Raw genomic sequence first — 72,089 nt, forward strand, 5'->3', positions numbered from 1 at the left:
ACGCCTCTCCTAATTTGTTTCAATTCTTGTTTCCTCATTCTGTACTGGTTGACTATTTTTTTCTTCCTTATGTTCCAAATCATTGATTTGAACCCTGGTTTTCTTCTCTTCACCATTGTTTTTGTGTCGATATTCATTTCATTTAGCATAGCCTTTACTTTGTCCCTTATGCATTTTCCATACTTAAGCATATCTGTCAAGTCTGTGAACATCTTTATCACCAGTGTTTTGAACTTTGTGTCTGTTAGGTTGGCTATTTCCTCATTTGTTAAGTTGGCTATCCCTTCATCACTTAGTTCTCCAACTGGAACCTTGAGCCCTTCCCTCTTTTGGGCCATAGTTCTTTGTCTCCTTATCTTGACAGGCTCCTGTGTTTGTTTGCCTCTATGTGTTAGGTAAAGCTGTTACACCTGTTATGTTTAAGGGGAAGAGCTTTAGGTATTCATCAGTACAGGGTGACCATGTTGTTGTGCTGTGTGTGAGGGAGGGGTCTGGAAGGGCACAATGCCACTTGCTCAGCACTTGCCCCTTTTCCAGGCACTTCTCCTACTTCCATATGGGACTGGAACCTCTCTAGCTGTTTTCCTGGCGTTGTTCCCAGAGTAGGTGGGCCTATGGATGTTCTAGGACCATGGAGGCCCTTTAAACAAGCAGACTCTTCTGAGACACCAGAAGTTTTTTTCTCCACCCCAACCCCCACTGATTTGAACAGTCAAAAGCAATGGGGCTTTATTTTCCCTGGCTCTGGGATCGTTATCTGTGTGGTCTGGTCTGGGGATGAAAGCACTCTCCAGGTGTTCCTCTCCACTTTTTAAAACCTGTGACTGCACTTTCCACCAACCTGCCACTGCTGCTACTGCTGTCGCCACCACACCATGTCCTCTCTGCCTTGGCTCTGCCCATCCTACTTGTCTGGATGAGTACTTCTTCTTTATATCTTTATTGGACTTCCATGCAGCTCGATTTTCTGGAATTTCTGGTTGTCTCTAGTTCTGAGGTATTTGTATTCCTTCTTAGTTGTGGAGGGAGATGCAGCATGTCTATCTAGGCTGGAAGTCTAATAGATAAAATCTTTTAAAAATAACATTAAAATAAAATAAAATGCAAGAGGAAAGAGAGGAGCTGGGGTTAAGTCTGTTAAACAGAAAGAAGCCAACCTTGAGGGTTTTTGATTGTTCTCCTCTTTACTTGAGACAAAACAAAAACAAACCAACAAAAAATCTAAAATTAAGAAATGACTTCTGGGTACCATCAGGGAAATGTGGTCTAGAGATAAAGCCAAAAAAGTGACTGTGTAATATTTTGTTCAGACCTTGGAAGAACGAAAGGGCCTGATAGTTATTTGATCTAAAAAGGAGCTCTTTAAAGAGCTTAAGGAGCAGCTCACAAATCTTCTGAAACAATAGGGCCTGTGGGAAGCTTAGAATCTTGTCTCAGCCTTCTCAGCAGGAGCCCAGGATGGAAAAGAGCTGATCTAGAAGAGATATATGGCTGTGGCATTTGTGTAATGGTGTGAACCCCAGTGAGTTTCACAGAAGCCCACAAAGTTTTTGAGAAAACTATATCAACAGAAATACTGCTGGCTTGGACAGAAAGGAGACAGAGACAGGACGAAATGAAAAGAGGCACTGGGGATTCCAAAATTCTACTGGCAAAAAGCAGACTGAGAAAATAATTCAGCTACAAATAGGTGTTACCTTTCATGACTCAGAGGGCAGAGCAGTAGTCCAGACAGTGAAGCCAAGAGTCATGGAGACATATTCCTGGGCCTTGAAAACAAATGAAGGAACTTCCAACATAAACCCAGTTGAATTTCAGAGTTTCTATGGGCAGTGACTCCTTTGTGTGTCTCATTTTCCCCTTTTTGAGCAGAAGTAGTTTTACCAATTGCTCTATGCCTGCACAGCCATTGTTTTTGGGTGTGTATATGAAGTAAATAACCCCTTCTTTCTTTCACAGATTTACAAATTGAGAGGAATTGTACTCAAAGAAGCTATATTTAAGGAACTATACACAAAGAGACTCATCCACACCTGGCCTTAGTTAGGTGAGAAGACTATGGATTTTGACACTCATACCCACTGCCAAGATAGCTTTTCTCTTTTATATTCCCACTTACCTAAGCACTTGTTGAGTGCTGACCATCAACCAATCTCTGAATTATATGCAAGGCACTCAAAGTTAAATAAGACAGAGTTACTTACCTTGAGTCTGGTGGGAAAGATATACAGGTAAACCCAAATGGCATCATGGGGAAATAGTTACATACCCAGAATGAAATGGCCTCAGAATGATAACATCTAAATCAGGGAAGCCAGAGAAAGAGTCCTGATAAGGAGATACCTCAGATAAGTCCTAAAGGACAGGTAGCAGTTATTTGGGTAGAACTGTATAGCATTACCATTCTTGTATTTCAGAAATGGTTGGTTATCGGTAATTTAATATGGTCCAACTTAATAGGTTGGCGAGGAGTATTTTACACAAAGGCCTTTCAGTTGAATATGATAAATTGAACACACACAGATATATCAATAACTAGGAGTTTTTCTCCTAGGACAAATTAGTCATTCCTGCTTTTGTCCACTATATAAGTTACTAACTCAGTGGCTTGAGACATTCCCTCCCCAGACTTTGGAGAAGACAGGATAAGTTTTGTTCATCTTTATTATCACCACTTTGATGTTGACAGGAGACACCTGGGTACTTTCTATACACAAGCAGCACATTTGTCTAGGCAGGGAGAAAAGTTCCAAGGAAAAGTGGCCATCAGGTGGTAGCTGATGAATAGGTCATTCCAAAAATTCACTATATTATCACATGACATGATCATCAGCCAGCTCCCAATAATTCCATCCTTAGTATGATTGTGGGGAAGCTGAAGATGGATGAAGTATTGGTCATTGAGTTTCACCAGTTCTCGAGAACATGAATCAAAAATGAATTCTTACTAATATTTTTGGAGTGGCTTTATAAATTCATTTTTATTAATTATTTTGTATATTGATTCTTCACCCTTGGTGAGTTAACAGCTTGGTGTGACTTAAGAAAAATGTAATGAGCACACTTTTTGTTTGTTTGCTTGGGAGTAATTAAATAAAGGAAAATGTGTGGTTTCATTTAAAAAAAAAGTGAGCAAAAAATGTAAGAAACAAGAAGACATATATGCAACAAAAGGCGCCATGATAATAGAAATGTTTGGAGCCATTGGCCAAGGGGAGAAACGCTGTAGCTGCCTTGGTTCTCTGGGAGGAGAAATTCCCAGTGCCTCGAGGGATGAGCCCATAGATTTCAAGGTTGAATGAGGTCTCTCTTTTTCTCACCCAACTCCCCTTTTTAAAATTTTAACTTTATTTGGCCACTGTGCTCCATTCTAATGTTGTGACAGAAATGCTTGATGAACTGTCAACATTTGATTTGGCTCAAGCATCCTTGGATATCTTCCAGCCTGGAGATGGAAAGTCCTGGTTCTACCTGGCACTGGCCTCTGGTCACACTGGAAGTCACAGAGCAGAAGAGCCCAGCTCAAGGAAGGGATAAGAGCTGCTCAGGCCTGCTCTGAAGCCCAGCTGACAACCATGCCCCTCGTCCAGTCATGGTGGGACCTCCCCTTTAACAGATTGAAAATCTTCAAATTCCACTAAACTGACATTAAAGAAAATATTAAAAAGACAAAAACAGAGTAGAAAAGGAAGCTATGTAACAACGGACAAGTGGTAACTGACTTAATGGACTGGGGAAAGTAGAATCCTCTTTAAAAATTAAGAAAATTGTGAAGAGGGGTTATTCATTCCATAAAATCCCATTCAATAGATGTGAAACACAAATAAAAAAGACCCCCAACAAGGCACATCATCATGATATTTCTGAACCCTGAGTCAAATAGGAAACCTTTAAACTTCTCAGAGAGAAAATAAATGGGTTTTTTCTAAAGCTAGAGACCTGTGACTATAAACAGCAAGATATTTTAGTGTCCAGTTGGCCAGGCTCCATGCCTATTAACTAAAACCCTTGGCTATCTTTTGACTCCTGGTAAGTCAGACCTTTGTTTTGAGTTTCCTGGTCTGGGTCACTGGGTCTGCCTCAGCTGATTGTCTTGACTCACCTACTTGCCTTTCTACTCTCTACTCCAGTTCACCTCTCTGGACATGGCTTCTTATCCTCTTGGCTAAAGGATAATGCACTGGCCTGGATTATCCATCTTGATTCCTTTAAGACTGTCTGTGCTGTATGCTGCTCAAAGTAGGAATATCAGACTCGCTTGTTAATGTTGACTATTCTGTCTCACTTAAATTAATATTGTAGAAAAATTTCACCATGGGACATCATAATTGTTCATTTTCTCTCTCTCTCTCTTTTGGAAGTGGACACTTTCAGGTCTTGAATACCTATACTAACTTCAAAACACTACACAGACATAGATATAATCAGTAGTTTTTATTTTTTTATAAAAGACTTTACTCCTAACTGAATATTTAAGAGCAATACAAAATATTTAAAATGTGTTAATTAACCCTAGCTGATGTGGCTCAGTGGATTGAGCGTCGGCCTGCGAACCAAGTGTCGCTGGTTCGATTCCCAGTCAGGGCACATGACTAGGCTGCATGCCAGGTCCCCAGTTGGGGGTGCGAGTGAGAGGCAACCACACAGTGATGTTTCTCTCCCTCTCTTTCTCCTTTCCCCTCTCTCTAAAAATAAATAAATAAACAAAACAAACAAATAAATAAATTATTTTTAAAAATAAAATAAAATAAAATGTGTTAATTAACATATTTATGCAATGTGCACATGTTATTCAATGAAGATATGGTTTTATTTCCAAACAACAAAAAGTTCTGAATAGTATCAGGACAGATGAATACTCAGTAGCTGAGCTAATAATTTTACTATTATTAGGTAAGTGGTCTCATAATTTTCTATTTTACTGTACTTAGTGTATTCCCTCAATCCAGGTGACAGAGCACAAAATGCTTTATCTGTGCTACTCTTTCAGCCAAGTCATTAAACCATTCTGCCATGAAAACAGCATTATAGATCCCATTTACAGATAGTCAAGGACAAAGACTCCAATTTTGGAAGTTGAATCAAGGTTGAATAGCCCAAATGCAATGCTATTATACAGTTATCAAATCAGAGTCATACTATCTCTGGGGACAAATGAAATTCTCTTGAATTTTTAAACAAGAAACTGGAAAAAAAACCTCTTCTATTTAGCTAAATTTGTAAATCTCTTGTATGGTCTTGAATTGAATCATGCCTGCTCTACCACTTCTAAGGAAGGCACAGCAAAAACACCTCTTCCCTTTGTCTCTTGTGAGCAAAGGTAAGAGTGGACTCAATGCCAGCCCTGCACAAATAAAATCAGTGCAAGGAGATTCTGCTCACTGGCTGCAAAGCCCTGAAACAGGTAGAGTGCCTCAATGGGAGCAAGAAGGAAGTGATTCATCAGGAGCAATGATATTCTCAAAATGGTAGCTCCAAATATTAAAATGGAATAATTGGCAAGAGAGACATACACCTGATATTTTTGTAATGCCGATGAAAATATTTGTCTCCTCCTGTAATTCTAAACATAAGAACTCTACCAGAAATGCAAAGCAGTATGAGTGGCAGATGGCTGGTGTGGTGACAGCACAGTTTGTACACAGGGGTGAGCAAAAGTCAGTTTACAGTTGTTTGCATGGAAATGATACAAATAAATAATGCAATAATAAATAAATAATATGTGAGTAAACTCTGTTTTGCATACAACTGTAAACCTACTTTTGCCTACCCTGTGTGTGTGTGAGTATGCTTAAATTATGTTACAAATCCATAAACCTATAAAAAAATTAGAAAATATAAGCAAATAAATAAATAAAAAGTATGTCCTTACTAATAATAACAGGTGCTATGAAGGAAATGAACAAGAACAAAGCCTATTTTATGGCTTTACAATGCTCTCATTACTTAGGAAACTTGTCGTTCCATTCTAAGCACTTCTACTCACAATGCACTTTTATATCTTCACACTTTTGCTCAAGCACTTTCTTCTACCTGAGAAGTTAGTTTCTCTTATATTTGCAAGTATAAACACGACTTAATCTTCAAATTTCAGCACATTTTCCCTTGTTGATCCAGTAAGTCAGGCCTTCCTCTCTTGATCTGCTGTAAGGACTCTTGTTACATTTTGCCTGGTATTGTAGTTACTTCCCAGTAAGATGATGAGCAATTAATAGCATGGACTGTGTATTACTGATTTATGTTTCCCCAATAGTTCCATAAGTAGGAGCTCAGAAATGCTTGGCTGGAATTTCCAAGGTCACCGAGTTCAGATGACAGAACTCTGAGTTATAACTATGAGTAAGATTTGACCTCTCTCTCAATTTCCCATGGACATGCCCTCAACCTCCTCAAATAGGTGAGTCATATTTGCTGCTGATTCTTCAATTCAAAGTCTAGGATGAGAACATCAATGTGGTGTAGCAGACTATTAGAAATATATATTATGTGAGCTGGGATTAATTTGGTCACTGCGCACCTAGCCTAAGGCATACATGCATTATCAACAAGCTGCCTGTGACACAAATCAGACCCTAGAGCTCACAATGCCTGTCTACAGTGAAAGATAGCAGACATGGTTTGCATGCACATCCCTCTCGCTCTTTAAATCACCACTTTAGATACTCATGCTCGAAGCTGTCTCTGGTTCTGGTTCTGGTTCTGCGTTGGCTCCAACTGACTTCACAGGGGAACAATCTGACAGTGCTCACTTCCTGCTTGCATCATGTACTCCCTTCTTGCCTTCCAACCTTAAGTTACATGGCACAAATAAAATTCTCTTTCATAACTAAGCTAAGAACGTTTTACTCATATAACTAAGTTCTGGTTAACACAAGGAAGGAGATGAGGACTGTTAGGTCTGTGAAAAGACTGTTATCTTAATTCTCACCCAAATTGGAGAAGTGGATATTATTCATTCAGTTTTCTAGATGAAGAAACAAAATTGGCAAAGGTAAGTAGTTCGGCTAAGTTTACATGGCGCTTCAATGACAGAACTAGAATTTGATCTAGGTCTGTCTCTTAACTCATTATTATTTCCATACATCCTGTTGCCTCTCAAATACTGATGAGATAAATGACTCAAATTGAATGCATGGCTTTTTTTATTAGGATAAAGCAATTATCCAATTTAATAAAATTCAGATTTAAAGAGAACAAAATATAGATGTGAATGTGTGTATGTGCTTTCTTTAGCTCTGGCCACTGAGAAAGTCCAGGAGCTGCAACTGTCAAATAGCAATTCATACACCTGGGGTCCAGATACTGCTTTTTAAATATCATTCTTCACTATAAGGGGTGATCCATAAAAACCTGGAATTATCTTCTGGAGAGCAGGCCCGTTATAGTATACAGTATCCCCTCACTTATCACGGGTATTACATTCCAGACACCCCCATGAAGTAGGAACCTTACATTTATTCTACACTCTTAAACGTACGTAACTTTAACAACATACGTATACAGTATCGCAAAATCCCGCAATATAGCAAAAAATCCACAATAAATAATTAAATATGTTTTTAAAAATGCCGCGATACAGTGAGGCCACGATAAATGAACAGTAATATAGAGAGGGACTACTGTATAGGCTTCCCTCACTAGGTGAGAGTTTTAGGAACCCATCTGTATTAGTGTACCAGCTGGCGTTTTTGTGAAAGACTACATTTGGCTTCAGTGAATTATTTTTTTTGAAGATGCAACATGTTTGCCCATTTCATGATGGGTGAATTATGAGCACACCTGCCCACACTGCGCTGAGTGCTCAGCAGTTTTTGACCTAAAAAGGAATTACCCCCTGGATGTCTTTCCAATAAGAGTCTTGCAGATATAGAGACTGGTTTGTGGGTTATGTTGCATAAATTAACATGTGTGTTCTGTTTTCATAGGGCATAAGCCTATGATCTCATTACCTAAGTGATTGTACGTATAGGTCTCACTTAATCCTGTCTGCATTGCTGCCTCCTGAAACTCAATGGTTTGGCCAAACTAAGTGGCTGGGTTGGTGAAGCATGGGGTGGTCTGTGGCTTCACTTTAAAACTGGTTTCTCTTTTCTATCCTAAAGGCCTGGACAGAAAGGGCCCAGAGGTCTGGGTGGGGATGGGGGGGACCTAAAATATTCCCCTCAGCCCAAACTAAGTATAGTGGGCAAAAGGGTTTTGGACAGGTGTGACGTGTCTTGCACAACTTCCTCCAAAGAGCCCTTTTTTTCCCCCTTATATGGGACATTGAAAAATTAATCCCTGCCTTTTGTCATCTAGAGGTTATGGATTGAATGATGCCTTCTAGCCCTATTGCCAATCTGTTGCCCTCAGAATACAACAAGGATGCTAGCCTGTTAAACCAAGCATGCTGTGGTCCAGGGATAGCCAACTGACCTGGAATCTGCAAGATCCTTCCCCATGTGGGAAGGCCACCCTCCCCTCCACATGCCCACTCCTGTTAGGGATTTCTGGGCCCAAGGCTAGGTAGGACAATGCCCATGTCCAGCTTGAAGCAGCTAGAGGAGCATGAAACCTTTGCCCATTGTCCTTTATAAGATTATAAAGGGTCTTAAGTCTGAGAGGGGGGGAATTGTTATTTTTTATCGTTATAAAAAATAATTAATTAATTTTTTTAAAAAAGAAGAATATAGGAAAGGGTGAAGCCAAAGAACTTGTATGCACGACCCATGGACATGAACTAAAGGGGGGGCATTGCTGGGGGAGGGGGTGCTTGGCAGAGGGGAGCAAAGGGAGAAAAAAATTAGAACTATTGTAGCAACATAATTAATAAAATATACGAAAAGAAAGGCATGACCCCCATGCTCCACCCTCCTTATTCACCTGATTTCACCCTGAGCAACTTATTTTGTTTGTTTCTATGGATGAAAAAAAGTCCTCAAAGGGAAACATTTTGCCATGTGGAAGAGGTGAAACAAAAAAACAGCAGAAGCACTAAAAGGCATCCAAATCAACAAGTTCAAAACTGTTTTGAGCTGTGGAAAAAATGTCTCAATAGGTCTATTGCATCAAATGGAGAGTACTTTGAAGGTAATGGAAGTTTAAACATGTGAGAATAAATACACAATTTTTTAATAAATAAATTCTGAGGTTTTTGTGGGGAGGGTCTCCCCTCATGTAAGGAAGAATGGCTGGTTCCAAGGCTGGAGCCAAGAAAATACAAACTAAATCTAGAATAACACGCTGTGCCAAAAAGTAAGAAACTGGATTTTGTTGTTGTTATTGTATTGGGTTTTTTAAAAAAAGTCCTCACCCAAGGATATGTTTGCTGATTTGAGAGAGAGAGAGAGAGAGAACATCGACATGAGAGAAAACATCAATGGGTTGCCTCTGGTGTGCACCCTGACCAGGAATGAAACCTATGACCTTTTTGTGCATGGGATGACACTCCAACCCACCAAGCCACCTGGCCAGGGTTATTTTTAATTTTTTTGAGGAAACTTCATACTGTTTTCCACAGTGGCTGCACCAATTTACATGCCTACCAACAGTGCATGAGGGTTTTCTTTTCTACATGTCCTCATCAACATTTGTCAATTGTCTTTTTGAATAGCCATTCTGACAGGTTGAGTTTTTGATTTGCATTTCTCTATGATTAGTGATGCTGAGAATCTTTTAATGCACCTGTTGGCCATCTGTATATCTTTTTTGGAAAAATGCTTATTCAGATTTTCTTCCAATTTTATAATCAGATTGTTTCATTATTTTTGCTATTGAGTTGTGTGAGTGTTTTATAATTTTGGATGTTAACCCCTTATCAAATACATGATTTGCAAATATCTTATACCATTCAATAGGTTGCCTTTTTGTTTAGTTGATGGTTTCCTTCAAAATGCAAAACTTTTCAATTTGATGTAGTTCCATTTGTTTATTTTAAATTTTGTTGTCTTTGCCTGAGGAGGTAGATAAAAAAAATATTGGTAAGACCAATGTCAAAGAATTTACTGCCTGTGTTGTCTTCCACTTTTATGGTTTCAGCTTTTTTAAAGTTTCTAATCCATTTTGTGTTTATTTTTTATATGGTCTAAGAAAGTGGTCTAATTTCATTCTTTTGCATGTAGCTGTCCAGTTTTTCCAACACCATTTTTTGAAGAGACTGTTTGTACATTTATTGTACATTTTTGGTTCCTTTTTCATAGGTTAATTAACCATATTAATGTGTGGTTATTTCTGGGTTCTCTATCCTGTTCCATTGATCTGTGTGTCAATTTTTGTGCCAGTACCAAACTGTTTTGATTATTATGGCTTTGTATTACAGTTTGAAATCAGGAGGCATAATTCATCCAACTTTGACTATTGGTCTTTTGTGGTTTCAAACACACTTTAGGATAAATTTTTTTCTAGTTCTATTAAAAATGCCATTGGTATTTTGATAGGGTTTGCATTGAATCTGTAGATTGATTTGGGTAGTATGGACATTTTAACTACATTAATTCTTCCAATCCATGAGCATGGTATATTTATTCATTTATTGGTGTCATATTCAATTTTTTAAATTATTGTATTAGAGTTTTCAGAGTACAGTTCTTTTATATCCTTGGTTAAATTTATCTCTATGTATTTTATTTCAATTTTGATGCAGTTATAAATGGGATTGTTTTCTTCATTTCTCTTTCTGCTAGTTTGTTTTTGGTGTGTAGAAATACAACAGATTTTTGTATATTAATTCTACATTCTGCAACTTTACTGAATTCATTTACTTCTAATAGTTTTTTTGTGAAGTTTTCAGCATTTCTTTCAGATATATATGTAAGTATATATATTTTTTATCATGTCATGTGAAAATACTAACAGTTTTAATTCTCCCTTTCCAAACTGGATACCTATTCTTTTTGTGTGATTACTCTGGCTAGGACTTCCATACTATGTTAAAAATGATGAGAGGGGCAGCCTTTTTCTCTTACTGATCTTAGAGAAAAAACTTTCATATTTTCACCATTGGGTATAATATTAGTTATGGGTTTGTCATATATGTCCTTTATTATATTAGGGTACATTCCCTCTATAGCCAGTTTGTTGAGACTTTTAATCATAAATGTATATTTCATTTTGACAAATGCTCTTAATGTATCTATCAATTTTATCATATGATTTTACGCTTTGTTTTGTTAATATAGTATATCACATTAATTGATTGGTGGATGCTGAACCATTCTTGGATCCCTGGAATAATACCTACTTGATCATTGTGCATGATCCTTTTAATGTGTTGTTGAATTTGACTTGCTAATAATATTTTGCTGAGAATTTTTGCATTAATATTCATCAGGGATATTGACCTGTAATTTTTTTCCTCCTTTCTTTTTCTTTCCTTTTCTTCTTTTTTTTGGTAGTGTTTTTGTCTTGTTTTAGTATCAGAAAAATTTTGGGTTCATAGAATAAGTTTGGAAGAACTTGTTCCTTTTCAATTTTTGTTTTGGAAAAGTGAAAAATGTAGGTGTTGACTTTTTCAAATGTTTGGTAGAATACACCTGTGAAGCCATCTGTCCCTGGATTATTCTTTATTAGGAGGCTTTTAAAATTTATTAATTTAATTTCATTACTAGTAATTAGTCTATTCAAATTTTCTATTTTTTCCTGATTCAGTTTGGGAATATTGAGTGTTTCTAGAAATTTATCCATTTTTTCTAGGTTGTCTAATCTGTTGGTGTGTAATTATTCATAGTAATCTCTTATGAGTCTTTGTATTTATATAATATCAGTTGTAACTTCTCTTTCATTTCTATTTTATATATTTGAGTTCTGTTTCTTATTTTCTTGATGAGTCTAACATCTTTTCAATATTTTTTATCTTTTTAAAGAACCAACTCTTAGCTTCATTGAACTTTTGTTTTTAGTTCCTTTTACTTAGATCCTCTCTGATCTTTATTATTTCCTTCATTCTACTCACTTTTTTGCTTCGTTCTTTTTTTTACTTCCTTTTTTAAAGTATATTTTATTGATTATGTTGTCACAGTAGTTCCAATTTCTTTCCTCTGCTTCCCTCCTTCCAGTACCCCCCTTAGTTCATGTCCATGGGTCATGCAGATAAGTTCTTTGGCTTCACCCTTTCCTATATTATTCTTAACTTCCCCCTGTCTATTTTGTACCAACTGATTATGCTTCTTAATCCCTGCACCATTTCCCCATATCTCTGCCTCCCCCCTCCCAGCTGATAACCCTCCAAATGATTTCCATACCTAGGATTCTGTTCCTATTCTGGTTTTCTTAGTTGGTTTTTGTTTTATTTTTTAGATTCAGATGTTCATAGTTGTGAGTTTGTTGTCATTTTAATGTTCATAGTTTTTATCTTCTTTTTCTTAAAAAAGTACCTTTAACATTTCATATAATAATTATTTGGTGATGATGAACTCTTTTAGCTTTACCTTGTCTGGGAAGCACTTTATCTGCCCTTCCATTCTAAATGATAGCTTTGGATAGAGTAATCTTGGTTGTAGGTCTTTGCTTTTCATCACATTGAATACTTGTTGCCAGTCTCTTGTTGCCTGCAAAGTGTCTTTTGAGAAATCAGCTGATAGCCTTATAGGCATCCCTTTGTAGGCAACTCTCCGCTTCTCTCTTTGTCTTTCACCTTTCGCATTTTAATCATGATGTATCTTGGTGTGGTCCCCTCTGGGTTCAGCTCACCCAGGACTCTCCGTGCTTCCTGGACTTGTATGTCTATTTCCTTCACCAAATTTGAGAAGTTTTCCTCCATTATTTTTTCACGTAAGTTTTCAATTTCTTGCTCTTCCTCTTCTCCTTCTGGCACTTCCATGATTCAGATGTTGGCACGTTTAAAGTTGTCCCAGAAGTTCTCAAGCCTCTCCTCATTTTTTTCAATTCTTGTTTCCTCATTCTGTACTGGTTAATTTTTCTTTTCTTCCTTATGTTCCAGATCATTGATTTGAACCCTGATCTCCTTCCCTTCACCATTGGTTTTGTGTGGATTTTCCTTCGTTTCACTTAGCATAGCCTTCACTTCTTCTCTTATGCGTTTGCCATACTCAAGCATATCTGTCAAGCCTGTGAGCTTCTTTATCACCAGTGTTTGTAATTCTGCATCTGTTAGGTTGGCTATCTCCTCGTCCCCTAGTTCTCCCACTGGAACCTTGACCCATTCCCTCTTTGGGTCATACTTCTCTGTCTCCTCATCTTGACAGGCTCCTGTGTTTGTTTGCCTCTGTGTGTAGGTAGAGCTGTCACTCCTGTTATGTTTTAAGGGGCAGAGCCTTAGGTATTCATCAGTACAGGGCAACCTGTTTCACCACGTTGTGGCACTGGGGGTCCGAGAGGGAACAATGCTGTTTGCCCAGCACTCGCCCCTTTTCCAGGCACTTCTCCCATTTCCATATGGGCATGGCACCCCTCTAGTTGTTGCCCTGGTCGTTGTTCCCTTAGTGGGTGGATCTGTGGATGTTCTAGGACCATGGGGACCCTTTAAATAAGCAGACTCTGCCCAGAGACTGGTAGTTTATTCCCCCACCCCAACACCCACTGGTTTGCACAGTCAGAAGCAATGAGGCTTGATTTTCCCGGTGCTGAGACAGTGAGCTGCGTGGTGTGATGAGGAACTGAGAACACTCCTCAGGTGTCCCTTTCGAGTTTTAAAACATGTAACTGTGCTCTCCGCCATCCTGCCGCTGCCACCACTGCTGCCACCACCATACCATGTCCTCTGCCCCAGCTCCGCCCCTCCTACCTGTCTGGATGAGTATTTCTTCTTTATATCTTTGTTTGCTGGACTTCCATGCAGTTTAATTTTTTGGAACTTCTGGTTGTTTCTAGTTTTGAGGTAGTTGTATTCCTTCTTAGTTGTGGAGGGAGACACAGCGTGTCTGTCTATGCCTCCATCTTGGCCAGAAGTGTTTTTTTTACTTCCTTTAGATGTAAAGTTAGATTGACTATTTGAGATATTTGTTGAGGTAGGCCTGTATTGCTATAAACTTCCTTCTGAGAATTGCTTTTGCTGTGTCCCATAGATTTTGGAATGTTGTGTTTCTATTTTTATTTATCTCGAGGTATTTTTAAAATTTCCTTTTTTTTTTTCATTGACCTTATTTAGTAGCCTGTTTTTTAGTTTCCACGTGTTAAGTGTTTTTTCCAGTTTTCTTCTTGTAATTGAGTTCTCATTTCATACAGTTGTGATCAGAAAAGACGCTTGATGTTACTTCAGTCTTCTTAAATTTACTGAGGCTTGTTTCATGGCCTAACATGTGATTTGTCCTGAAAAATGTTCTGTGTTCACTTGAAAAGAATATGTATTTAGCTGTCTTGGGATGGAATGTCTGTATATATCTATTAAGTCAATCTAGTCTTATGTGTCATTTATGGCCAGTGTTTCTTTATTGATTTTCTGTCCGGATGATCTATCCATTGAATTAAGCAGAGTTTAAAAATACCCTACTGTTATTGCATACTATCAATTTTTGTCTGTTAATATTTGTTTTATATATTTAGATGCTCCTATGTTGGGTGCATAAATATTTACAAATGTTATATCCTCTATTGTTGGATTGATTCCTGTATCATTATGTATTACTACCCCAGTTTTCTTTTCGTTTCCTTTTGCATGAAATATCCTTAATTTTAGTCTCTGTGTCTTTAGCTCTGAAATGAGTCTCTTATATGCAGCATATAGATGGTCTTGTTTTTTAAATGATTCAGCCACCCTATATATTTTGATTGGAGAATTTAATCCATTTACATTTAAAGTAATTTTGTATTTATTGCCATTTTGTTAATTGTTTACTGGTTATTTTTGCAGTTTTTCTCTGTTTCTTTCTTCTTCTCTTTCCTCATAATTTGATTACTTTTTTAGTGTTATGTTTGGATTCTTTCTTTTTTGAGTGTGTGTATGAAACAGTTTTCAGTTTTTGGTTATCATGACCTAAGTATATAGCAGACTGTTTCAATTTGGTGGTCACTTAAGTACAAGTACATTTGTAAAGTACTGTACTACATTTTTTATTTCCTCTCCCCACATTTATGCTTTTATTTTATATTTTACTCTGTACATCTTTTTATTTTGTGTATCACTTAACTAATTATTGTAGATGTAGATGATTTTATTAGTTTTGTCTTTTAATCTTTATACTGGCTTTATAAGTGGTTGATCCACTATCTTTACTATAAGTTTGCCTTTACCTGTGAGATTTTTTCTTCCATATGTTTTCTTACTACTAGTTATGGCCTTTTCATTTCAGCTTAACAAAATCCCTTTAATGTTTCTTCTAAGGCCAGTTCAGTGGTGATAAATTCCTCTAGATTTTGCTTATATGGGAAATTCTTTATATCTCCTTAATTCTGAATAATAACCTTCCTTAATAGGGTATTCTTGATTGTGTTGTTGTTTCTGTTTCTTTCAGTACTTTGACTATATTGTGCCACTCCCTTCTGGCCTGCAAAGCTTTTGCTAATAAAACAGCTGATAGTCTTTTGGTAGTTTTATTGTATGCAACTAGTTGCTTTTCTCTTGCTATTTTTAATATTCTCTCTTTATTTTTAATTTTTGGATTTTAATTATAATATGTCTGGGTGTAGACGTCTTTGGATTCATCTTAATTAGGACTTTTTGTGCTTCCTGGGACTGGATGCCTGTTTCCTTACCCAGGTTAGGGAACTTTGTGGCTATTATTTATTCAAATAAGTTTATTCCCCCTTTCCACTCTTTTTTCTCCTAGGATCCCTATAATAAGAATGTCATTATGCTTGATGTTGTTCCAGAGGTCCTTTAACCTATTTTAATTTTTAAAAATGGATTTTCTTTTTGCCATATTGATTTTCACTAGTCTGTCTTTCAGACGATAGATCTTTGTTTTTCTGTGTCATCGATTTCGCTATTGATTCCCTCTAGTTACTGTATTATTCAGTTATTGTATTATTTAGTTCTGGTACATACTTTTTTATATTTTTAACTCTTTGTTGAAGTTCTCACTGCATTCATCCATTCTTCTCCTGAGTTCAGTAAGCATTCTTATGATCATTACTTTGGACTCTTTATTGGGTAGATTGCTTATCACCATTTGGTTTAGTTTTTTTTCCTGAGGTTTTTGTCTTACTGTTTCACTTGAACATATTTCTCTGTCTCCTCATTTTGCCTACTTCTCTATGTTTGTTTCTCTATATTAGGTAGGTCATCTATGCCTCATACTCTTAAAGAAGTGGTCTTATGTAAGAGACATCCTTTAGGGCCCAGTGCAGTTCCGCTGACCACCAGGGCCATGTTCTCCAGGGGTATGTCCACTGTGGGCGGCATGCACCCTTCTGTTGTGGTGGGGCTACAGCTGCTATGGAGCTGGACCCTAGCCCAATTATCTGTGAAACGGATGTGACTACTACAGAAATACTAGTGGGTTGGGTTGGCCCCACCCAGCAAGCCATGAGACCTGGATAAAAGTTCAGCAGGTAGACTGTTAGATGGGGCAGAAAGAATGGTGTGCAGGCTTATCATCCAGCTGGCTACAAGTTCTGGCTGAACTGTAGGGTGGGTTGGGCTCTCAGTGGGTACTTCACCTGGAGCTAGAATGCTAGAAGGAGGATTCCAAAATGGTGCTTGCTAGTGCTGACATCAGCTGAACAGAACAAGATCACTAAAATGACTGCTGCCAGTGCATCAGTTTCCAGAGAGAATTCCAGCTGTGTTCTGCCTCTCCAGTGGGTGCTCCAAGATTAATAAGTGGATCTCCTTCGCCTATGGTCCATATGATTTTCTATATAGTGTTTTTATGCTGGTTTCTGGGTAGATTAAGTCTGTGCATGAGCCTTTCAAAGTTGGGTCTTTCTTTTCCTGCAGTTCTGTAGTTTTCCTGGATATATTCTCCTTTGGTTTCCAAAGCCAGGTATTTTGGGGGTTCATCTTTCCTGTGCAGGATCTAAGGGTTTGCAGGGACTGGTATGGAGCTCAGATTTCTCACTCCTCAGAGAAAATTTCTGTACCTTTGAGATTCCTCCTGACTATGAAACTCTTCAACTGGGGCGTGGTCTTTTTCCTGGCAGGACTATAGCTCTCTCTCTCTCTCCTACTCTACACAGTGTTGTCCCTTGTTGCAGAGGCTCTATTCATTCATTTTTAATGTCCCCTTTAGAGGTAATTATTCCATATGTAGGTGTAGATTTGTTGTGTTTGTGAGAGGAGGTGATCTCAGGATCCATGCTTCCATCTTGAACTCCCTCCCCGATATTCTTTTTTTAACTAAGTTTTCTTAGAACTTCTCTCTTGCTGACCCTTTTGTAAGAAGTATGCAACCAGTGGGCAAAGAAATTATTAAAACACTTCAAAGACTAGATTCTCAGACAATCTAATTAAATTAATTAATTAAAGTTGTATGTCTTCTTTGTTTTCTCTTCCAAAATTAGGAACAGATGACAGGAATAAAAACAAAACAAAACAAAACAAAAAACACTATATGAGCCATTTTTGACCCTGGTTTCCCTCTTATATCTATTAATTATATGACCTTGGTCAGGTTGAATTACTGTCTCTTCATCTGGAAAATGAGATAATTTGGTTAGGTGACTTCCGCCATTTGTTGGAACTTTGAGAGTGTGATTCCAACTAACTTAAAATTAGATATATAGTGTTCCCTCACTTACCGCGGGTATTATGTTCTAGACACCCGCCCCCCCCCCCCATGATAGATGAAAATCCTCAAAGTAGGAACCTTACATTTATTTTAGTATTTATTTATATTCTTTATAAACCCCTCCCACACACTTATAAACCATTCCCAGTCCCTTATTAACCTTTTCCACTCCCTTATTAACCTTTTCCACACTTTTATAAACATTACTTTTGTTCTTGGCCCTGGCTGGTCTAGCTCAGTGGATTGAGCGTCGGCCTGCGAGCTAAGTGTTGCTGGTTCGATCTTCCAGTCAGGGTACATCAGAGAAGGAAAACTCTGACTCCAAAAAACCTCCGCTGCCTTGCGGCATACCTCTTCAGGGGAAAGGCTAAGGGAGTAAACCCCGACAGAAAATCCGGAGCCGGAGTCCCTAAGGCGGTTTGACGTTGTAGTCAACACCGGCAACTCCTGCGGCGCACCTGAACCCAAGTTGTATTGACTCCGTCTTTCCCTTGGACCCTTCAGCTGCGAAGAGAGGGGGGGTCTGCTGCATGGGCAACAGCAGACCCTCCATATCACCCTGCCCAGGCTCTGTAGCTTCAGCGTCATCGCAAGATGTCGATTCAACACGGGAGGAGACAGATACCGTGTCACTCCCGAGTCGGACTGCACAGCCATTTTCGGCGGTGCAGATGGACTCTTAGGAAGCTACACCATCGTCTCTCGAGACGGACGGCTGCCGACGACGACGACGACGACTTTTGTTCTTAAACATATTCTACACTCTTAAACCTACGTAACTTTTAACAACATACGTATACAGTACTGAAAAATCCCACGATATAGCGAAAAATCCGCGATAAATAATTAAATATAATATTTTTTTAAATCCCGCGATACAGTGAGGCTGCGATAAGTGAACCTTGAATAATAGTTTTCTTTCCCCACACCCTATGATCCTACAGATTATGAGCATTTGCCAGTTTCTGCTGAGGTTAAGGAACTCTTCCAATATATAAGTAGGTAAGTATTAGGACTTCTTACCATAACCCTCCAGGCCTTACCTTGCCCTTTCCTACCTCTAGTCTGAAAGAAGGCCATTCTCTTAGATTTTTAAACCCGAATAGTAAAATAAGTTCCTTTGTTTCCATCTTCCCTTGGCAATATCTCCTAGGTATACACCTCAGGTGATTGACCTGGACCACAAACTGAAACCTTTCATTCCTGATTTTATCCCAGCTGTCGGGGATATTGATGCATTCTTAAAGGTACAGTCAGAACGTCCTAAAAATGAGTCCATAGATGTTCCTTCTGACCCCTTTATTACTCTACAAGTTCCACTAATTTCCTTGACAAGCATTAGCTATGTTGAAACATATTCTTCATTTAATTAGAGTTGTTTTTCTTTTAATTAAATTTAACTTTTTAAAAATATTTTATTTATTTTTAGAGAGAAGGAAGGGAGAGAGAAAGAGAGGGAGAGAAACTTCAATGTGTGGTTGCCCTTTATGTGCCCCCAACTGGGGACCTGACTTGCCACCCAGGCAAGTGTCCTGACTGTGAATGGAGCTGGTGATCCTTTGGTTCACAGGCTGGCGCTCAATCCACTGAGCCACACCAGCCAGGGCTAATTTAATTTTTTAATTTCTTTATATTATTTATTGTATTTTTTCTCATTAAGAGTTCTTAACCTTGCTCTCTACTCCACATTTTATTCATTGCTATTAGGTAGTACTTGATCATCTCATTATATGTTAAAAATTTGTCATATATTTGCCACCTAATTATCCATGACTTCAGCTTTATATTTAAGTCCTATAGATGATGTATATTTTTTCTAGATAGGATTTTAGTAAAGCATGTTATACAGGCATGCTTTTTTCTTTTTTTTAAATCCTCACCTGAGGATATATTTATTGATTTTAGAGAGAAAGGAAGGGGGCTTGCAGAGAGGGAGAGAAACATTGATCAGTTGCCTCCTGTAAGTGCCCTGACTGGGGATCAAACCCCCAACCTAGGTATGTTCCCTGACCAGGGATAGAATTCACAACCTTTTGGTGTACAGAACGATGCTCCAACCAACTGAGCCACTCAACCAGGGCCAGGCATGCTTTTTAATACTAGTAATAGTGAGGAACCAGAAGAGCTCTTCCTCTTTAGCTTATTGGAAACAAGATGTATGGCCTTTTAATGTCCCTCTCCTGTTTTTCTCTGTTTTCTCATTTTTCTCCTAACCAGATTTCATGTCCTGATGGGAAGCCCGACAACCTTGGCCTATTGTTATTAGACGAGCCTTCTACAAAGCAGTCGGATCCTACAGTGCTTTCACTGTCGTTAACAGAGAACTCAAAGCAGCACAACATCACAGTAAGACACTAGCCTAGTGCAGGCCCCAGCTGGAGAGGCTGGAGCACAAGCCTTGCTGGTATTTGGATAATAGACTGACTTCCTGCTAACAGGGATGGCTATGGTTTCGGGACAGGCCTATCTTTTACATAACAGTTTTTTGGTTTTTGGTTTTTTAAGTATATTTTATTGATTATATTGTTACAATTGTTCCAATTTTTCCCCTTTGCTCCCCTCCACCCAGCATCCCCCTCCCGCAGTAATCCACCCCACAAGTCCATGCCCATGGGTCATACATACAAGCTCTCCCGCTTCACCCTTTCATATACTCTTCTTCTTCTTCTTTTTAATAAATAAATGATTAATTAATTATTTTAACCATAAAAAATAACAATCCCTCCCTCTCAGACTTAAGACCCTTTATAATCTTATAAAGGACAATGGACGAAAGTCTCGAGCTCCTCTATCTGCTTTGAGCTGGACATGGTCATCGTCCTACCTACCCCTGGGTCCAGAAATCCCTAATAAGAGTGGGGGTGTGGAGGGGAGGGTGGCCTTCCCACATGGGGAAGGATTGTGCAGACTCCAGGTCAGCTGGGTGTCCCAGGACAATGGCGTGCTTGGTTTAACAGGCTGGCATCCTTGTTGTATTCTGGGGGCAACAGATTTGGCAACAGGGTAAAAAAACATCATTCAATCCATAACCACTAGATAACAGAAGGCAGGGATTAATTTTTCAATGTCCCACATTAGGGAAAAAAAAAGGGGCTTCTTTGGAGGAAGGTGTGCCAGGCACATCTCACCTGTCCAAAACCCTTTTGCCCAATATACTTAGTTTGGGCTGAGGGAAATATTTTAGGTTTCCCCCCTCTCAGACCTCTGGGCCCTTTCGGCCCAAGCCATTAGAATAAAAAAGAGAAACCGGTTTTGTAAAGTGAAGCCCATGGACCACCCCTTACTTCACCAACCCAGCCACTTAGTTCAGCCAAACTGTTGAGTCTCAGGAGGCAGCGATGCAGACAGGATTAAGTGAGGCCTATACGTACAGACAATCACTCAGGTAATGCGGTCATAGGCTTATGCCCTTTGAAAACAGAAAACACATGTTAATTTATGGAACATAACCCACAAACAAGTCCCTAAATCTGTAAGACTGTCTTATTGGAAAGACATCCAGTTGCAAGGCATTTGACATTCTTCTTGCCTGTAAATTGAACATCTTTGATGATACCACAGACATAGTTTAACTTTCAAATGAAAACATATTTTAAATGAAAAGAAACTTTAAAGATGGTTAGCTGCACTACTTTATAGTCTGCAACTGATCATTGTGGTTTTCTTTGAATAATGATTTTTCTCCCTAAGATTACCCTCCTTGTCGTTAAAGGGACTGCATTAAGTCCATTTTTAATTAATCCTGCTCATTTGCATAAACACAATAAGAGCAGCAAATGATCACTTATGACCTTTAGTTCTGCTTTGCTGGAACTTAAGCAAGGAACATTTAGGGTGACCTTCAGTCTGCCCTTCAGGGCACAGAAGCTGAGCCACATACCTGGCATTCAGCCTTGCCTGTGCACACCTGTCTTTTCCAAGTCCTTTTGGTTTTCCATTGTGCCTTAAGGTCTCTTCTAGCCATCTTTCAGGAAAACAACCTTCATTCCTTCCCTGGAACGATTGCTGTGGACTGAACAACCAACCACAGTACCAGGCCTTTTATCTCGTGGGCTTTTATTACCTTCAAAAGTCATTCCCAGTTCCTCAGGGCTTTTTGGTAACAACCAAAGCTCAAGCATGTCTCCTTTAGGCATGACATTCCAGTCAACGTCTTGGTCAAAAAAAGCCTCTATTAACAACTGGTCTTATTAGTTTTATGCAAAGAAACTTATGCCATTACTTACTTCTTTAGAATGCCAAACTCTGGAGGGATCAGATAGGGAGAAAAATATATAACGTGAAGGAAAATCTTTGTCCTTCTAATATTCATTGGACTGGCATTTCCATTCTTCATATTTTCATTTTTTCCCCACTAAAATTTTTTTGTTTGTTTTTCCATTACAGTTGTCTCACTTTTTTCCCCCTCTTGCTTCCCTGCACCCTGTCCCTCCTTTCTCCCACATTCAGCCCCCACTCAGTTATCCATGTCGTGGGTCATTTATACATGTTCTTTGACTAGACCCTTCTCCTTCTTACCCTCTTCTCTCCCTCCCGCCTTCCCCCTTGTTACTGTTAGTCTACTCCTTGTTTACATACCTCTGGTTCAATTTTGCTCATTTGTTTGTGTTGTTCATTAGTTTCCTGTAATAGGTGACAGCATAAGGTATTTTTCTTTCATTGTCTGGCTTATTTCACTAAGCATAATTCTCTCTAGTTCCATCTATGTTGTTGCAAATGGTAGAAGTTCCTTCTTTCTTTCTGCTACATAGTACTCCATTGTGAAAATGTACCACAGTTTTTTGACCCACTCATCTACAGATGGGCACTTGGGTTGTTTCCAGCACTTGGCTATTGTAAATAGTGTTGCTGTGAACATATGGGTGCATAAGTTCTTTTGAACTGGTGTTTCAGGATTTTTCGGATATTTTTTGGAATTCCTGGTTCAAAAGGCACTTCAATTTTTAGTTTTTTTGATGAAATTCCGAACTGTTTTCCATAGTGGCTGCACCAGTCTGCATTCCCACCAGTAATGCACCAGAGTTCCCATTTCTCCGCATCCTCTCCAGCACAAGTTGTTTGTTGATTTGTCGATGATGGCCATTCTGACTGGTGTGAGGTGGTATCTCATTGTGGTTTTTATTTGCATCTAGTTGGTGGCTAGTGATGTTTAGCATTATTTCATATGTCTATGGACCCTCTGTGTGTCCTCTTTAGAGAAGTGTTTGTTCAAGTCCTTTGCCCATTTTTTAATTAGGTTGTCTGTCTTCTTGAAGTTGAGTCGTATGAGTTCTTTATATATTTTGGAGATCAATCCCCTGTCTGTGATGTCATTGGCAAATATATTTTCCCATATGGTTGGTTTCCTTTTCATCTTGCTGATGCTTTCTTTAGCTGAGCAGAAACTGAGTAGTCCCATTTGTTTATTCTTTCCTTTATTTCCCTTGCCTTAGGAGATATATCAGTGAAAATGTTGCTATGTGGGATATCTGAAATTTTCATGCCTATTTTTTCCTCTAGGACTTTTATGGTGTCACGGCTTACACTTAAGTCTTTGATCCATTTTGAGTTTATTCTGGTGTATGGTGTAAGTTGGTGGTCTAGTTTCATTTTTTTGCATGTCCCTGTCCAGTTCTCCCAACACCATTTGTTGAAGAGACTCTTTTCACTCCATTTGATGTTCCTTCACCCTTTGTCAAATATTAGTTGACCATAGAGGCCTGGGTTTATTTCTGGGCTCTCTATTCTGTTCCATTGATCTATATATCTGTTCTTATGCCAGTACCAGACTGTTTTGATTACTGTGGCCTTGTAGTATAGTTTGATATCAGGTATTGTGATTCCTCCTACTGTGTTCTTCTTCCTCAAAATTACTGTGGCTATTTGGGCTCTTTTTTGGTTCCATATAAATTTTTGAAGTATCTGTTCTAGGTCTGTGAAAAATGTCATTGATATTTTAATAGGGATTGCATTGAATCTATAACTTGCTTTGGGTAGTATGGACATTTTAATGATGTTGCTTCTTCCCATCCATGATCATGGTATATGCTTCCATTTATTTGTATCTTCCTTAATTTCTTTCTTCAGTGTTATGTAGTTTTCTGAGTACAGGTCTTTTACCCCCTTGGTTAAGTTTATTTCTAGGTACTTTATTTTTCTTGTTCCTATGGTAAATGGGATTTTTCTTTTAGTTTCTATCTCTGAGATTTTATTGTTGGTGTACAGAAATGCCTTTGATTTCTGAATATTGACTTTGTACCCTGCTATTTTGCTGAATTCGTTTATTGGGTTGAGTAGTTTTTTTGTGGAGTCTATAGGGTTTTCTATGTACACTATCATGTCATCTGCAAATAATGACAGTTTTACTTCCTCTTTTCCAATTTGGATGCCTTTTATTTCTTTTTCTTGTCTGATTGCTGTGGCTAGAACTTCCAAGACTATGTTGAAAAGTAGTGGAGAGAGTGGACATCCTTGTCTTGTTCCTGAGTTCAGGGGGAATGCTCTCAGTTTTTGCCCATTGAGTATGATGTTGGCTTCAGGTTTCTCATATAACATAACAGTTTTACTGAGATATCATTTATCTACCATAAAATTCGCCCCTTTGAATCATACAATTCAGTGGTTTTTAGTATATTCACAGAATTGTAGAACCATCATGAGCTAAGAATATTTTTATCTTTCCAAAAAGAAACACTACCCATTAATAGTCACTCCTCATTCTCCCATGCTCCTAGACCCTGGTAACTACTTCATTTTTTTAGTGGCTGAATAATATTCCATTGTATGGACATACCACATTTTGTTTATCCATTTACTAGTTTCCACTTTTATTAATTATGCTGTCATGAATATGTATGTGATTTTCAATGGACGTATGTTGTTATTTCTCTTGACTATATATGTAGGAGTGGGATTACTGGGCCACATGGTAACTGTTGAGTATTTTAAGGAATTACCAAACTTTTCCAAAGTGACTGAACCATTTTACACTCCTACAAGTAAAGAATGAGGGTTTCAGTTTCTCCACATCTTCATCAGCACTTGTTAACTGTCTTTTATTTTAGCCATCCCAATAGGTGTGAAATGGTATCTTATTATGGTCAGTCCTGTCTTATTGTTCTGCTCCTTTCTCGTGGTGCTCAAAAATTTTGTCAGGGTTTCCTATAATCTCTGTGTGGCTGCTGTCAGACTTCCCTTTTCATCTGCTACTTTGTATATGAAATAGCAGCACTTGATGAGTCACTCTGTAGAAACAACTCTGTTACTTCAGTGCTGTCAGTCAGGTTTCCCCTTATTTTTCTAGCAAAACATGAAAGTAAAGAGCCTGGAAGATGCAGAAAAGAATCCCAAAGCCATTGACACATGGATTGAGAGCATCTCAGAGTTACATTGTTCTAAACCCCCTGCAACTGTACACTATACCAGGTAAAAAATACCCCATACTTCACCACTGTAATCCATGGAAACTTTCACCACCTGTGAACCCATTGCTTCTGAGAAGAGGGCCCAAAGGCTGGGGATATCATTGATCAGCCTGAGGTCACATGGATCCTGGCAGCTACTGGCTGAGATTGTGACATAAAGTTGTGATTTGTCTGGTATTATTACTTGACTAGCTCCTCCAAACCTCAGGCCCTGGGTAAATTTGGTTTGCCCAGTCTGTATTCTCCTGAAATCCTAATGTGCCAAATTGAGAACCTCCCTTCATCCTAAATATCCTGATCCAGAGGCTGCTGATGTCACTCGTCCATGTTTTTTGTTTATATTTACCTCTGTACTTTTAGGCCTATGCCTGATATTGACACGCTGATGCAGGAATGGCCCCCAGAGTTTGAAGAGATTTTGAGCAAGGTGAGTGGAAGATAGCAGGAGCTAAGAAAGTATGGCATTCACTCTAGGGCCCAGTGTTTTCTTTCTTCCTATGTTATTATCACTATTAACTTATTAATTGATGTATAATACATAATCAGAAATGTATATATATTAATTTTCACCAGTTGAACACCTCAGTGTAAATCAACACATTAGATAAAAAACCAGAACATTGCTAGCATCCTCATGTTCCCTTGACTAACCACTATCTTGATGTCTAATAGTGTAGATTAGGTTTGTCTATTTTGTATTTGATCTAAATGTAATTTAACTCTTTTATGTTATATTTATTTTGCTCATCTATATTGTTCATTCATATGGAGAATCATCCATATTATTTCATACATTGTTATTATACATTCTTCTCAATACTGGATGATATTGCATTGTTTGAATATATGACAATTTCTTTATCTATTCTATGGTAGCCATTTGGGTAGTTTACAGTTTTATCACAAATATAATATTACTACAGTAATATGATAATATTTCTGTGAGCATTGTAACACATACCTTTCAGTGAAAAAATATATATATATATGTGTATGTGTGTGTGTGTGTGTGAGAGAGAGTTATTTATGCTATTCTAAGAAGCTGATGTTCTATTCATAATTACCCCAAATTTAGAAATATAGGAATAGCCCTGGCTGGTATGGCTCAGTGGATTGAGCACCAGCCTATAAACCAAAGGGTCACCTGTTCAATTCCCTGGGTTGCAGGCCAGGTCACCAGTTTGGGGCGTGCGAGAGGCAGCCACACATTGATGTTTTTCTCTCTTTCTCCCTCTTTTCCTCTCTCTAAAAATAAATAAATAAAATCTTTTTAAAAATAAAATTAAAATACAGGAATAAATTTAATAAGAATTGGTAAGATTTTTGTGTGTGTGTGAAACCAAATTATAAAACTTTAATGAAGGGCAGACACAGATTTGAATGAATGAGGAGTCAAGCCATGTTTCTAGGCAGGAGGAGTCAATCTCATAGCACTGTCAGGCCTCACAGTTTACTCTTCAAGTGTAATGCCTTTCAATTAGGATTTTAACTGCATTCTTTTTTAGAAATTGAAAATCTGGTAATAAAGTTTGCCTGAGAGAATCAATTTTTATGAATAAAATTATTCATGGAAGCTTTAGGAAAAAATAATGGAGGATTTACCCCATCAGACATTAGAAACACATTATAACCCTGGCTGGGTAGCTCAGTTGGTTAGAACTTCATCCCCACACACCAAGGTTGTGGGTTTGATCCCTGGTTAGGACATATACAAAAATCAACCAATGAATGCATAAATGGGTGGAAAAACAAATCATTATTTTTTTTCTCTCTCTCTCAAATCAATAAAAAAAAAATACATTATAAAGCTATAGTAAATAAAACATTAGCATAGGAATGAAAATAGATGAGCAGCATGTAAGAATCAAAAAGCAAACCCATGGTGTATAAGAAAGGTAGTATTTTGAATTATCAGGGATAGACTGGGTTGTGATGAGACAACTGACTAGCCATTTGAGAAAATTAGGTTTATGCTCCAACCATATGCATATGTGAATTCCAAATTAATTAAGCAGTTAATGTAAAAATATTGCATAATTAAGAAACTTAAAAATTATAATGGGGGCCCTGGCTGGTGTGGCTCAATGGATTGAGTGCAAAAGGTTGCTGGTTCCTTTCCAGTCAGGGCACATGGGAGCATGTGAGAGGCAACCAACTGATATTTCTTGCCCTCTCTCCCTCCCTCCCCTTCTCTTTGAAAATAGATAAAATGTTTAAAATAATTATAATGGGGAAAACGTGATAGTTACCATAAACAAAGTTAAAGCAAGAATAGATTGAGAAAAAATACATATATATGTAACAACATTACTATCCAAGCAAAGAGCTATTACATGTCAAGGAAAGAAAACTGAGCCAAGAAGATTCACAGGTTTTTCCTGGCCATCATATTTAAAATCACACCAACTCCCCCATGTTTCCCACCCTCTCTTCCTGCTTTTTCTCCATAAGACATACCTTCTAATATACTGTATATCTTATTTTGGTTTTGTTTCTCCCATCTAAAATATAAGCTCTGTGAAAAGGGAGGGGTTTTTTTTGTATATGTTTATTGAAGAATTGTTGTAAAAGCAAATAATTTGAGAACAACTTCTTTTTGCCTTAAGCATTTTAAAACTGTAACTGAGGGGAAATGTCTAATGAGAGAATTGAATAGGTAGATTGTAGTACATTCAGTGAAATGCTTACCCAAAGGAATATTATTTGGTCTTATTTTGCTCTGATATGGAGAAATATTAATGATATGTTGTTAAGTGAAAAAAGGAAATTACAGAACTACATACAGTATTCCCTCACATATCATGGTTATTAAGTTCTAGACCCCCGCGACAGGTGAAAATCCGCGAAGTAGGAACCTTACATTTATTTTAGTATTTATATATATTTTAAGGCTTTATAAACCCTTCCCACACACTTATAAACCATTCCCAGTCCCTTATTAACCTTTCCCACTCCCTTATTAACGTTTTCCACATTTTTATAAACACTACTTATGTTCTTAAACATATTCTACACTCTTAAACCTACGTAACTTTAACAACATACATATACAGTACCACAAAATCCCGTGATAAGTAATTAAATATCATATTTTTAAAAATCCCACAGTACAACGAGGCTGCAATAAGTGAACCGCAATATAGAGAGGAACTGCTGTATTTCAATTTCTAGTGAGAAAGATTTAATAATAGGAAGGAAACATTTCTTAGGATAGGGTGAGCCCAAACCAGAAACATTACTTTGTTTGAAGTCACACTTCCCTGAGCACCCTGTAGTATGTTGACTTTCATTTTCCTCCCTTTACAAAAGTTCCAGTAAGAGATACTTATATTGAATAAACAATGCTAGCAGCTCGTTTAGTCATGTTGAAACTTAAAGAAAAAAATCCCAATTAGAGAGCTATTTACCATCTTCTCAATAATAGAAACAATACTATATTGTTATGCAAGTTCCTTCATGACAAAGAGAAGGGCTCTGGGTTGTTTATTTTTAGTTCTTATTGTTCTCCCTAGGGAAATTAGAATCAATGCTCATTGACAGATAGGAGTGTTAATAATTACTACTGAACACTAACCAAATATGTAGTGGTCAAATCATAAGATTCACAGACAATAATTCTCAAACAATAAACAGATAAGAATTATAACTTTCCAGCCAACTCTCATCCAAGACCACTTTGTTCTTGTTTTAATAATCAGTTCTCAAGAAACAGACACCATCTTTCCTAAAGGCATAAGCACAAAGGCTGTAGAGTATAGTTTCACTGAATGTTAATTTAAATATTTCTTAGCCCTCCAAGTAATAATGTTAACTATGTTCAGGAAAAATTGGTTATGCCACTTCTCTTCAGAGTGATAAAAGAAGCAATGATGCAGGGAAGAGGGGATAAGAGGCTCATGACTATGGTCATTTGTGGTGTGGATAATGCCAACCAAATTGCCATTCAAGGATAAAGGCAAAGTTTTGGATGTGTAAGAACTCATGAGTTAATGTTCCTAAGGGCCTTCCTTAAGAAATCTACTGGACAGCAAACTTCAGCCAACCAAAAGGTAGCCGGAGAAAAGACTGGCAAACAATTTTTTTTTAATTGTTTCTACTGCTAAACTAAGTATGTAAGGAAATTTTTACTCTTCTGAGCTGCCTATAAACAGTATAAGAAGTCTGTCTGCTGTCACAGTGACAAAAACAGTGATAGCATCTGTGCTCACACAATATTCCTGGAAGCTTATACTTGTTATAGTAAAGTCAATTTTGGCATAGGTCGAGAAAATAGTACTGTGCACAAAAATAACAGGATAAAAAAATCAACCACTGCAATTCTTGAAATATTCCATATGACCTTCTAATCTGGATAAATGTTTGAATAAAGATGGAAAAATCCTTTTCAATGGTGATATTTGATGGATTTATGGCTTCTTGACATGGCATAAAATTCTCAAGGTTTTGGGCTGATTGTTACCATTTTCTGCTCCAAAAAGAAAATATTTTCATGAACAATGAAGTTAAGGATGACAAAGTGACATTTGTCAAAAGGAGGAGATACACACTGAAATTTTACAACCACCCAAGCCTGCCAGTCTATGAAATAGAATCATATTATAAAAGTTGGCTGTGCCTTGGAGCACTCTTAATCTGAAAATTCTGGAGAAGTCTTTGGAAGCCTATCCAATGGTTTGAGTGAACTAGAAGGTAGGCCTCATGTTTCATGACCTGAGAAAACCTTTAAAACTATTTATCTTACTTCTATCATTTTACAGGAAAAAAAAATTCAGGTGATTTGACTAAAGCCACAGAGGAAGCAATTTGCTGAGCTAGAACCATATCAGGTCCCATTTTGCCCCCTGTACCAAGGATTGTTTCAAATCTCCATTTTCCCCAACCTCCAGACAATACAAACTTCCTCTTTCCTCTCAACAAATGAATGGGCTTAAACAGGCCTCAGTCTCAGAGAAAAAACTTGAAATCATAAGACAAAAATTATCTTGGTTTCCTGCCACCAACTCTGAATTGACAGCCATCCTTTGCTCCTTTCCTCCTGCAAAAGCCAAGAGGAGGCCCTCTACTCTCCTTGGCTAATGCCTTTACCTGTGCTATGTCACCATTTCTCCTCAAAACTGCCATGACCCACCTGTTGCTTCTAGGGACATTGGTCAACTGATTATCCTTTGGCTCTGCTCTATTTTCATTCTGTTTCTGTCAGCTTTTCCATACTCAGGGAAACTTCATATTTATTAGTTATGTTTTATGGCTTTTAGTAAAAAGAAAAAATAGGACTTGAAGTAAATATGACTAAATGTTTGGATCTGTTGATTCTGGTGGTGGGTATATGATAATTTATTTAATTTTTGTACCTTTTGTATCATTATTTTTTCTTAAAAAATCAAATAAAGGCACTGGCTGGTGTGACTCAGTGGATTAAGTGCTGGCCTGTGAACCAAAGGGTTACTAGTCCTGTTCCCAGTCAGGGCACATGCCTGGGTTGCAAACCAGGTCCCCACTTGGGGCGCACAAGAGGCAACCACATATTGCTGTTTCTCTCCCTCTCTTCCCCCCACCCAAAAAATAAATAAATAAATAAAATCTTTTAAAAAGAGAAAAGCAAAACAAGACTGTGAACATGACGTGCTCACTAATGATTGGAGGCCACAAATGCAAACTGGCATCAGTCCATAGGGACTGCAAACAGCCACTGCTTCCTCTAATTTTTACATTCAAAATGAAGGAAGTTTTGGGCCCTGTTTATTGAGGTTAATTAAAAAAAAGAAAACAAAAAAAGAAAGAATGAATAAAGTGAATCAGAGAGTGTCCTGTTTACAATTGAATAGGGGACTTCCAAACTGTGAAACGATTTATTTATAGGTGGTACAAAACGCTAGCTGGAAGTGATCATTTGGGATTTTCAAAACCTTTTCAGAAGTGTTGCTAAAAATGTTATCAGTCATTATAAAAACACAAAGGACGTCAAAGTTTATTTATTTATTGGATTCTCAAATATCTGTTGGCCACTAGCATGCAAGACAGAATAATGAAAAGATGGGTCAGTTTTTTATTTTATGCTCTTATATTATTTCTAATTTCATAAGAAGAAAAATTGCAACTAATCTAGAAAAAAGATCTTACTTTTGCATTTCTGGATTCACACACCCCTGCATATTTTTACCCATTCTTTCCTCCTTCCTTTCTGTTGAATAGTGCCCTCCTTCCCCATCCAAGGCCAATCTCTTCCCCCCATGCATGGGACCTTCCCTCTTCCCTCCTTTTTGGAATGATATGCCAGGTATTGTCTCTTCTATCTTCTGTCTTTAACCTTTGCTTCTCTGTTAGGTCATCCACGTAGTATTTAAACACATTTCTCTTATTCTCTCTTTAAAAGAAGAAACTTTATTGATCACACATCCATCTCTAGCTGATCCCCCTCTCTTCTTTTACCTTAACAACCAAACTTCGCAAGAGAATTTCCTTTTTTAAACAAAGATAAATTTCTCCTCTCACCATCTTCATTTCCTCAATTCCTCTCATTCCTCAATCCAGTCCATCTGCCGCTGCCACCAAGTGACCCACCCCCTTCCTGTCCCCATTGACCTCAGTGTCTACTTGATGAAATGAGCATAACTTTCTAGAGGCGTGTAGAAGGCAACTTTCTTCTTTGTTACCATTTGTGTTTATCAAGACTTGGATAAAATCATGAGCAGATACTATAGTTTTTCTGGTTACTCTCAGGGATTAATAAAGAATATAAAATTTTTTAAAAGATCGAAATGTTTGTATTAGGACTGAGATTTTTTAAATCTCTAATCCAAAATAAAGCTTCTTTCTAGTTCATGGCTGATTTAAAGTGGGATATCTGTACTGAGGTGGCAGGGGTGACTTTTGCAGTATTTCTCTTCTAAAACTTGTCATGTACTCATAATGCCTTCTCTGCTTTCACCAGCACTGGTGCACAAAATTTCTTATCTGACTGGTGTAGCACTACACACATGCACACATGTTTATGAGTCCCTAAAGATTATGTATAACACACAGGAGACTTCCAGCCAAGATGGAGGCCTAGACTGACATGCTCTGTCTCCCTCCACAGCTAAAAAGGAATACAACTACCACAAAACCATAAATAACCAGAAGTTCTAGAAAATAAATGGAAGTCCAACGTATAAAGTTATAGAGAGGCAATGCTCATCTGGACGGGTGGGAGGGGCGAAGCCGGGACAGAGAGGTCAAGCTGTGCTGGTGGCGGCAGCAGCAGCGATGGCAGCGAGACGGTGGTAAGCACAGACACCCATATTTAAGGGGGGGTGAGAAGCACCTGGGGAGCATTCCTGGCTGCAGACCAGACCTGTCAGCTTGCGATTCCAATGCAGGGGAAAGCAGACCCCCATTACCTTGGGCTGTGAGGCCCAGAGTGGGTGGGGACAGAGGAGGAGGCTCAATGGAGAGTGAACAGCAGGAGTCCATCTTGAACCCCCACCCCCACAGAAAATGCCACAGCGTGGTGAGAAGGGTTGCCCAGTTGTGACGAGTGCATAGGGCTCAGTCCCCTGTAGCATAGAAGGCATGACAGCCCTGCCCAGGAAGCAAAGGTAAACACAAAACTGTCAGGATGGCACAGATCATGATAGAGATCCCAATGAGGTGGCTGACCAGACAGCAAATATCTAAGCTAATGGATCAACAGATAGGAAATCTTTCTGAGGCTCAGTTCAGAGCTTTGCTTATAAAAAGGCTTACAGCTGTAACAGCAGATCTTAAACAAGACGGGGAAGGAATGAAGGCTAGTCCTGCTGAAATGAATAAAAACACATACAAAACTACTGATAAGGGAAAGAAAACCAGAATCAAATCAACAAATCGGAACATAGGGAAGGAACAAACAGTCAACCAGTGCAGAAAGAGAAAACGAAAAGTGAAGAAAATGATGAGAGGCTCAGAAACCTATGGAACAGCTATAAGCAGGCCAACATCCAAATCATAGGGTTGCCAGAAGGTGAAGAAGAACTAGAAACTGAAAAATTATGTGAAAAAATAATGAAGCAGAACTTCCCTAACTTGGAAGGAATAGACTTACAGGTCCTGGAAGCACAGAGAATTCCAAAAACCTGGACCCGGGGAGAATCACACCAAGACACATTATAATCAAAGTGTCAAAAATTAAAGATAAAGAGAAAATCTTAAAAGCAGCAAGAGAGAAGAAGATAATTACATACAAAGGGGTCTTAATAGACTCTCAGCTGTTTTCTCAAAAGAAACTCTGCAGCCAAGAAGGGACTGGCAAGAAATATTCAAAACGATGAAAGCAAAAACCTACAACCACAATTACTCTATTCAACGAAGCTGTCATTCAGAATAGAAGGGCAGAGAAAGTGCTTCCAGGACAAAGTAAAACTGAAGGAGTTCATCAGATGCAAACCACTGTTATATGAAATGTTAAAGGGACTTGTTTAGGAGAAAGAAGATCAAAACTATGAACATTAAAATGAAAACTATGTCACAACAACCAACAACAGAAGCTAGGGAACCAAAACAAAGGCAAACTAAGTAGGCAATGAGAGCGGAAAAAGAATTATAGGCATGGGGAACATTTTGGGGGGAAGTCAGCAGGCAGGGGGCAGGGGGCAAGGGAGAGAGATGGTAAATGAATTAAGAAGCATAGTAAGAGGGAGTGGAGTAGACAGGAAAATGTTGAGAAGAACTCTATGCACAACCAATGGGCATCGACTAAGGGGGGGGACAGCTGGAGGGAAGGGGGTCACTGGGTGGAGGGGAACAAAGGGAAAATGAATTGGGACAACTGTAACAGCATAATCAATAAAGCGTATTTTAAAAAAATAAAAGCAAAACAATGAAAAAAAAGATTATGTATAAAAATTATATATAAAGAGGTATAGATATATGGAGAAAGGGAGAGATGTATTTCAACAAAAGTGATTTTATAGGTCTCAAGACTTAAGAATTGCCTATAAACAAAGCTCACAATAATCTGCTTTTCTCACTTTACAGGTTGGCTTTAAAAGTTCCTTGAGTTAATGCATTTAAATGTAAATTAATAAGCTAAAAATGTTACATGAGTCTTTGCTTAGTTGAAATGTAATATTATTATTATTGTCAGCAAAATACACTTTCCAAGTATATTTACCCCTTTACCAATTATATTTTCCCCTTACCTTTGGTATCTCTGTTGAGGGAGCAAGAAAAGATCAAAGTTAAACTCAGGTGGTGGTGAAACTCAACAACTTCATCTTACCTACTGAATTTGAGGTTTCCCAGCCTTGAGAGAAAATAGGGAGGTGATTTTGTTTTATGTAGAAGGTTTATTTAGCCCCTAAGATCATAACCTACAAAGAAGGCCAGCCAGCCCTGCTTATTACCACTATGAGAACTCTGGGAGTCAGCTAGCTCTGCCCACCTCTGATCTCTACTTTCTCCTCTTGAGGTTCAGTAGGATGAAGGTTGAACTTGTCATGGGTGGACCATGGATGGGTAAGATATTCTATTTCAATTCTAGGACCTGTGTTACAAATTATAATGAAGCAGTTCCCTTGAACCTGTGATATGCCACATAGCATGAGTTTTCAAATCATTCTAACTGACGGACCATGAGCAAGTAAGTCATGTAGTCATGTAACAGAGATTATTTCCCACTTACAATTCCAAATACATTTTCCTTCTTTCTCCACTACGCTCTGTGCCCTGGGAGGCTTTCCTCCACCAAAGGCAGCAACTGGACAATCTTTCCCTCTGGCACCTGGATAGCTTAGCCAGTGGGAGGAACTGGCAGACACGAGGCCAGGGAGTTGGTCCCACTCCTTCACTTTCACTTCACTTTCACTGATTTTGGCAGTGGACCCTCTTCCACAGCTGGTTCCTTGTTGGTTCCTTTTAGCTCTGCCCAGAATTGTATAAAGGAGGCCAAAGGGATTCTTCATTAAACACTTTATTTAAACTCTTTACAGAGGTCTTTTTTTTTTTCCCTGCTGGAACCCTGATTAACATGACATCTATCAGCCTCATTTTTCTCATTTGTTGTAATTAGAATATAAAAGAGCCTACTTCATTGAGCAAGAGTGAGGATTAATTGACATAATGCTTGTAAAACACATAATACTCAATAGGCGCTTGACACTGTACTTGTTACTTAGTAAATATACATTTAATACAAAGTAGTTTACTGAATACTAATACACATGTATTAATATTATGAAGTGTTAATACTGAGTATAATACAAGGTAACTTACTGAACATTATCTCAGGAAATATTGGCTATTATATCATTTTTATTATTACTGCTGGCCAATTGCAAATAAATTGAGATGGCTTTGGGCCACTTCTGACTGAGAATTAATTTGAAATAGCAATTAGCAGACTACAGAGCCCAAATCCCACCTCCTGTACTCCTCACCACAAATAACCTTTGCTTGCTTTATCCTCCTCTGCTTCCTTGGCAGCCTTCCATAAACTGATGATTTCTGTTTCTTTCATTGTGTATGTGACTTTCTCAAGGTTTCCCTCAGTTGAAACTATTTTTTTCAATCCTCAAAGCATAAGGAAATTCTACAGTTTCTCTAAAAAATATATGATGATGACAAATTCAGGGATTTGGAGTATAGCCGACAACTGCAAGGATTTGAAGTTTCAGGAAGATGAATGAAAATCTTGAAAACTGATGTTGAAATTCTTTCACCCAGTAGTCTTCAGTAAGTTATTTTAGTCTTTCCAAAACTGCCTTTGAGTGAGCAGGTAAAATGGATGAGGAACAAATGGGAAGATGGATTATACTCACCAGAGGAGAAATTAGGGGGAATAAGTACTAAGCATCTTTTTTTCTCCCTCTTGAGACATAATACATTAAAAAATATTTTAGAAACAGCTCTGGAGAACTGGAACATGCTCATAAATTTCAAAGTCATAAAAAAATCATGTACAGTGGTTTTGACTCAAATAAGGCATTTTAAAGACACTAATAATAAACAGATTCCAAGTGACCTAATCAATTACCATTGTGGCTGTCTCTTTGTTTCCATTTATATGTACTGTAGTTTGAAACTAAATTAAAATATTGTCCATACTGGAGCCTTTTAGAAGTATCCTCTGACAATTTCACTGAAATGAGAACTCATAAAACTAATTTGGCTCCTAACAATATGATCCTTCATGACAACAACAGTACTTCATGACAATATTATCCTTCATGACAACTTTTCATTAATGAGATGCTTCTGAATTTTTCAGGTAAGTTTAAATCCATTTATTTATTCACCTTAAAAATATATTTTTAGGAAAAGGCAATGAACATTTATTGAGCACCCCTATCTGCCAGGTTATGTCTGCTGTTTGCATTCCTTAATTCCTCTCAACAACCTCATGAAATAGATATTATTATCTTCATTTCATAAGTGAGAAAGTAGTGATTTAGGGAGTTTCACAGAGAGTAACATGGCTCAGATCATAGAGCTGATATCTGAGGCCCAGTTTTTCTATCACATCAAAGAGGGGCATGACAGTTCCTTCTCTCAAGATCTCTACCTCCCTTTCAGGACAGGAGCCATGTAATGCTTGTAGGTCTGTAGGACACAGTCATGGTGTGCCTTTCTTCCACAGCAACCCTATAGCACTCAATCACCTCTCCCTCTTGTGTCTCATGGACTCCACACTGAACATATGTGATAACAAAGATTCATTAGATATTTTCCCACCTCATGCCCTCAACATATGCTGCTTTATTCCAGCAATCATTTGGGGTTCATGTCTATTATTAATCACAAATGCAATTTAGATTTTTCTGCCTCAATGGAAACACATTACATGGCTCCACATGACCTCAGTTGCAGATGATGTCAATCTTCCTTTTGTAATCCCTGCACCTACCCTCGGGATGGTCCTCCTTATAGGATAAAGGCTTCATGATGATATTCTCTAGCTGCAGGAACTTCCCCAGCCCACACACAGATCAGGAAGACAGTACCAGAGTGTTAAAACCCTCAGAGTGACCCCTCAGCCAACAAAGGGTAGGAATTGATATATAAATACTCTGACACCATCATTCTTTAATGGCAAAATTCTTAAACATGCACAGCATAGTTTTTAGGAGGGACCGTAGGGAAACTGCACCTCAATTGTCCACAGTAGTACAGTAGTCCCTCTCTATATCGCAGTTCACTTATCATGGCCTCACTGCGTCGCGGGATTTTAAAAAATATTATATTTAATTATTTATCGCAGATTTTTCACTATATCCCAGGATTTTGCGGCACTGTATATGTATGGTGTTAAAGTTACGTGGGTTTAAGAGTGTAGAATATGTTTAAGAACATAATAGTGTTTATAAAAGTGTGGAAAAGATTAATAAGGGAGTGGGAAAGGTTAATAAGAGACCAGGAACAGTTTATAAGTGTGTGGGAAGGGTTTATAAAGCCTTAAAATATATATAAATACTAAAATAAATGTAAGGTTCCTACTTCGTTGATTTTCACCTATCATGGGGGCTCTAGAATGTAATACCTGCAGGAATACTGTAATGTGCTTATCAATGTAACTTCCTTCCCTGTTTTTGCAGATAGGAATTCCCAGGAAGCTAACCCTAAGGAGATGAGTGTTCAGGAAATATACCAGAAAGTGCTCTCAGAATTAAACTGTGTAAAGGGAAGGGAAGGGAATGGAAGGGAATGGAAGGGAAGGGAAAGGAAGGGGAGGAAGGAGGGAAGGTTGGGCTGAGGGAAAAGTTGAACAGTAATGTAATTATTTTTAAAAGCATCAGCTGACCCCATGGGGAGATCTGAAGCTGGGATGGCTCTTCAAAGTTGTCTGAGTTGGGACAAAGATGCCAGAATACAATACCCATGTGTTGACAAGCTATTAGCAAATTCAGTCTGTCCCCAGGAAAGGGGAGTAACTAAGTGAGCAAGGTAAGACTCTTCAGTAGAGGGCAATATTTGGAGAGGGCTGACAGATAAGGGGTGTGGGGCCGGTTATCAGCAGCACTTCTAGCAGCTTGGGGAATAATCCTTTCCTTCTGTCATGGGGGGAGGGTTTGGTAAATGCATCACAACATTTACTACAGTCCACCCCTTGCTCAAATTCCCTGGAATTCTGCTGGGCCTTTTCCCTGGGGTAAACTTACAGGAAGAAAGTTAGGGGGGGGGTGAATGATAGCCCCTATAGCTAATGTAAACTCAAGGCCATGACTGGTGCCCATTATCTGACTCCTCTACTATCCAATGTGGTTTTTCCTCACCCCCTGCTAGCACTTCTGCTGGTCTTGGTGGCTTATCTCATTCTTGAGGGCTTTTAGGCTGGTCACTATTTTTTTCTCAAGCTGTGGCTGGTGCATTTATTTGTTTACAGGCAAAACTGTGCAGGGGGATAATAAAAGGTGCCTGAATGAATTGCTTGGGTACTAAACATATTCCTATATGCTGCTTTGCATGGGTAAAGGAAGCCTGACTTCCCCCTGATAATCTGCCAAGATAGTGACTCTTCTCGATTGCTTGTCCTTTGGAATGAGTAGTCCAGAGTTCCCAGAGGTTTCCATAACTTAAAGCTTCATGGGATTCCTGATTTATCCCCAAGTAGAAATATTTTTCTTTTGGGGGACCAGTATACTTAAAGATTCAAGGATGGGAAACAAAAAATCCCAAGGAGGGTCACTGGTAATGATGATAAATAGCACATCACCTCTCCTATCCCTTGGTTTCTGCAACTACATACTCTACATGTTGGGAATATAACACCATATAGTGATCATTGATTTAGAGTTTAGCTGGCTGGTTTAGCTCAGTGGATTGAGCGTCGGCCTGCGAGCTAAGTGTCGCTGGTTCGATCTTCCAGTCAGGGCACATCAGAGAAGGAAAACTCTGACTCCAAAAAACCTCCGCTGCCTTGCGGCATACCTCTTCAGGGGAAAGGTTAAGGGAGTAAACCCCGACAGAAAATCCGGAGCCGGAGTCCCTAAGGCGGTTTGACGTTGTAGTCAACACCGGCAACTCCTGCGGCGCACCTGAAGCCAAGCTGTATTGACTCCGTCTTTCCCTTGGACACTTCAGCTGCGAAGAGAGGGGGGGTCTGCTGCATGGGCAACAGCAGACCCTCCATATCACCCTGCCCAGGCTCTGTAGCTTCATCGCAAGATGTCGATTCAACACGGGAGGAGACAGATACCATGTCACTCCCGAGTCGGACTGCACAGCCATTCTCGGCGGTGCAGATAGACTCGTAAGAAGCTACACCATCGTCTCTCGAGATGGACGGCTGCCAACGACGACGATTTAGAGTGTGTACTGAACCCTTGAGTGTAGCTCCTTCTTAGTCTGTTGTCTCTGAACTGGCACCTCAACTGTACCTTCAAAAGGCCTTCCATCAGTGTATTAGACTAGAAGATTCTGGTGACATAATATGGGGCAGTACCAGTAGATCCAGAGATCATGTGTTCAATGCCATTCCCCCTCATCTGTACAGGAGCCCCTTGTTCTGATGTGATGTTATGTGGATTAAACTCTGTAAGCCCTTGTTAGTGGTGCTGACTAAGGCCCTACAGGCTTGAAATGGGAATCCTCACCAGAAATATGTGTTAATTCTAGTCAAGATGAATTTCTGCCCCTTCTGGGATGAAAGGGGTCAAATGGAGTTACCTCGGCACCATGTGGCTTTTCAGGGGATAGTGCTGAATCGTAAGTTCAACATTTGTTTCTGTTGTTGTCAGGATGCTCATATGACAGTAACAATAATTCAGTCACCATTGTTGAAGGAAGGCATGTTGTTGGTCCCATGTATTATATAATCTCCATTCCTACGCCATGGCCAGTTCATTCACGTACTCATTGTGCTAGCACTCAGGTGCCCGGTGACAGAAGATGGATGTTGTCATCTGACTAAATCACTCTACTTCCTCTGTTATATAGTGCCTCTTCTGTAGTAGATGCTCTTTGATAGGTGCTGACATGTGATGCAGAGATCTTCGCTCTCTGTTTCCATTCTCATAGATCCACATGCTCCTATATCAGACCTCCACATCTCTTCTTCTAGTTTTTCTCCTTCTCGGTCTCTGAACAGCCAGATAAGCCATTCACCATGAGTTAATGTCTTAGTTCAGGGAGTTATAACAAAATACCACAGATTGGGTGGCATAACCAACAAATCTTTATTTCTCATGGTTCTTGAGGTTTAGAAATCCAAGGTCAAGGTTCCAGGTTGTGTCTGGTAAAGGCCCTCTGCTTGGTTTGCAGATTTCTGTCTTCTCTTTACATAATCTTTCTTGCTGTGCGCATGTGGGATAAGTGGATTGGGGTTGACGGGAGTGGGTGAAGTGGGCACAGATTGCTCTTGTGACTCTCTTTACATAGGACATTAATCTAACCAAGAGGGCCCCACTCTCATGGCTGTTGTGTACAGGCCTCAGCTATTGATAACCAATTTTTTGGCTAGACTGCCCCTTGGCCCTTGTGGTTCTTACTATTATTACAAGATGCCCTTCAGCAATAACCATCAGGATCTTTGGGAAAAAAAAAAGAAGAAAGGTTTATTACTTACAGGACTTGGAAATTACACAACACACCTGGGGCCACAGAATGAGGCTGCAGGGTAGAGAGAGAGTGAACATGGGCCTAGGCTTTTGCTATTATTGAGTTGAGGGCTGGGGCCTAGCGTTTTGGGGCTCACTCTTTATTCATGAATTTACAACATAAGAGAGAGAATTTAAAGCTCAGGAAAGAGAAAAAAGCCAACTGACTCAAGTGGTCAACCAAAATCTCTAAAACAAAGGGGTCACAGTAAGGGTTGGGGATACAGGAGAAAGTTGGGGGGGAATTGTGTGTATACCTGGTCTTGGCTGGCAATATGTTTATTCATGATAGTCATCCTTGAAGTGGATGTCTCAGCAATCAAAGTTTATGCCAGGCACTTATATTACAAAATAATAATAATAATAAATAATAATAACAACCACAATGCATTACAGTTGCCAACTCTAATTCTGATTACCCTTCAAAGATCCACTTTTAAATACAGCTGACTCTTGAATAACGTGGATTGGAATTGTGCGGGTCCACTTATGCACAAACTTCTTTAAATATTTTTTTTTATTTAAAAATAAATTTGCATGTAAGTGAACTCATGCACTTCAAACCCACGTTGTGAAATGGTCAACTGTATTTTCATTCCAATAGAGGTTAGGAATCTGCGTGTGCAGAGGGCTGACTTTAGTTGTGTGGATTTTCCACTACCAGGTGTTTCATGCCCCTAACTCCTGCATTGTTCAAGGGTCAACTTTGCCATCACATTGGGGATTAGGACCTCAACATAATAATGTTGGGGGAACACATTCAGTCAATAGCAGATTTTATCCTTCTCCATAAGCTATTTATAAAGAATCACTCCTTCCTTCTCCCCCAAATGTGGCCATAAGTGTGAGCTGAGAAAGAGGTACAGGTGGAATAGCAGGGGATGCCAAGAAGGCCTGGGACAGCTGATCATGCAGCTTTCTTATTCCCGCAGTGCTGCTCATGCCTGACTTCTGATGCGTCATTTCCATCTTACAATGGATTGTTGCTGGGCCTCCTTGATCTCACAACTATGGGTCTGACAGACCCTAACAAATGATAGAAGCTCTGGCCACATCGTGACTTCTTGCTCCATTGCTTACAGGGCCCATAGGCATTCCAGAAACTGCTTTTTCAAAAAATGTATAATTTTTCACTGCAGAAAACATGTCTTGATCCTGTACTCTAAAGATCCACATTACAATTACGATCTCCTCTTAAGGCTTGCTATAAACTCCACATGGTGTCTTTTTCCACCACAGATATGATAAGATCTGCTGGATCACATGGGCAAGAATCAGGGCACCTTGCACTTTAGTGGGAGCCTTTTGTTGAACATATTCATGTTCAGCCGGCATCCATTCACTCACCCCATTTGCAGAAGTGGAATATTCTTCCCCCAGAAATCTTAGAAGCCCATTGGGCGTTGGGTTTCCTTCTTCATGGTGGGAAATGTATAATGCAATAATTTTTCCTTTACTTTGGAGAAGAAGTCTGACATGTCCCAGAGCAATGTACCCCTAAACATTTCATTGATAGGGCTTAGTCCTGCATCTTGATTAAGTTCTGTCTTACACTCTCTGGAGCATGTGTGTTTTACCAAGATCTTTCCCATACTTGCCATTTGTTGCTTGTCTAGTCAGATAGTGAGCCAGGGTGAAATTCTAGAGGAATGTCAGATTGTATAATGACAGAGAACAAGCAAGTAAACCTAGTTCTGGGGCAAGACTATACATACAGTATTTATGGTATATTATAGTCTATTCCAAGAGAATGCAGACTGTTTCTGATCTTCCTTTCTGATGGGAATGGAAAAGAAAATATTTACCAGATTAATGACTGTATACCATGTGGCTAAGGACTTGTTCATCTGCTCTGTTAGAGATACCACAGCTGGTCCAATGTACAATTAGTGTAAATATTTGGTTAAGCTTATAGTAGGCCATTTTCAGGACCCATTTGGCTTTTGCATAGGCCAAACTGGTGAGTTGAATGAAGATATAATGGGACCATCACTCCTGCATTCTTTAAATCTATAAGAGTGATATTAACCTTTGCTATTTACCCCATGATATTATACACTTTTTGATTTCCTATGTTGTGTGATTGTAGCAGCAAGGAAGGGGTGTCCACTTGATGTTTTGTGCTGTAATAGCTCTTATCCCACAGGCCAAGGAACCAATGTGAAGATTCTGCCAACTACCAAGTGTATCCATTTCAATGATGCATTTGGTGATTGGAAAAATATTTACTGACTAGGCCTGTGAACCCAGTGAACTCACTGTGCAATGGATCGTGGCCATCCTGACATTTCACATGCCTGGGTATCAGTGCCAGCACACTCCCTGTGTGTCTAATAAGAGTTCCTAGAATATTTGGATATTATTCTTTCCCTAGTACATAGTTTCCATAGTAAATGACCAGAGGTCTGTTTGGAGTTGTCTTGGGAGACTCATTTCTATATGCACTTCCCATGATGTAGCAGGATCTTTTCTCCAGGGGAACTGGCCTTCTTCAGCCAAAAACAGGAGCCAAAAACAGGCTGAGGTCCAAAAACTGGGCAAGAGGTCATAACTCTTTATTTTGATGCCTGATCTTAGCCCTCTGTCTGTCCATCTTGATTTTTTATTTTTATTTTTTGTTATATAGGTTAATACCTTTGCTGGTAGCCCCCTCATTGCTTCTAGTGGGTAATTGCTGCCATCTTACTTTTATTACTTCTAGAATCTATATCCTCATTTTTATCACAGAGCCCAACTCTGTAATGGCTTCTCTTACAAAGCGCCCTGATGTACAGAAGAGGAGAGCATCTCAGGGATGTTCGAGGCCTTCTCAGCAGATTTTTTATTGTTTCAGTGATTGGAATATGCTCCGGGCCCTCCCACCAACCATGGTTGTGTGATGGGGTTTCCTGTATTATAATATATTCAAGCTGCCCACTTTTGGTCCTTAGTTGTCCTATCTGCCACAGCACCTCTGGCAATTCCACTTCATTTAGGAGTTTGAGAAAGGGATGATCCAGACCAAGAACCACCCCAAGAATGTGCCTGCCTTGGGGTCTTTTCCATGGTGTTAAATCCTTTATCCCAAGAAAACATTCGCATCTTGGCACACTCTGTCCTTATCCCACTTCACATCCTACACCAGCCCTTTATTTGGCACTCAGCAATTTACTTTAACATGCACTCTCTCTGATCTTGCTGGCACATGTTAACTAGGTCCTGCAGGCCCTTCATAGTGTAGTCCCTCTCCTCCCATGGCAGAACCAGCATTTGTGTTGTGAGCTCACTCTACTTACTGGTCCGGTGGCAGGAGAAGGGGTGGGAAGAGATCAAAGGAGGCCCACGTTATTTTGCAGTGCCAAAGGAAATGCGTTGCCTCTAACAGCATCATCCACTTCTACAAATTCAGAGTCCCAGTGGATTTTGAGGATTTAATATTTTCAAGTGCATCAACCTGGAAGTTGCCATCTCAGATGTTAGGTTCCCATTATTGCAGACCTGGGTAGTTTGAGAGTTCAACCTTCTCTGAAGCTCTGGATTAAGTTCAGGACCAGGTCCTCAGCTTTCCCTGCTCTTTGCCCACAGGAGAGGAGAATCTCTTCATCTGCTCCAAAAAGCCTTTTGGCTTTTATATCTCGCTTTTAATTGCTGATCAATCATTTTGTGCCTACTCTTATCTTGTAAATTATCTAATGCCTCCAGCACTTACTAATTCTTCCATATTTCTCAAATGCCTGGTACATTGCACTTCCTAGTGCATTTCCTTTATCAGTTTGCCATGTGTTTCAGTTCACAACAGGTAGAAGCACTCACAGTTGTACTGCTGCCTTGTGCGGGGGCTGTGTGGGCTCCTGGACAGCCAGCTGTCTGCCATGGGATTCAGCTCCAGAAACCCTTGTTTGCCTCTCCTTCCTTAAACAACTTCCAGTACCCACCTTTGCAGGTCAGGCTCCCTGGTGGATAGGGAGATTTAGCAAGCAGCACATGTATTTGGGGGGCCTTTTAAAGATTAACACATGAAGGGGGAGGGAAGCAAACAAGATTAGACAGAAGGAGAAGTTGAACATGAGGCAGTGACCCCCACAGGAAGCTCCAAAGCTGGATGACCATTCAGATTTGGGTTTAAAATTAATGTGTATTTTTAAAGTTAAGTTTTCAGATGTACATTTTTATGAATTTGGCTAATACATTTTAGTCCAATATTTATATACATATATAAATATATGTATATAAAAAATCACTTTTATTTGATGTTTAAGTAATGATTAATTCCAACAACCAAAACTCACCTTAAACAATTAGGCTCCTTTACAATTTTGGTTCAATAAAGTTCTTTAAAATTTTTAGAACAAATATCTTACTGTAATATATTTCAGCTTTTTCTAGGTATTTCAAATGCTTGGCAAAACAAATCACAACCTTAACAAGTCTTACTCACTACTTAAGAAAATCTTGTTAAATACATAAAATTATAAACTTTTGTATATTAAGTTTTCTTACTCTAACTTGCTTAAAACTGACATTAAATAACTTTTTCACCTTAAAATCACAAACTTAAATTAGTTACACAATTCAAATTGAAGTCATGATTTCCTGAGAGGCCAGATTCTTTTTTATTTAATAAATCCATGAGTTTGATTTATTCCATCATCTCTAAACGTAATTCAAAACCCTCTTGGCTTGTCAAGTTACTTCCCCAAGTAAGGAGAGCTCATTCACATGGCCAGACACAGTGGTGAAAGTAAAGTGGATGGATCCCAGAGATATTAAGGAAGTGGGGACAGTTGCTCTTGGTAAATGATTTAAAGAGAAAAGTTAGGGAGGGAGAGGGTCAAAGATGACACTCAAGATAAATTTTCATGGATAATAGTGCCAAAATGTACTGGGCTAGGAAGTGTCAGAGGGAAAAGGATGTGGGAGGGTAGCGGTATAAATTTTAGGACTGGAAGATGCCTTAGCAATTGTCTAAATCACTCTTCTCATTTGTAGGTAAGGAAGCTGAGACTCAAAAACCAAGTGATTTCTTTTTCAGTAAGAAATCATTTTTAAAGAAAGCACCGTTTTCAATGTACGTAGCTAGAGAGTGACGCACGCTTTTCTCCTAGATTCATTGTCTTTTAGGATTTCTGTCTCATTGATAGGGTGAAGTAGGATTCTTCTAGAAATCATCCTTTTCTTGCCACTACTGGAACACTATAAATCAAAGCAAATAGAAAAAATTGCTTCTAAGATTGCATGCACAACTTGAGATGATACAAGATGAGGGCTTTTTAAAAAAATAAAACTGTGTTTATAAGTCAAACAACCAAGTTGTCACTTTGCCTTTGGTAAGATGCCACAGTCCACCACCAGTTTCACAGCCTGGATATGAGGATTGATGCTATGTTACATATCAAGATCATATTGTGGCTTGTCCCAGGTTACAGAATACAAAACAGCATTTTTGTTGTTGCTGTATGTGGACTGTAGCATTGCCAGAAGTCAACCTGAGATTTGGCCAAGGTTTTCCCAAAGTTAATAAATTTTTCACTTTAAGTTGGCTGGATGACCTTATCAGTGGTAGGCCAACACCAACCTTCCAGATCTCTTCTGTGGAACCCAGGAACAAAGCGATAGCACATGGACAATTGAGTGGGCCAAAAAGGAGGACAGAGACTTCCTCAATTTTAATATTCTTTGGAATTTTTCCTTCTGCTAAGAAGGAAAAAAAACCTAGTTTTTCTCATTGTGACAAAAGAGACAGAGGGACCTTTAAGGTCCCTTCTAGTCAGTAGGGTTTAGAACAGTCCAGAGTGTGTCCGGGAATCACAGATATTCATAGAAAGTGGGACCACCCTACCTGTCTGTCACACAGCAGCACCACAACTGGAGGGGGACACAGCTATTTGCCTCACCATGCCACCAGGTGGGCTGCGTCAGCAAATCAATAAATGATACACACACATTCAAGAGTCTAAGTACCTAGACTAAAAAAAATATATCTCTCATTCATTAATACCACAAGAGTGGTTGGATAATAAAAAGGGGACATGGATAAGAAAGTTCTTTAAGATTTTACTTCATCAAATTGGGAGGAAAAAAAAACTCCAGACTTGAATCCAGGTTAGAATAATTGTGGTACAGTGAATCCTGTTAACCTGTTCATGCCCTTCTTGCCATTGAGATTTTCAGATTCTCATTGACTTTAGTGGAACGTATACCTGCATATCAGGTTATCTTAAGTAGGAAAATGTAGGGAGGGGCTTTAATTTTTAAAGATGATGTGCTGGATATTTTTGAAATACGTAGAATTCTTTGAAGGTGCTTCTAGGCAGAGGGTCTATATGTTGCAATTAATGACAGAACACACTACAGTTTCCAAAACTAGGTGTTAGGCAACATTTTTAAAAGTTCTCTGTCATTGTGGACACCACGATTGTCTATCAGGAAAATTGTCATGATAGAAATAAAATATGTATGAAATTCCCTGCACAGATATTAGATATCTAATAAATGGAATACCTTCTTTATTGAAAGTGAGAATATTGTGCCATTCTTTGCTTATCCTTATTATTATTATTTTTTTTTTTTGGTTTTTCAATTACAGTTGTCCCCTTTTCTCCCCATTTCTCTCCCCCACCCAACTCACTCCCTCTCCCGCAATCATATCCCTCCCCGTTGTCCATGTCCATGAGTCATTTATATAGGTTCTTTGACTAATCCCTTCCCTTACTTATCCCCCTTCTCTCCCTCCCTCCTCCCCCCTATTGACTGCTATTCTGCTCTTTGTTCTATTTAGTTCTTTTGTTTGTGTTGTTCTTTAGTTTCCTGTATTAGGTGATATCATATGGTATTTTTCTTTCTTTGCCTGGCTTATTTCACTAAGCATAATTCTCTCTAGTTCCATCCATGTTGTTGCAAATGGCAGGAGTTTCTTCTGTCTTTCTGCTACATAGTATTCCATTGTGTAAATGTACCACAGTTTTTTGATCCACTCATCTACAGATGGGCACTTAGGTTGTTTCCAGCACTTAGCTATTGTAAACAGTGCTGCAATGAACATAGGGGTGCATAAGTTCTTTTGAATTGGTGTTTCAAGATTCTTCGGGTATAATCCTAGTAGTGGAATCGCTGGTTCAAAAGGCAGTTCCATTTTTAATCTTTTGAGGTAATTCCATACTGTTCTCCATAGTGGCTGCACCAGTCTGCATTCCCACCAACAGTGCAGTAGGGTTCCCGTTTCTCCACATCCTCGCCAGCACTTGTTGCTTGTTGATTTGTTGATGATGGCCATTCTGACTGGTGTAAAATGGTATCTCATTGTGGTTTTTATTTGCATCTCCCTGATGGCTAATGATGTTGAGCATTTTTTCATGTGTCTATGGACCTTCTGTATGTCCTTTCAGAGAAGTGTTTGTTCAGGTCCTTTGCCCATTTTTTTATTGGGTTGTTTGCTTTCTTGATGTTGAGTCGTATCAGCTCTTTATATATTTTGGAAATCAGTCCCCTGTCTGTGATGTCATTGGCAAATATGTTTTCCCATATGGTTGGTTTCCTTTTCATCTTGCTGATGTTTTCTTTTGCTGAGCAGAAACTCTTTAGTTTGATGTAATCCCATTTATTTATTTTTTCCTTTATTTCTCTTGCTTTAGGAGATGTATCCGTGAAGAGATTGTTACGTGAGATATCTGATATTTTCTTGCCTATGTTTTCCTCTAGGACTTTTATGGTGTCACGGCTTACATTTAAGTCTTTGATCCATCTTGAGTTTATTCTCGTGTGTGGTGTAAGTTGGTGGTCTAGTTTCATTTTTTTGCAGGTCCCTATCCAGTTCTCCCAGCACCATTTGTTCAAGAGGCTCTTCTCACTCCATTTTATGTTCCTTCCTCCTTTATCAAATATTAGTTGACCATAGAGGCCTGGGTTTATTTCTGGACTCTCTATTCTGTTCCACTGATCTATATGTCTGTTCTTATGCCAGTACCAGATTGTTTTGATTACAGTGGCTTTGTAGTATTGTTTGATATCTGGTGTTGTGATTCCTCCTGCTGTGTTCTTGTCTCAAGATTGCTTTTGCTATTCGGGGTCTTCTTTGGTTCCATATGAATTTATGGAGTATTTGTTCTAGGTCTGTGAAATATGTCATTGGTATTTTAATAAGGATTGCATTGAATCTGTAAATTGCTTTGGGTAGTATGGCCATTTTGATGATGTTGATTCTTCCCATCCAAGAACATGGTATTTGCTTCCATTTATTTGTATCTTCCTTAATTTCTTTCTTCAATGTTATGTAATTTTCAGAGTACAGGTCTTTTATCTCTTTGGTTAAGTTTACTCCTAGGTACTTTATTTTTCTTGTTGCTATAGTAAATGGTATTTTCTTTTTTGTTTCTGTCTCTGATATTTTATTGTTGGTGTACTGAAATGCCTTAAGTTTCTGTATATTTATTTTGTACCCTGCGATTTTGCCAAATTCACTTATTATATCGAGTAGTCTTTTAGTGGAGTTTATAGGATTTTCTAGGTATACTATCATGTCATCTGCGTATAATGGAAGTTTTACTTCCTCTTTCCCAATTTGGTTGCCTTTTATTTCTTTTTCTTGTCTGATTGCTGTGGCTAGGACTTCCAACACTATGTTGAATAGGAGCGGAGAGAGTGGACAACCTTGTCTAGTTCCTGAATTCAAGGGGAATGCTTTTAGTTTTTGTCCATTGAGTATGATGTTGCCCTCAGGCTTCTCATATATAGCCTTAATTACATTAAGGTATGCTCCCTCTATTCCCAATTTGCTGAGTGTTTTCATCATAAATGGGTGTTGTACTTTATCAAATGCTTTTTCTGCATCTATTGATATGATCATGTGATTTTTGTCTTTCATTTTGTTTAGGTGATGTATTATATTTATTGATTTGCAAATATTAAACCATCCTTGCATCCCTGGAATGAAGCCCACTTGATCGTGATGTATGATCTTTGTGATGTATGATCTTTTTGATGTATTGCTGGATCCTGTTTGCCAATATTTTATTGAGGATTTTAGCATCTATGTTCATCGGTGATATTGGCCTGTAGTTTTCTTCCTTTGTTGTGTCTTGATCTGGTTTGGGGATTAGAATAATACTGGCTTCATAGAAAGAGTTTGGGATTTTTCCCTCTTCTTGGATTTTTTGGAACAATTTGAGGAGGATAGGAGTTAGTTCTTCCCTGAATGTTTTGTAGAATTCGCCTATGAAGCCATCCGGTCCAGGGCTTTTGTGTGCAGGGAGATTTTTGATTACTGTTTCAATTTCCTTCTTTGTTATTGGTCTGTTGAGACTTTCCACTTCTTCTTGATTCAGTTTTGGAAGGTTGTATGTTTCTAGAAATTTGTCCATTTGTTCTAGATTGTCAAATTTCTTGCCATACAGTTGTCTGTAGTAATTTCTAACTATCATTTGTATTTCTGTGGTATCAGTCGTGATTTCTCCTTTTTCATTTCTGATTTTGTTTATTTGGGTCTTCTTTCTTTTTTTCTTGATTAGACTGGCTAGAGGCTTGTTGATTTTATTTATTTTTTCAAAGAACCAGCTCCTAGTTTTGTTGATCTTTTGGATTGTTTGTTTAGTCTCTATGTCATTTAGTTCTGCCCTGATCTTGATGATTTTGTTCCTTCTTCTTGCCCTAAGCTTTGTTTGTTGTTGTTGTTCTAGTTCTTGTGGCTTTATGGTTAGGTTTTTTATTTGAGATTCTTCTATCCTTTTCAGATATGCCTGTATTGCTATGAACTTCCCTCTCAGGACTGCTTCTGCTGTGTCCCACAGGTTTTGGGATGTTGTGTGCTCATTATCATTAGTTTCTAGAAATTTCTTGATTTCTTTTTTGATGTCATTGTTAATCTATTCATTATTTAATAGCATGTTATTCAATCTCCATGAGTTTGGGTGTCTTTGATTTTTTTCTCTGAGGTTGATTTCTAGTTTCAAGGCATTGCTATCTGAAAAGATGCTCGCTATGATTTCAACTTTCTTGAATTTGTTGAGGCTTGTTTTGTGTTCTATCATGTGGTCTGTCTTTGAAAATGTCCCATGTGCATTTGAAAAGAATGTATATTTTGCTTCTTTGGGGTGGAAAGTTCTATATATATCAGTTAGGTCCATGTGGTTTAGTGTGTTGTTCAATGCCTGTATATCCTTGGTGTTTCTTTGCTTTGATGATCTGTCTATTGTTGATAATGGAGTGTTGAAGTCCCCTACTATGAGTGTGTTGTTGTTGATATCCCTTTTGTGGTCTTCTAGTATTTGCTTTATGTATTTGGGTGCTCCTATGTTGGGTGCATATATGTTTATCAATGTCATATCTTCTTGATGGATTGTTCCTTTAAGTATTATGAAATGTCCTTCTTTGTCTCTTTTTATTGCCCTTGTTTTGAAATCCGTTTTGTCTGATATGAGTACTGCTACCCTGGCTTTTTTCTTTCCGGTCCGTTTGCTTGGAATATTTTTTTATATCCCTTTACTTTCAGTCTGTGTAAATCTTTTGTTTTCAGGTGTGTTTCTTGTAGACAGCAAATATGTGGGTCCTGTTTTCTTATCCATTCCGTTACCCTATGTCTTTTAATTGGAGCATTTAATCCATTTACATTTAAGGTTATTATTGCCGTGCATTTATTCATTGCCCTTTGTACCTCTGTTCCTCTCCTCTTTTGTTCTTTTCTTCTTTTTTCTTAGAACATACCCTTTAGCATCTCTTGCAATGCTGGTTCGGTGGAGATGTATTTTTTCAGTCTTCCTTTGTCTGAGAAACTCCTTATTCACCTTCTATTTTGAATGAGAGCCTTGCTGGGTAGAGTATTCTTGGTTGTAGGCCTTTGTTTTTCATTGCTTGAAATATTTTTGACCATTTCCTTCTGGCTTGTAATGTTTCTGTTGAGAAATCAGTTGATAGCCTTATCGGAGCTCCCTTGTATGTTATTTGCTGTTTTTCTCTTGCTGCTTTTAGGATTCTCTCTTTGTCTTGAAATGTTGCCATTTTAATTGTGATGTGCCTTGGAGTGGGTTTTTGGGGGTTCCTCTTCATTGGAACTCTCTGTGCTTCCTGAACTTGCATAACTTTTTCTCTCGTCAGGTTCGGAAAATTTTCTGTCACTATTTCTCCTATCAGTTTTTCAATTCCATGGTCCTTTTCTTCTCCCTCTCTAATTCCTATGATCCTGATATTATTTCTTATCATGCTATCCTATAATTCCCTTACATTTTGTTCATATTTTTTTAATCTTTTTTCATTTTGCTCTATTGTCTGGGAGTTTTTCTCTACATAATCTTCTAACTCACTAATCCAATCCTCTGCTTTGTTTAGTCTGCTTTTGACTGATTTTACTGTGTTTTTCAGTTCAGAGACTGAATCCTTCAGTTCTTCCTGGTTCTTGTTAACAGTTTCTATGTCTTTTTTTTTTTTATGCTGGTGTAGTTCTCTGCAAGTTCCCTGTAATTTTCTTGGAGCTGCTGGTAACTTCCTTGGAGGCTGTCATAGTTGTTTTTAAGGATGTCGAGTATATTGAGCTTCTTTACCACCATTGTTTTGAATTCCATGTCTGACATTGGGCTATGTCTATTTCATCTATCTCTCTTTCTGAGGATTCCTCTTTTCTTTTCATTGAGGGGTTATTTTTGCATCTTACCATATTGGATTCTTTTTGTTTGTTTTTATTTATTTATTTGTTTGGGGGGGGTGGTCTTCTTTGACTTCCCTCCTTTGTGGTATGAGATTCTTTATGGGAGATCTGGGGGTTTCAGTGGTGCAGTCTCTTTGATATCCTGAGCCTGATGTTCTTGAGTTACTCTTTATGTCGTTTGTTTATGCTGTCTGGTTATATTTCAGATGTTCTTTGGTAGGATCTTCCTTCTGGCTAGTTGGTTGGGAGTCACTCTATCCACTTTGTCTTGAGTTCTTTCGTGGAGGTGCTGTTAAAAACATAAACACACAGCCCAGACAGGAGACCCAGACCCTCAAAAAATATCCCCCACCCTCTATCCCACTATCGTCTGCCAACGAGCCCGTATTAATATAAATGTAAAGAGACTAGAGTTTTATACTATAAGAAGAATAGATAAGAGTTGTTTTTAGGGAGGAAAAATATAATTTTTGATAGAGGGGGTGATAGATTAATAATAGTTGAGACTATGCAAGCCAGTAGGTAATATTTACATTGTATGTTAATAAAAGTAGAAGAAAAGGATGGAACAATGCATAATATAGTAAGAAAGTGGGATTGTATTGTATTGGGTTTATATAGTAATTATATTCTATTATTTAGAGTGATTGGGGGACTAAACTAGACACACAAACAAATAAACAACGATTAAAGAGAAAGGATGAGAAGGAGAGGTTATATGCAACACGTTTGAGATAAAGTTTGTTTTTCTTTTGGAAGAAAAAAAACAACAAAAAAAAGAAGAAAGAAAGAAAGAGAGAAAAGAAAGAAAGAGAGAAAAGAAAGAAGAAAGAAAGAAGAAAGAAAGAAAAAAGAAGAAAAAAATTTAAAAAATTTAAAAAAAATTAAAAAAATAAAATCCCAAGAAAAAAGAAGAAAGAAAGAAAAAAAGAAAAGAAAGAATAAAGAAGAAAGAAAGAAAGAAGAAAGAGAGAAAAAAAGTGAAAAAAAGAAAAGGGATGTTTTTACTCCGTTTTAGCCTTGGTGTGTCGCCTTCTTTTTCTGCGTCCACAGCTGGTCTAGTGTGGCGGTTCAGAAGTTCTTGTTTCTTGCAACACTGGTGTGCGCCCACGGTTGCCACAATGGTGTGCACCCGCGGTTGCCGGCATGGCGTGTTCCCCTGCTGCCCGCTGGAGCCAGCCGAGGTGTCCCCGCGCGCGTCCCTGCACGGGTGGGTGGCCGAGAGCTTGTCCCGTGGTTGGCGCCTATTGTTGCCGGGCCGAGGTGTTTCTGTGTTCACGCCGAGGTGTCCCTGCGGTCATCCCTGCACGTGCGGGCGGCCCAAGAACTTGCCCCGCGATTGGCGCCTATTGTCCCCGGGCTGAGGTGTTTTCGCACTCGTGCCCGTGCCCTTAGTCCCGCTGAGCCGAGCTCTGGGAGTTGGTCTCTTGCCTCTTAGGGTGGGGCCCCGGACACTTGTGCTCAGTGGAAGTGAGCGTCTGTGAGTCACTGCCGCCTGCTGTTCCCGTGCTGCAGCCGCCCGCCTTCCCTCACCCGTCTGGGTGGGCACAAACAGAGCCTGCGCTAGTGGTCTGCTTTCCGGCCTGGGGCCCGGCGCCCACTGGAGCTGTTTAGGGGTATCTGCGCACGGTCCTCTGCGTGTTCAGTGGGCCCTCCCTGTGCCCATTGGGGGACTGATCTTATGTCCATTGGGGAGTGTCCGAGGGACGTCTGGACTCACGGCCCCACACACCTGGGCCAGTGAGTGAGAGCACTTCCCTATGCGCGCCCCCGCGACCCAAGGGTAGGGTTGGGGAGTGGATGAGCGAGCCTCTGCGCTTGCGCTCCTCAAGAATGGCCTACCACCCCCAAACTTTCCTCCCCTCTCCACCGTCCACTATAGAAAAATATAAAGGAGAGTTATGTTCTCACTTGCCCGGCAGCACGCTGTCTCCTGTCCTTCAGCGCCAATGCTACTTGGTCGAGTCCTGTCTCTGCCAGCGGGCAGATATCCGCTCTCCTCCCGACTCCTCTCTGGGGAAGCCTGTGGTTGCCAAAAAGCCTTTGTGTACTTCCAGCTGCAGCTCGGGCCTGCTTATCCTTATTTTTACTTTCAGGAGGTAGGAAGCAAAAAGGGCAGAACATGCAAATAAGGCAAATGAAAAGACGTAATTTGGGCTTAAGGTTCAGGCAAGAAAGCTGAGTGAATTAACCTGTCGTTTGTGATGAAGTACTTCAGAAATGTTAATTTTGTTACTGAGTAATGGGTCCCAGCTTGACTGAATGCTCAGCAGTTATTTCACATCTAACTTGAAATGATGCATGAAAGAAAATTGAGCACACATTTCTTTAGTTTGCACCTACAGCTGACGGTGAACTGATATGTATTTTTTTGCTCAGAACAATAAGTGTAAATCTATGTCAGGTCTAAGCTGACCTTGGGCTTGTAACCACATTTCTTCCATTTCTCTCTTTGGTCTCTCTTTCGAAGTCCGTGTCATGAGTCACATGCTGGCTTTCAGCTCCATCTTCAGTTCTAGGGTTTATTGGATTATTGTGTGTTCTTGCCACATTCTACCATTCACCGCTGGATGGCAGTGGAGGACTATGGCTTAAACTCAAAGGGTTGAATGTAACCATTTCTAGGCAGTGGAATTACATTAGAAATAGAAATATAATCCCCACTTCCTCAAATTTATAAATCGCAGAAATAACCCCAAGTTACATGTAGGTAATCTGAAAATGTTCTTATTCTTAGTTCCCTAAGAGGTAGATATTATTTTCATCTGAAAATTAGGAATAATGAGACTCAGAGAATTTAATTACGTTACAGTTAAAGGTCTTCTGACTTCCACATCTTACCTTGGGAGAATTGTGGTGTACCCCTTGTTGATGCATATCATCTTTTTTACAGTGAGGTGGCAGGGAGAAATGTAAAAGAAAGAGATTCTCAGTGTTAGTTGCATATAAATCATCTAAGAATCTTGTCGAAATGCAGGTTCTGATTCAAATTCCACATTTCTAACTTGCTCTCAAATGATGCTGATTTTGCTGGTTGAGGGACTGTATTTCAACAGGAAAGACCCTGGGGTCCTGAGTTCAGGCATCAATGAAAGAGAGTCAGAGGACTACCTGTAGACACTCATAGGGGTCTCTCTCTGAATGGAGAAGGAAGCAGGGAGTTTGTGTCCAGAATTAATGTCACTTCCCTCACAGCCCCAGTGTTCAGTTTGAACATGGTATTTCTTGGGCTAGCTACCAGAAGGTGATGATGAACCTCTTTAAAAGAAGCAGGGCCCTGTGAGGTTATCAGAGTGCTCCCAGACATTCTCTGCTGGCCTCTGGATTGGTGGGGAGGGCAATTGTTCACTAGAGGATGAGAACCAAGAAGAGCCCCCAGACCAGAGGATGTGTCAGAGGTAGAGCTGGAGTCCCTGCTGGGAACCCTACCCAGAAATCAGCAGAAAGAATCCAGTCAGGGAGGCACTGATGGAAAGGTGGGCCTCTTCATTGCCCACCTTTGAGATAGAGAGATGTTAATTCTGTTGTCTACTTAATAAGGAGAAAGGAATAGATTGGGATTTTTTTTCCCCTGGGGCTTCTAATTCCACTAAATTTAGTAATATAATAAAATATTTACTTATGTGATCTTTAGATTTCAAATCAAGAGGATGTCATTCAGATTTTTTTTTTTTTTTTAAATGCTTGCAAATTGATTGAATTGATGGTCTTCCATAGGAGGGAGCACTTTCTCAAGTGTGGAGCACATGAAAAAATCCACATATGTAGGCTTTGTTAGCTTTTATTACAATGAATTGTAATGGGGACTATTCTCTATTGGACCTGTAAACTAAAGAATAAGATTATAATATTTGTATCCCGCCTACTGGGATTCAAATACCAGAACTGACATTCATTAGCTGTGTGACTCTGGGCTAATTCTTTAACTTCTCTGAACCTTTGTTTTTTTTTATCTGACACCTTGTGAGTGAGTTTGATCAATGAGAGGGTAGAGTATAGATAGATTGGAAGGTGAGAGGAAATGAAGATAGATGCATTTATTTCACCCACTCCTTGTTCACACTCAGTTCTGGTTGTGGCTGATCTCTCAATGTCTATGTTTCCTGTCAGGCAACCTGGCTTCTAAGCTGCAGCTCTCCAAACACCACCACACCCAGAGCACCACTTCCTTCCCCTTCTCCTTCAGGCATAGCAGTGGACACCAGACCCTGGGTGCCTGAGCATTCCTTGTTGGTTCTTTTAACCCTGTCTACACCTCTGAAATAGTTCCCTCATTTCGTTCTCTTTAAACTTCCAGCTGAGTGTTCTGTTTCTGAAGGGGACCCTAAATTGCACAGCATGTAAGAATTGAATAAATGTTAGTCATCTTAAATTTACAATGAGAATGGATTCACTATTGATTTGCTTTTTCCAGTAATATATGCTAGTGCCTTAATATCATGACATAATTTTAGTGGAATTTAACTTGAAGATCTTAATATATAAAATTATATTAGATTTTAATGACAATTATCAATTGATTCAAATCTTCCAGCATGTTCAGGTGCACAATGATAGTTAGCAAACATGTGGTTAGGTCCTACCTTCTCCTGGTCAAATGTGGTAGGTAATGTGGTTATAAAAATTTTGCTTTGTAAATATTCCAAACAAATTATGTATGAGGTCTGTCCAGAAGATATCTAGCCATATAATATGAAAAATAGGGACATTTATTGAAGAAGATACAAGATACATGTACATAGGACAATGAACTCCTTAGTCCCCTTCCAAGTAGGCACCTTGGGACTTCACACAATTCTCCCAATCACCATCAGCTGCCCTGGGATATTTTCCTGAACCTCACCAATGGTCTGAAATCTCTTCCCTTTAAAAGGTGATTTTAGTTTGGGGAAAATCCAGAAGTCACAGGGCACCAAATCTGGGCTGTAGGAAGGCTGAGTCACCAGGGTGATATGACATTTTGCTAAAAAACTCGGCATAAGATGTGATGCATGAGTGGGCACATTGTCTTGATAAAGCTGCCAATCACCAGTTGCCCATAGCTGTGGCCTTCTGAATCATCCAAATAGTTTCAGCAGAGGAATGTTCAAGCTTAACACAAAATTTGATGCAGATACATTGCTCTACTCACTCAGTCATTTTGAATGCGACAGTCACACAGTACACATGCTCACTCAACAGCGTCTACCACCCCCACTGACTAATACAGTGAAGTCATCGTTGTTCACACATGTGCATTCCAGTCTACTCTCCTTGGCTGCCAGGTTACATGGATATTACACAAACTGTTCTTGTTATATTAACAATGGCTGGACTTTTTCCCGACAGACCTTGCTACACTGTACGAGGTGTTCTTCATTTTGAACAAGAGTTGTTTACTGCAGCATATCTGGGATGCTATGTCAGAGACAAAGAAAAGTGTGACTCACTGTCTCCAAAATGTTTGCAATCCAGCTAGAGAAATAGGACAAACATATAAAAAGTTATTTCTTGTAGTGTCTTAGATGATAATACATGAGAGAGTTACAAAGCACTTATTTACTCATTCATTCATACTTTTATTCAACAAATATTTGTTGAATTTCTACTATATGCCAGGCCATAATTGATGCTAAGGATATAAGGATGAGTAAAACCATAGTCCTTGATCTCATGGAATTTATAGTCTAATGAGGAGACAGATATTTGTTACATGGTCACACTAACGTGTATTATTAGTAACTAAGGTAAGTGTTCTCAAGGAAAAGAGACAGCTAACATGAAGATATCACAAAAAGATCTGGCCTAAGCTAAACAAATGTGGAAGGTTTTCCTGAGGAAGTGACCCTTGAGTTTGGAAATGAAGCAGGAGTGACATCATCTGATTGGCATTTTGTAAGAGTCCCCTTAGGTAGCTGCATTATGGAGGGATATCAGAGAGGCTGAGGGAGACAGACAACTTTAAGCTATTTAATTAGGCCAGGTAAGAATCGATGACATCTTGGCATCGAGTGGCAGTAAACATGGAGGGTGTGGACAGACTAGGGGGCTATTTAGGGAAATGGGCCAACAAAGTTTTGTTAGGGATTGGATACAGAGCTAGCAGTGATAGAAAAATTTTTTTGAAATGAGGCCTAGTTTTCCATGTTGCGCAATTTGTCAAGTTGGAGGGCCTTCACTGAGGTAGGTAACGTTGTAATTGGACCAGATTGGTATTGGATTATGAATTTTGGTCCATGATGTTGAGTTTGAGGTACCTTTGCCAAATCTAAAGTGGAGATATGGCGGAGTCATTTGTGTGGAATGGAATGGAGTTTGGAGAACTCCATTATGCGTCATTAGCATTTACATGAGAATGAAAGCTGTGATTTTGAATGCTACTTCTTAGGGAGAAAATACGTGTATATAATGATAAAAGAAATGCCAACTCATCCTCTCTCACTTGATCAGAGAGGGAAGGGTGAGCCTGAAAGTAAATCTGAGGAATGGCCAGAAAGGCAAAAGGAAACCCAGAAGTGTGTCATCCTGACTGTCAAGGGGAGACTATGCACTAGTCCTCGTTCCCTGCAAAATACTATTGAGTTCGTAGGATGATTGTAACACTGAGCATTATACTTGGCAACTGTGGCTGGTTTATTATTGTCCCCAATTCTTTACTTCACTCTGTACCAATCCCTTTGCCATGTAGTTATGCAGTTCCACTAGAGGTGACATAAACTTCCTGTCCCACTGATACTGGACATGCCCATATGACTTGCTTTGGCCAATGAAATATGAGTGGAAGTAATAACTCCAAGCATAGGCCATAAGAGGCATAGCATGTTTCTGCCCCCCTCTCTTCTAGATCTGCCATCACCATAAGTATATGCCCTGTAACAACATCTGATCCCTCCTCTGCGAAATGAGGGACAAATGGAGTAGACCTGACCCCCCACCCAAAAAATGACCTGAATTAATCTCAAACTCACCCTTGTCAACTGAACCTCAGCTTAAGTAGAGACACATGGGTAATAAATAAATGCTTTTGCTGTAAGCCACTAAGCTATATAGCATTGGTGTGGAAATAGTTGACTGATATTGCTACCGTGGTCATTGGTGACCATATTGACGGTCGTTTAGAACAGTAACAGAGTGGAATCCTTATTTATTTGGAGGGTGCTGCAGAGTGAGAGAGCCCTGATGAAATGACATTGAGAACAGACAACTCAAGAGGTTTGGCTGTGAGGGAGAGGAAGAAAAGGGAGACAATAGCCAGAAGAGGACCAGGAAGAGGTTGTTTTGCTTGGGTTTTATTTTTTATTTTTATTTTTTGAGATGGAAGAGAGTAGAATGTGTTTAAATGGTAGGAAAATGGAACTAATTGGGAAGAAGTGGTTGATTATAGAGAACAAAAAGGTAGATGATATAGTGTATCTCCTGAGATAGTAAGAGGGGATGAGATTTAAGCATAGATAAAGGGATTAGCCTTGGGTGAATGAGGAGAAGCGGTACCAAGTTTAATGCAGTCAAAGGAAATTGACAAGGATCAGAGAAGATTTGTACAAGACTTGCAAATCTGGCAGGGAGAATTTGAGGATGTCCATCTAATTGCTTTAAGTGATTCACTACTTTTCTTTGAAGGAGGAAGCAATATTGTCCAATTTTAGTAAGGCTACAAGCCACATCTTACCACTTCCCAAATGATATTGATGACAAATAAGGAATGCACGTACTTGTATTGCTCCTACAGATGAATGTTCTTTAAAGACTATAACTCATGGTTTGGCTCTGGAGAACTGCAAGATATGAATGTGGACAACTATAAACATTGCTGATAGAAATTGCAGAAGTCTTATATAAATGAAGAGATATATTGTATTCATGACTGAAAGATTAAGTATTATTAAGAGGCAAACTTTTCCCAAATTGATATGTAGATTCAACACAATTTCAATCAAAATCATTTTGAGGGGAATAGAAATTGATAAGGTGATTCAAAAATTCATATGGAAAAGCAAAGGACCTAGGTACAAAACAATTTTGAAAAAGAATAAAGATAGAAGGCTCCCGCTACTAAATTTTAAGACTTAGCATTAAGCTATATTAATCAAAGCTATGTGGTATTGTCATGACGATAGATATATAGATCAACTAAACAAAATAGGAGTCCAGAAGTCTACCCATACATTTAAGGTAAATTTCTTTTTGATAACTTTGCCAATGTAACTCTGTGGGGCAAGGCTTTCATGTAAGGTATATCTTAATGAAGATGTATGGATCTCAAATAAGCACATTAAAAACTGCTCAACATCATTAACCATTTCAATTAATATAAATTAAGACAGGAGATTAAACACCTACTGTAATGTCTAAAATTTAAAAGATTGACAATAGCAAGTGCTGATGAAGACATGAAGCCACTGGAATTCTCATACATTGCTGGTGGGAATGCAAAATAACATAGTGACTTTGGAAAGCAGTGCATCTATGTCTCATCAAGTTAAATATACTTCTACCATATGATTCAGCAATCTTACTTCTAGATATTTACTTAAGAGAAACAAAAATCATATGTTCACATGCAGATTTTTAATTTTGTGAATATTAACCATAGCTTTCTTCATAATCCCCAAAAGCTGGAAACAGCTCAAATGTCCATCAACTGGTGAATGAATAAACAAGTTATGGAATATCATGAAATGCAATAGTAGCCAAGAACAATAAAGAATAAGTCACTGATACATTCAACAACATGATGACTATCAAAAACATTATGCAAAGTAGCCAGACAAAAGACTGCACATTGTATGATTCTATTTGTATGACATTCTGGAAAAGGCAAAATTTTAAGAACAAAACCAAGGCTAGGACTGTAATAGATTGAATATTTGTCTCTCACCCAAATGCATATGATAAAATTCTATCCTCCAATGTGTGACGGTGTTAGAACAGCAGTTCTCAACCTGTGGGTCATTACCCCTTTGGGGGTCGAATGACCCTTTCACAGGGGTCACCTAAGACCATCGGAAAACACATATATAATTACATATTGTTTTTGTGATTAATCACTATGCTTTAATTATGTTCAATTTGTAACAATGAAAATACATCCTGCATATCAGATATTTACATTATAATTCATAACAGTAGCAAAATTATAATTATGAAGTAGCAACAAAAATAATTTTATGGTTGGGGGTCACGACAACATGAGGAACTGTATTAAAGGGTCGCAGCATTAGGAAGGTTGAGAACCACTGTGTTAGAAGGTAGGGCTTTGGGGAGGTAATTAGCTTTAGATGCGGTCATAAAGGCGAAGCCCTCATGAACAAGATTAGTGCTTTTATAAGTCACCAGAGAGCTTACTTCCCTTCTGTGCTCTCTTCCATGGAGGACATGGTGAGAAGTCAGCAGTCTGCAACCCAGAAAAATGCTCTCACCAGAACCCAATTATGCTGGCACCCTGGTCATAGACTTCTAGCCTCCAGACTGTGAGAAATAAATTTCTATTATTTTTAAGTCACCCATTCTATGGAACTTTGTTATAGAAGCCCAGATTGAGTGAGCCAGGGACTGTGCAAACTAATTCATTAAACTGAACACTTAAAGAGGGTAAGTTTTATTGTACATAAATTATAACTTAATTAACCCAATACTTGAAAAAAGAAAATTTCCTGATGACTCTAATGTACTGTGCATGTTGGAGCCCTTATCCTAGAACAATGCTTTTCAAACATTAGTAGCCTCATAATCGCCTGGAGGGTTTGTGGAAGGTTTATTTTCTCAAGTGTTTACTGATACCAACTAATTCTCCAGTTCTCTCACACCATTTGTCCAACAATTTAATTTAACTATGATACTAGTTAGTGCAGACACCACAGGTTAAGAGTTCAGTCCCACAAGACTGCTCCCACTTCAGACACCAGCTGCAAATGGGGTGCTCAGACTATCCACATTTTTACCCAACTGACTATAAATTTGGAGGTTCCCATGACCAGGCCCTCTCCAGGGTTAATAATTCATTAGAATAACAGAGTTTAGGAAAGTTCATTACTTTTTATTACTGGTTTTTTATAAAAAATACAACTCAAGAACAGCCAAATGCAAGAGAGGTAAAGAGCAAGGTATGGGGGAGGGGAGTACATCATTTCCATGCCTTCTCCAGGTGCATCCTCCTAGCACCTCAATATTTCACCAACTCAGAAGCTCTCCAAACTCTTTGTTTAAGAATTTTTTAAAGGCGGTTCCATTGTGTAGGCATGACTGATTAAGTCATTGGCCATTGGTGATCGAACGGCAGCCGCTCTCCCCTCCATGGTGATTCAGGGGTGGGGCTGAAAAAGAATGCCAACCTTCTAATCACATGGTTGGTTCCTCTGGAAACCAACCCCCATCCTGAAGCTGGCTAGGGGTATGCCAACAGTCACCACAGTAGCATAAACTCAGGTGTGGTTAAAAAGGGCTCCTTGTGAATAACAAAAAAACACTCCTATTAGAAAATTCCAAGGGTTTTTGGAGCTCTATTCCTGGAATCAAGGACAAAGACCAAATATATTTTGTATAATACCACAGTTTGTCAAACACAAATTGCTGGGCCCAACCCCTGAGATTGTGAATCAGTAGGTCTGGGGAGGGGCTTGAGAATCTGTCTTTTAACAAGTTTGTAGATGCTGCTGATGGTGCACTTCAGAGAAACTGCCCATGGAGAACGACCTTCTGTCCCTGAGGGTCACAAAATGTGTAATTTATCTTGCAATTATCACCCTTCCAACTCATGGACTTCCTTTCTTTCCTAGTTACACCATGTTTTCTGTAGACTAGCATATTCATTCTGTTCAAAAGTACCACCAAACTTTACCTCAGAGCAAGGAAGCCTGGGATATATACCAATCCTTACATGACACCTCTCAATGAGAGGTAAAAATTGTAGAAAGGAAGGCAATGGGGAAGGCAACCACCAGGACACAACCCACTCAGATGGGCCAGCCATGTCCCAGTGAGGTGGGCTGACCCCTGCCGCGGGGGTGAAGGGGCAGTTCTGCTTTTTGTGGGGAAGCAAAATCTTTCCTCCTTGGGCATCTGATGGTTAGGTGGGTGTGAGCGAGGCAATTTGAGGCTAACTCACTTTGTTGGCAGATCCTCACATTCTGCTACTAGGAGGTCCCTGTATAGCCCGGCCTCATAGCTCTGTTATTCCATTTCCCAAAGTTAAACATCCTGTTTGGCTTTTTCTTCAATTATATTTCACTTTGGGTTTTAACTCATTTGTATATGTATGCATGTTTATAGCCATACATTTCCTAAAATCTGCCTTACTGTTTTATTATTCTCCATTTCTAGACCCAACCACCTCAGATTACCTATGATCACTTTTCCTCAGACACTCCATTAACTGGCTCAGTAAGTTATCCTGCATCTAACTGTGTGTAAGATCCCTGTTCTAAATCAGGCTGAATGCCCCAAAATCTACTGTGACTTGAGGAAGGGGTGCTTGTGTGGTAAGAAGAACAAGTTAGAAGTCCTCACTGGCCCTGTTTTTCAGTTTGCACTCCACATTGGCCCACTGCCTTCACGTTGCCCCCTCAATGCATGTCCCCACCCAGAGGAAGCCTGAGTATTCTGGAGCTCCCACCCGGCCCATGCCTTTGATTGGTACTGAAAGGGATGGTGGGCCAAGGGGCTGAGGTAAGAAATACATTCGGGATAAGAAAAATGTAGGCAGCATGGTATGATGATTAAGAGCATTCACTTAGGAGTCAGGTGGGCCTGGGTTTGAATTTTGGTTTTATCTCTTATTGGTTATGTGATCTAGGGCAAGTGAATGTCTATTTGCCTCCATTGCTGCTTCTATAAAATGCAGCTGATGACAGCTAACTCATACAGAGTCAGCACAGTGTAGCAGTTAGAAACATCAATTCTGGTGCCAGGCTGTCTGCATTCAAATTTTGGTTTGCCACTGAGTATGTAAGGGTTTGAGCAAGTTCCTAAACATTTCTTATTTGAGGCTCCTGAGTATTTGTCTAGCTACATTTCTCAAAGAAGACCAAAATCAAACTAAAGAATGAAGTTTCCTGATCCCTAAATATGGAAATCTGAAAAATGCTAGAATGCAGGGTTTTGGTGACATTTTACAATCCCGTTATGTGTGTATGTGTTTATAATAAAGAAATGTTGAATTTTAGACAAGAGAAAATGTAGTACAGGGTGGGGCAAAAATAGGTTTACAGTTGTGATTATGCAAAACACAGGGTTTATTCTTGTATTATTATTTATTATGATAATATTTTCCAATATTTTCCATATGAACAACTATAAACCTACTTTTGCTCCATCCTGTAGTTATAGGTGCTTTTTACTCCCTCCTCAGAAAATTATTTAAATAAAAAAAGAAAAATGAAAGAGGGAGCCAGATGTAACTTGGAACCTGAGTGTGCTGTGAGACGACACCCCCACCCCAAAAGCAGTGGGAGAGGGAGGGGCACAAACCCAGAACTCAGTGTGGTGGTTGGAGAGCTGAGCTGGAGCCAGGGGAGGAAGGGGATCGGAGCTTAAGAATCAGCTACTTCTGTTTGTCAAAGTCAATGAGCAACTTTTTCAGATGAAACTGGAGATTTTAAGAATCAATATCATGAGACAATGAAAATGGGTTTTAGTAGGAAATTTCTGGAGAAAAATCACACTGAGTATATTAAGGGAAAGAGGCTCTCCTTGTCGAGTGTTTTCAAACCATGTTAATATCAGGAATAACTTCACTCACCCCTCACACTTGGCCATATAATTTAGATCATCTTTAGAAGGTAAAAGGCATGTAAAGAAAAATAAACATGATGAAATTCTACTTGTCATTATGATAATTCAAAAAATGTCTAAATTTGAGGAAATGCTCCATTAAAGAATAGATTGCTTAAAGTTAAGTAAAATGCTCATTTATTGAATAGCAATAGACTAATAAAAGGGATTATAGAATTGAGACTAGTGAACAACAACAACTCTGTGCAGAAGATGTGAGGAAAAAAGTTTTTCAAAGCAAACATATAAAAGAATACATCTGAATATCACCCTTTAAATAACTTTCCTGAATAGTCTACAGATTTAAGTCTGGGAATCTTTGAACGTTACCAGTTTTCATCTATGGCAATAATTTGAAGGGACTGGATTCCTCTCAATAGTGAACTTTTGAATGGAACATGTCTACTATGTGGACCCATCTGCCTCTTGTCAGGCTGAAGTTTCATGGATTTCCCAAGCAGTTTTTTTTTTTCTTCAGTCTCTTATGGAAGCCTGCTTTTGTTAGGGTGTAAAATGATTGAAATGGAGTAATCATTCCCTTCTCAACTCTAGCCAGATGTTCAGATTTGAGGTTTAAAACCTCATTCTTTAATTTTCTAGGAAAATTTAGCATTCAACAATATGGTATACTAGCAAAGGAAACTTACATGCAACTTTCCTCCCTGATGAATAAGAATGCAAACTCCAGGCATGTAGGGTACTTTATTTGAAAAAGTTCAACTTTGCCCTATCAGCCTCTGAAAGGTGATTTTTACATGTCTTTTCATGCTCGCTTGCTTGTATGGAAAAGCTCTCTTTTGGGAGCGGGGTGGATGAGGAAGTGGGGGATTCACCAGAACATAAATCTGAACTCAGAACAGAAAGGAGAAGGGATGCAGATGTCCTTAGTGAGGATTTAGGCATCAGGCCTCTGTATCTTCTTAACTCCACGAAATCTAAACATAAACAAGAGAGTCATATTTAGAGAAAGATCACAAACTGTGGCTTTCCCCTGGAGACATCAAGCAAGAAATATTGTGGGTACTGGCTGCCAGTTTTGTATTCTGATATGCTAGAATGAGATACCCCCAACTCTATCAGATAAGGAATAATAATAAATTGACATTTTTCAATTCTCATAAATTTAAAATGGCACCCATTTTGACTGCCCAGGAAAAGGAAACCCTTCAGTACAAAGTAGAAAATGAAAATTCTTTGTATGCCAAACTTACCTCTCTAAATTTCTCAAAAATTCTTGTGTCTGATTAGATGCAGGTTTCAAGCATATGATTGAATTATTCTTCAACCAGACTCTGGCAGAAAATAAACAAAAATAAAAATAAAGCACGGTTCCATTTTAGTCAATTCTGTAATTGAATATAAAAATAATTATTCCCAGATGAAGCAAATTGGAGGCAGGCAGTTTTGGATCTGGAGTAAGTCATTTGTAGCATAAGGTCTGAGACACATATGTGTGAGCTGGTGGAACTGATGACAAAGCTGACAGAATCTTACAAGTAGAAGTCAATGTTTTGTTGACAACTTTTATATGGGTTGGAGGCAGACCAAAGGGCTGATTCAAAGGTTGGCTTGCTTCTAAAGCCATATCACAATACCTTTTAAATGTTTTTGACTGTTGAGCTTAGGAGACCAAAATAGACTATGAAACATACTCTCCTGAGGACTCTTTATGTGGAAAAACATTCAATGAAATTTAATATGGGAGAGGTTACAGAGCAGATTGCTCTTAGTGACATCTGCATTTTTTGTTTGAACCACCAGTTAGTGAGGTTTTCACTGCTCTAAGAAATTAAGCAATAACAAAAGCGACAGCAATAATTAATAGTTGACACACAGGAGACTTCCAGCCAAGATGGAGGCCTAGACTGACATGCTCCATCTCCCTCCACAACTAAGAAGGAATACAATTACTGCAGAACCAGAAATAACCAGAAGTTCCAGAAAATAAATGGAAGTCCAATGTATGAAGTTATAGAGATGTGGTGCTTGTCCGGACAGGTGGGAGGGGTAAAGCTGGGGCAGACAGGTCCAGCTGTGCTGCTGGTGACAGCAGCAGCGATGGCGGTGGGACGACAGTAAGTGCAGAAACCCGTATTTAAGGGGAGGTGAGAAGCACCTGGGGAGCATTCCTGGCTGCAGACCAGACCTGTCAGCTTGCGATTCCAATGCCAGGGAAGGCAGACCCCCGTTGCCTTGGACTGTGAGGCCCAGAGGGGGTTGGGACGGAGGAGGAGGCTCCCGGTCTCTCAGTGGAGAGTGAATGACAGGAATCCATCTTGGACCCCCGACCCCACAGAAAATGCCACAGCGTGGTGAGAAGGGTCACCCAGTTGTGATGAGTGCACAGGGCTCAGTCCCCTGTAGCATAGGAGGTATGACAGCCCTGCCCAGGAAGCAAAGGTAAACACAAAACTGTCAGGATGGCACAGATCATGATAGAGATCCCAATGAGGTGGCTGACCAGACAGCAAATATCTAAACTAATGGATCAGCATATAGGAAATCTTTCTGAGGCACAGTTCAGAGCTTTGCTTATAAAAAGGCTTACAGCTGTAACAGCAGATCTTAAACAAGATGGGGAAGGAATGAAGGCTAGTCCTGCTGAAATGAATAAAAACACATACAAAACTAGTGGTAAGGGAAAGAAAACCAGGATCAAATCAACAAATCGGAACATAGGGAAGGAACAAACAGTCAACCAGTGCAGAAAGAGGAAATGAAAAGTGAGTAAAATGATGAGAGGCTCAGAAACCTATGGAACAGCTAGGCCAACATCCAAATCATAGGGTTGCCAGAAGGTGAAGAAGAAGAACTAGAAATTGAAAAATTATGTGAAAAAATAATGAAGCAGAGCTTCCCTAAGTTGGGGAAGGAAATAGACTTACAGGTCCAGGAAGAACAGAGAGTTCCAAAAAAAACTGGACCCAGGGAAAACCAAACCAATACACATTATAATCAAAGTGTCAAAAATTAAGGATAAAGAGAAAATCTTAAAAGCAGCAATAGAGAAGAAGAGAATTACTTACAAAGGCGTCCCAATAAGACTATTAGCTGTTTTCTCAAAACAAACTCTGCAGCCAAGAAGGGACTGGCAAGAAATATTCAAAATGATGAAAAGCAAAAACCTACAACCACAATTACTCTATTCAGCGAAGCTGTTATTCAGAATAGAAGGGCAGAGAAAGTGCTTCCAGGACAAAGTAAAACTGAAGGAGTTCATCAGATGCAAACCACTGTTATATGAAATGTTAAAGGGGCTTGTTTAGAAGACAGAGGTTCAAAACTATCAACATTCAAATGAAAACTATATCACAATAACCAACAACAGAAGCTAGGGAACCGAAACAAGGGCAAACTAAGTAAGCAACAAGAGTGGGAAAAGAATTATAGGTATGGGGAACATTATGGGGGGAGGTCAGCAGGGAGTGGGAAGAGGGGATAGGGAGGGAGATGATGCAGGAATTAAGAAGCATAGTAGGAGGGAGTGGAGTAGACAGGAAGATGTTGAAAAGAACTATATGCACAATCAATGGGCATGGACTGAGGGATGGGACAACTGGAGGGAGGGATGTCACTGGGTGGAGGGGAACAAAAGGAAAATAAATTGGGACAACTGTAACAGCATAATCAATAAAGCATATTTTAAAATAATAATAATAATTAATAACTGACATTGAGCAAGCACTTACAATGTGCCAGGCATTATACTCAACAGGTAATGTGAAGTATCTTAATCTACCAAAAATCCTGTGCTAGAGGAACTTGAAGCTTAATGAGTTTATTATATAACTTTTCCAAGATTGTGCAATAAAGACATGATAGAGCAGGATTCAAATGAAGATTATCAGATTCCAGAACCCATACTTTAGCCACAGCTTTATATGGGCATAATTTGAATGGTCACCAAGTGCAAACATGGTGTTACATATTTTACCTGCCTGTGGTCTCCCAGGTGATAGCAAACTGAGAAAATCTACTCTTTATTGGTGTGACTTCAAACCAAACAGAATTTCTTGATGTGTCATTTGCCTTAGCTATAAAATGACTAATAGGAAGGATTCATCCATCTAGTTTTGAAACTCCACCTTTGTTAAGTGAATCATAAGCAGTCAGAGGTCATTGAACTATTGAGTTCTTGGGCAGGGGCTTCCAATTTGGTTTCCAAGTTCATGATGGAAAAACAGATTTATGATTATCTGGACTCCCAATATTATGACCCCTGATGGGCATGAGTTTCTCATAATAATATGCATCTTTTAGTTCTCTATCTGGTATTAATTATTAGGTAACCAGAATTTAGTGAGAAAATATGAAATTAAATTTTTGTTAGTTGGCAGAGAAAATGATGGTGCATTACTTTCCCTGATTGCAAGGTGACATCCTGGACTCAAGGCAGAGGAAATGTACAAAAAGAAAGAAGTTTTGGTGTTCTACACAACCACAGGAGCTGCTCCCAATGAGGTCCTGCCTAGACTTCACAGCTCTGAGTTCAAGGACAGTCATTGTGGTTTAGTTATAACTTTCATTGGCAAAGACCTTAGTGAAAGTATAATGCCTTTTTAATGAAAGATTTATATACACTTTTTTCTTATAAGTTAAATACAATTAGTTGGAGGCCCAAAGCATTGATATCAAAATGGGACAAACAAAAAGTGAGCTGTTTATAAGCATTTCAAAGTCTAAAAAAGTCCAAAGGAGGAACTTCTAATGAAAGCAAAGTGAGCAAAGCCCTAGAAAGATGCTGTGCCTAATACTTCAAGGTGTTGTGGGTGCTTGGTTCATTAAAGATAGATCCAAGAAGAAGGAACCAAAATTCTAGGTAGTGATGTGCAAAAAGACCTCCAGGCTCCATTTAAAATATTTAATGTAATAATATGATATTTGTTGAGTCTCTACTACATACTAGGTAAGGAATAAAGCATTGGAAATAGAGGAATGAAGAGTCTCTGACCCCCATTTATAAAGGACTTATTTTCTGGCCGGAGTGAAAGAGGGGGGACAAACTTGATTGTCTCAACACAATAATGCTATAATGATTGTAGCCAACGTTTACTGAATATTTACCACTGTGCCAGGCACTGTCATAGAGGCTTTACATGTGTCATAAAGTTTCACTTGATGTGCTGTGAAAAATACTATGGTAGAAGTAGCCAAGGATTTTTCGGGGAGTATAAAAAAGCTAGGGTCACAGAAGCAAGGGGTTATACCATTTCAATAAAAGAAAATATCTATTAAACTTCTCGCGGCCATTACTGTCCCCTTAGCCTGACTCTTTATTCAGAGTTATAGAATCAAAGTTGATAGAACCAAAAGCTAAAGGACGTTTTCATAAAACAGACGTTCAGACAAAGAACTGTTGTGGATAGTCCTTTTCTTGCTCTCTGACTTAGCAGGAAACAAAATATCTGCTTTCGCTGCCAATTTCAAATTTTGTGGATTCAAGAAGGGGCTTGGAAATCGGGAAAATGTGAGTAGGGTTTCTGGCTCTGTCCTTTTGGAATGGTGTACCTAGAGCTGTTAGTTAACCTCCCTAAGCCTCAACTTCTATATCTGTAAAGGCACAGCAACAGACATGCCTTATTAGGGCTAAGGAATAGAATGAGTGAACGCATGTTAAGCCCTTCTTTCAGGGCCACTGCCTAATAAGCACTGAACAAATACTGATGATGCTCAATATTAGTCTGAGAATTGTCACGGACAGACCCCAAAGTAAATCACTTTGAGATTCTTGCGTAATAACACTATGTAGCATACCATTTGCAACAATATGGATGGACCTAGAGGGTATTATGCTAAATGAAGTAAGTCAAATACCATATGATTTCACTTACACGTGGAATCTAAAAAACAAAACAAGCAAGCAAGCAAACAACAACAGCAAAAAACCCTGAACAAACAAAACCTAAATAGATTCATTGATACAAAGAACAAACTGATCGTTGCCAGAAGGAAGGAGAGGTTGGGGGGGTGGGGCAGTTACAAAACATCCATGATATGTAAAGTACAGAAAGGAAATATAGTCAATAATATTGTAATTACTCTAATTGGTGTCAGGTGGGTACTAGACTTATCAGGAAAATTACTTTGTAAATTACATAAATGTCCAACCACTATGCTGTATACCTGAAACTAATATAATATGAAAAGTCAGCTGTAATTGAAGGTTTTTTTTTAAAGCTTAAATGCTATGTGGCAACATATAATATGATTTTCACTGGGAGAAAGGAATAACTTTTTTTTTTTTCTTACAACTTACATGACTTCTGCCACTGGGCAACCATTCCCAGGGGGAAAGACTTTAATCCTTGCAATCATCCTTTTCTGGGGCAAGGCTTTGGCAAATTGGACGCATTTACACTTGAATTTTATGAAAGGCGTCTCCAGAATACCTGTAAACACAGAATCAGTTATTTTAATTCCCTTGACATATAATTCATAACTAGGGCTTAACTACTGATTTTTCATACAGTACATTAGAAGATGTAAGAATTTCAAGTTGGTGCTTCAGTGTGTGTATTTCTGCTTGACTTAATTTCAAACACTTTCTACCAAAATCTTAAAAATAAAATTAGCTTTTTAAAAACACAACACCTACTGAAATTTGTGGTAGAATTATATTGGCACCTAGGTAATTGTCCATATAATAAAATTTGAGAATCACCACAATGGGGACTTACAACTCAGTTATAATTAATGCACTGTAAAATCAGCTGCACTTCACTCTTAACACATAAAATTGGAGGACAAAAACTCATCATAGAGTCCCTGAAGCAATAACAAGCTGTAACAGTTCTCTTTCTTTTCATACTCAATGCCCACCTCCCCAACCTATCAATCTTTGTTTGAGGAAATACTGTGGAAGATAGTTTTTGTTTTTGTTTAATACATTGGTCCTGCATTTCAGTTGCAAAGAATTACCAAACAAAAACAAATAATAAAAATTCAAGACTCTTTATCTCACAACAAGTTATCAGTACTGGACAAGTACTATAAGTAACCTATCTCATGTATTTTAATGAATTCTTCCTCTTTAATTCCAGTGCCTACCATCATGTTTGACATGTATTTGCAAATATAAGAGGCCCAGCTGTCAAGGTGTTTACAGTTTAGTGGGGAAACAAATGAGCAAAAACTAAAATGCACAGAATGTTGTACTTCACCCAGGGTCCAAACTCCT

At 38.9% G+C, this 72,089-nt stretch overlaps 2 protein-coding genes across 2 annotated transcripts in view; one reads left to right on the plus strand and one right to left on the minus strand.

The window, feature by feature from the left end:
• Window positions 1-3,179: 3,179 nt before the first annotated feature.
• On the plus strand, window positions 3,180-44,497 carry LOC150019896 (intraflagellar transport protein 46 homolog). The gene is made up of 7 exons (XM_090267378.1): window positions 3,180-3,293; window positions 18,517-18,605; window positions 18,757-18,850; window positions 19,821-19,949; window positions 24,886-25,007; window positions 25,367-25,433; window positions 44,306-44,497. Exons 1-7 carry the CDS (start codon window positions 3,180-3,182, stop codon window positions 44,495-44,497), a joined length of 807 nt encoding a protein of 268 aa, XP_090123504.1.
• Window positions 44,498-65,595: 21,098 nt separating this feature from the next.
• Window positions 65,596-72,089, minus strand: part of CXCL13 (C-X-C motif chemokine ligand 13) — a 7,364-nt gene continuing 870 nt past the window's right edge. Inside the window, exons 2-4 of the mRNA XM_090268090.1 lie at window positions 71,169-71,301; window positions 66,124-66,204; window positions 65,596-65,847 (exon numbers count right to left, since the gene is read on the minus strand). Coding sequence (XP_090124216.1) covers window positions 65,808-65,847; window positions 66,124-66,204; window positions 71,169-71,301 — 254 coding nt within the window. The 3' untranslated portion in view covers window positions 65,596-65,807. The remainder of the gene's footprint in view (window positions 65,848-66,123; window positions 66,205-71,168; window positions 71,302-72,089) is intronic.

The sequence above is a fragment of the Furipterus horrens genome, unplaced genomic scaffold, assembly GCF_987537825.1.
Source record: "Furipterus horrens unplaced genomic scaffold, mFurHor1.1.pri manual_scaffold_2, whole genome shotgun sequence".
Classification (NCBI taxonomy): Eukaryota; Metazoa; Chordata; class Mammalia; order Chiroptera; family Furipteridae; genus Furipterus; species Furipterus horrens.

Bases quoted from the DNA above. Each gene is read 5' to 3' on its own strand.
- LOC150019896 (XM_090267378.1), top strand. From the start codon at position 3,180: ATGATAATAGAAATGTTTGGAGCCATTGGCCAAGGGGAGAAACGCTGT. The intron at 18,606-18,756 runs GTAAGTATTAGG...AATATCTCCTAG, and splicing joins CTCTTCCAATATATAAGTAG to GTATACACCTCAGGTGATTG. The intron at 25,008-25,366 runs GTAAAAAATACC...CTGTACTTTTAG, and splicing joins GCAACTGTACACTATACCAG to GCCTATGCCTGATATTGACA.